The sequence below is a fragment of the Bos taurus genome, chromosome 13 (assembly GCF_002263795.3).
Source record: "Bos taurus isolate L1 Dominette 01449 registration number 42190680 breed Hereford chromosome 13, ARS-UCD2.0, whole genome shotgun sequence".
Classification (NCBI taxonomy): domain Eukaryota; kingdom Metazoa; phylum Chordata; class Mammalia; order Artiodactyla; family Bovidae; genus Bos; species Bos taurus.
In genome coordinates, this window is record NC_037340.1 from 72,297,804 (window position 1) to 72,358,751 (window position 60,948).

The 60,948-nt window shown below is 44.5% G+C and overlaps 1 long non-coding RNA gene and 2 other non-coding genes across 3 annotated transcripts; 2 read left to right on the forward strand and 1 right to left on the reverse strand.

Moving 5' to 3' along the window:
* The first annotated feature begins 16,392 nt into the window (after positions 1-16,392).
* On the forward strand, positions 16,393-21,350 carry LOC112449337 (uncharacterized). The gene is made up of 2 exons (XR_009497011.1): positions 16,393-18,742; positions 20,731-21,350. It is a non-coding gene; the product is annotated as an uncharacterized lncRNA (long non-coding RNA).
* Positions 21,351-55,285: 33,935 nt separating this feature from the next.
* MIR2285U (microRNA mir-2285u) lies at positions 55,286-55,386 on the forward strand. The gene has a single exon (NR_107836.1). It is a non-coding gene; the product is annotated as a microRNA mir-2285u (primary transcript).
* Positions 55,295-55,372, reverse strand: MIR2284Y-2 (microRNA mir-2284y-2). The gene has a single exon (NR_107753.1). It is a non-coding gene; the product is annotated as a microRNA mir-2284y-2 (primary transcript).
* Positions 55,387-60,948: the final 5,562 nt, after the last annotated feature.

The window sequence follows — 60,948 nt, forward strand, 5'->3', positions numbered from 1 at the left end:
GTTCTCGTGCCTGAAACGCCCAAGCACAGTCCCCCAGGTATGTGGCTCCCTCCCTCGCCTCATTCAGGTTTCTGCTCAACTGACACCTTCTCAGAGACTGTCTTGGCCACTCTACCTAAAATACCAGCTCCTGCACTCTCTCTGCCTGCTCACTTTTTCTTCACCATCTGTCTGCACCTGACGTAGGATGTATTCCTTTATTGTCTTCCTCAACTAGACAATAAGCTTCCTGAGAGCAGGGACTTTGCTCTGCTCACTCTTACATCCGCAAGGCCAAGACCATTGCTTGGGCCGTAGCCGGACATCAGTAAAATTGCTTGAATTAAATGAAGGATCAAACAAATGAAGGATCAAATAAACTGAGCTCCCATTTGATGAGCATTTTTGTCTGTGAAGGAAGCACGTTCTGAGTTTCGTGAGTCACGTTTTCTGATTTCCATATCGAATGTACTACACTGAAGTCATTCACGGGGTCGATTTGAGCTACGCTATGATTTGATATTCCCTTTCAGTGTATATAACTCTACATCTTCACTTTCTTGGATGCCGTCCCTTTTTCCCTTCTATTACCAGCATAAGTAGTTGGATTTATTTTGGAAGCATTTCTCAAAAAAGCAAAGTTCCATTACCTCTTGGGAGTCGTTGGGGGACACAAAAGGGCTGAGAGGGAGCAACAAAGCCCGTTGAAATGCACTGGGGGCGGACTTGGCTCACCCACTTGCCAAGGGACTCTTCAATAACTCCTACACCCAGCTCTGCAGTGTGCGTACTTTGAGTTCAATCCTCAAGGAAATAACAGGTAATCGCATGTTATCCTGTTTGAAGATGTCTTGCAAATAATTCACAGTGACTTCACAAATGCCAAAGAGTCTACTAGGTTTCTCTGTTCAATCTCTGCTCAACCTTGGTGTCTTCCAGGCTTCTGTGACTCCATCACATTCTGAAGTTCTCTTTGTTTACTCTTGGTTCTAGACTCCCAACCACTGGGCTTCCATCAAAATCTCTCACTGGGAGCAGAGAGACATGTCACTAGCTGTTAGGCAGTAAGATGGCTGTGTTTGGTCTCCCAGTGTTCTAATGAACTAAGCTTTTAGCCATGTCCTCCTTCTCCCTTGATTTCTCTCTTACATTGTAGAAAAGTAGACAGTAGTCAGGATTGAAAATTCTGAGATGCTTTTTTTTACCTTTTAAGCTCATGGAGGATTTTACCCTTGGCCTCTTAATATGTGATCCACTGTATTCCAGCTGCATATATTGAGGGCTTGTGTGAACCATGGCCCTCCGTGGGATAGAGGAATGAGCAAGATAGAGCTCTTGGTTCTCAAGGATGTGGGGTCCAGGAAGGGGGTGGAAGTGGCATGGCAATGCCTGTGGAGTCAGGAGAGTGACATGCATGCCCTGGAAGGGAGGGTGTGGAACTGTGACTATAGTTAGAGTGGGGCCAGGGAAGGACTCATTGCTTTCATAAAAATAGTGCATAGGTGTTAAACTGCAAAAATACAGACAGGTACAATAAATAAAAAGACTGCCTCCAGCCCCCTCAAACCATCAAACTATGTTTCTATATGGAGTTTCTAGGTGGAGAGGTAGGTAGCAATATTTTTGTGAAATGGGATACTTTTGAAAGTAAGTCATTCAGCATAACTTTACTTGACTGTGATAGAAGAAAAGGAAACCAATGAAACCAAAGGAATTTCTTTTTTTTTTTAATTTGTTTTTATTTTTATTGGGCTCTAGGGGATGGGATGGGGAATCCAAAGGAATTTCTGAACCTCAGACAGATATTTCGTCAGTCATTACCAAAGAAATTGTTTCCTAAAATATGCTTCCAAGTTCAACAAGAGATTAGGGAAGACATTGTGGTTGGAGTCATTTTTTAAAAATTCTCTGTGCTTTTTTGTTTTGTTTTGTTTTTGTTTGTTTTGACCGAGCCTTGTGGCTGGCTTGTCGGACCTACGTACCCTGACCAGGGATCAAACCCAGGGCTCCAAGCAGCTCCAGTGCCAAGTTCTAACCAGTGGACTTCCAGGGAATTCCCCAAATCTGTGTGTTTTACCATGAGCACAATTAACAGCAGTACTCCCAGATAAAATATTCACTTAGATTAGTTCAACAATGGAATTTTTGAGACAGCAACATAAAATTGCCCATTAAATCAAAAGACATGGCATATTTTGTGAAAAGCCTGTGACTACTGTCTGCGTTCCTGTCCTAATGCATTTTTCACAGAGCAGCGTAGAGTCAGTGCTATGAGTTTTAACAATTGCGTGGTCGTGTAGTCACACCAGAGTCAGTCAAGCTGTGGAATGGTTTGTCTCCCTGCAAATTTCTTGCACCCCTTTGGTCCACCCCTTCTTCCACACATGGACCTTGGCATCCACTGGTCTCTTTTCTGTGCCTGTTGTTTTGCCTTTTCCAGAAAACCATGTAACATGTACAGAACATGCTTTTCAGTGTGACTTTTTTCACTTAGCATATTGCATTTGAGATTAACGGGGGTCACTCTCTTTCATTGCTGAGTCCATTGCATTGACATTTGCGTGTGTGTTCAGTTGCTGAGTCATGTCTCACTCTTCACCACCCCATGGATGGCAGCACACCAGGCTCCTCTGTTCTGCACTCTCTCCCAGAGTTTGCTCCAATTCATGTCCATTGAGTCAGTGATGTCATCCAATCATCTCATCCTTGAGATTTGAGTGTTTTTAAATGACGTATTTGCATGTTAGGTAGAATGGAATGTCCTATTCTATAGGATATTACACTGGTCTTCTATTTATTTCCTACTTCACTCCTCATCTTCATGATTATTATTGGAATTTAATTGCTTTACAATGTTGTATTGGTCTGTTCTGTACAATGAAGTGAATCAACTATATGTATATATATATCCCCTCCTTCTTTCATCTCCCTCCCCCATATCCCACCCCTCTAGGTCATCACAGAGCCCCAAGTTGAGCTCCTTGTGCTATACCACAGGTTCCCACTAGCTGTCTATTTTACACGTGGTGGTGTCTATAGGTCAGTTTCAATCTCCAAATTTGTCCCACCCCCCCTTCCCCTTTTGTGTCCACAGATCTGTTCTGTATACCTGCATCTCTATTCCTGCCCTGGAAATAGGTTCATCTGTACCATTAACATGTATGTGTTAATATATGATATTTTTACATTGATACATTTTAGAACATTGATATTTAAATGAAATAACAATTAGTGTAAACTCTAGTTTTGGATAGACTCATTTCTCATGCTTAGTCCTTTTGCTAGGATGTCCCCCTCTCTGAGTTTTCTATTTTTTTATTTATCTCTTCCTTGCTAGATTTTGTTATTAAGTAGTTTTTCCAAGAGAAAGTCATAAGTAAAGTAGACTCTTAGTTAGCTGATGCCCGTTGCCTTTGTACTTGACCAACATCTGTACAGGACAGAAAGACCTTGGCTCACGTGTATTTTAAATTGAAACACTGTTTTCCTAAATCTTCTGGCTTTGACTGTTGCTGAGTGGAAGTCACAGTCCAGCCTGAGGCCTTTTCTCATTTGTAGATGATTTGCTTTTTCTGCCTGAATGCTTGAAGATTTAATGACTTGGAAGTTTATTTTTCTAAAAAAAAAACCACTTCATTTCCTTAAAAAAAAAAAAAAAGTGTAAATGCACATAGTTTGAAAAGTCACATTGTTTTCCCAGTTTTATAAGGAAAATCAGCTCTCTCCTACTTTTCTTCATTCTTGTCAACCTCCTTCAAGTGTAAGCTATTTCTTCCTAGTCTTACTTCCATATTTCTAAATAACATCTTACATTGCTCTCATTATTGTTTTTATTTTTAATTTACTATTGAGTTACCCCCGTAATTATAACTTTCCCTTTTCTCATCCTTCCTCAGTTGTGTTGGGCTTTTGGAAGCTGTGTTCTGTTTGCTTTGTTCTTTATCTTTCAGGTTTCAAGTTTTCCTCCAACTGTCTGGTGATCCCTGGCTATCCATTTGAATTTAAGAGGAGGGCACCACAAGGCTTATTGGAGTCTCTGAGTGAGTTTGGGGTTGGGGTGGTGTTTGTTGGCTGGGGGCTTCACTTTGGGGTAAAGAAATGGGTTTGAGATGTGCCCTAGGGAGACCTGAATGTCAGTATCTCTAAGTTTTTTCTCTTGGGATAATTCTCTAAGAGGAGGCCTTTGCTCTCCTGCCTCATGGCACCAGGCTGTCAGCCAGTGTTCTGGGGCCAAGCAAGGATAGGACTTCCATCTTCCCCTGTTTAGTGTACAGTCTTGTACTAAATTCTAGTCTTTTCATTAGAGCACCTCATACCAACTAGTTAGCTGTGACTGATGTTCATACGTGAGCCTCTGACTTCAACCTTTCCAGGGAGAAAATGTCTCACTTTCTTCTGCTGCTTGGTGGGAGACACCATCACCTGGATTTGCAGGGTCAGGAAAGCGGGTCTGGAGCTCTGAATGCTCAACATACAACCTCCTGGCCTCTTCTGTTTCAGTATCTGCTGCACCCCAGCCTCACTGGTACTCTGGTCGATGCAGAGTTCTGTGGCTTCAATCAGTTTACTGTTGCAGGTTCTCCGCCCGGCAGGCACACACACATACAAATCTCAATTTTCTCTTTTTTTTGGGTCAGTTACTACTTATCCATTCACTTTTTAACTCTTCAAAATTTTTATGTCTCTGTCATTTCTTCCATTATATTTGTTATTGAGAGTTTATGCTTTTAAAATATTTGTATTCTTATTTTGTAGTTTCATAGTAGCATTTTGGTAAATTTTTCTTTTGCTTTAGCTTATATTTTCTTCTAGACTGGATACTTTAGATGACTTTTTTCTTGGGCTGTTGGCTGAAGTATGTTTGCCTTATGTACAGGCATTTCTCATTTCTATCTAGATTAATTATTATTATTATTCTGCTGTTATATGGAGTGGCTTTGGGACTCAGTGTTCAGTATATCTAAGACAGGTTAGTTTCCTTGGTCATAGTTTCAGGTCTTGATATTTTGTGTTCTGAACACTTGAAAAAAGCCTGACGTGGTGGGATGAGGGGCAGGAAAAAAATGGGAAAGCTCGTGCAGATCAGCGTATAGCCTTTGGAAGAAATAGCTGGGGTGGTTCTCTCACTTCTGAGATTTTTGCTGGCACGTTATGCTAAGTTTACAACCCCTCGGGGAAAAGGATAGCTTTTCTTTACAATCTGGGATAGTTAATACTCATTGCCCCCAATTTTGTAGGGGGTATAGAGACTACAAGTTGCATCTATTAGAAAATAAAATTTAACTGAGTGAATCGAAGATCTAATTGGCTTTATTAAACAATTTATGAGTCAGGCAGCATCTCATCTGGCAACAAGGAGATACACTGAGGGGTTACACAACATGGAAGCCTTTTATAGCAAGGAGGGCAGGGCAAAGAAAGGAAGTCATCAGCAAGGAAGAAAATTCAAGTTCATTGGAGGACAGTAGGGAAAAAATTTAAGTTCATTGGAGGAAAGTAAAAGTTTAGGTGAGCACAGTCTCTTATTGGCTGGACTTGTTGCTGGGCAGAAAGGAAGTCTTCCTTCCTCCTGTTGGGGTAGTAACATAGTAGCACTTCCTGTCAGTGCAAGGTAGGTATCTTCCTGTTGGGGTCAGTAACTGAGGTCTTCCTGTTGGGGGTGATTTTTGTCTTCCTGTTTGAGGTCATTGGTGATGAGTCTGAATAGGAACTAAAGAGCCTCTTGATTGTGAAACAGAAGAGTGAAAAAGCTGGTCCAAGGAGATCAAACCAGCCAATCCTAAAGGAAATCAACTCTGAATATTCACTGGGAGGACTGATGCTGAAGCTGAAGCTCCAGTACTTTGGTCACCTGATGCGAAGAACTGACTCCCTGGAAAAGACCCTGATGCTGGGAAAGATTGAGGGCAGGAGGAGGTGACAGAAGATGAGACAGTTGGATGGCATCACTGACTCAATGCACAGGCGTTTGAGCAAACTCAGGGAGATAGTGAGGGATAGGGAAGCCTGGTGTGCTGCAGTTCACGGGGTCGCAGAGAGTTGGACACGACTTGGCAACTGAACAACAATGAGTAGGAAGGCACTATCTACAGGCCTTCCTGACTACAAGTTTAGTTGCGATTTCCCTTTATCAATTTTCATACACCCAATATCTGAAACAAATGAAGGTGGCCAGTGAACCCAGTGGGGCAGCTGATGGCTGAGTCAGGCTGGTCATTTGGAGTGGTTAGGACAAGGTCCCCCGAATCTGGAGCATCCCTGGTCTCCTTAATGGCCATCATGAGAGTAAGCAAGTGGGGCCAGGTGGGACGGCCCAGTCTGCAAATGGTTGTAGTGGACAAGTGCCCCCATGGCTGCTTTTGGAAGGTCAGGATCAGAATCCTGTAGTTGAGAATCTAGAAGGCTCTGACCCAGTGGCTAGAGGGTCCAACTCCATAATAAGGTCAAATCACCAGGGACCATTTTTTGATGTTTCTAGGGAGAAATAAGAAAGAATATATCAATTGACTAAGATGATGTTCGTTTATTACATCCATGACGTCTTTCAAGGCTTTGAAAAACACTCTTCTTTTGTCTAATTAGTCATTGTGACCAGGTCTCCATGGAAACCATTATGTTTGTATCCACAGTAGACACGCGTGCATCCATTAAAGGGACATAGTTGCCAAATGTGAGCCATGAGCCCAGGGTGGAGTGGCTTTTTACAGCACAGCCATCAGAGCTTCTATGAGAAGTGTCAAAACATGAGCAAATAGCTGTCCCTGTCCACAAAGAGAGACGCTTTCTCTGGTGTCAGGCCCTGAATTTAGAGGAGTGTGAAACTCAGGAAAAGCGAGTGCTCATGTTCATGGTGTGAGCCCACAGGACAGATTATCTTTTTTTTTTAAACAGTGTTAAAAGATTTTTTAACCCATTAATTACTGAAAAAACTAATAAAGTGTTAAAAACTGGTTCAGAAGAGATTCCAGAGAGCAGATATGAATATAGGAAATTAGGAAAGTGGAAATGAATTGGTTAATAGATGCAAAATTGGCTTCTTTCAACAGGGGTAAGGTGAGTGGAGAGAAGGTTTAGGTTTTCATTAAAAAATATTGAGGGAAAAATCCCTGGCAGTCCATGGGTTAGGGCTCTGTGCTTTCACTGCTGTGGGCCCCACATTCATTTCTTGGTCAGAGAACTAAGATCCCACAAGCCATTTGATGTGGCCAAATAGATATTTATGTGTGTGTGTGTTTGAGTGTGTGCTAAGTTGCTTGAGCTCTGTGCAATCCCAAGGACTGTAGCCCGCCAGGCTCCTCTGTCCGTGTCTGGGATTCTCCAGGCAAGAATACTGGAGTGGGTTGCCATGCCCTCTTCCAGGGTAATCTTCCTGACCCAGGGATTGAACCTGGGTCTCCCACACTGCAGGCAGATTCTTTACCATCTGAGCCACCAGGGAAACCCATATATTTACAGAGAGAGAGTGAGAGCCAAGTACCCAGTTGAGGTAAGTGAGAGCTCTGATGGAGGGAAGGATAGGCTGGGATGGAGGGCTAGGATGGGACCATGCTACCCAGACCTGAACTGTCCAAGAGGCCTTCACAGCACAGAAGCAGGAGGCCGCTGGGGGAGGAGGCGGAGTGGGTCCCATCCTGCTTATATCATGCACTCAGTGCAGGTCCAGAATCAGGTAAGTGCACCGCAGACCTTGAGACCTGAGTGGGTGGGGCGGGCTAGCCCAGGAGAGGGGAGCTGGAACAGACCCATGAAAGCCCAGGATTACAGGAGGCCAGCTCGGCTACAGAGTCAGGAACCAGAGCCTCCCAGTATCACTTCAGCACTCATTTCTGCCTCAGAGCCAAGAGCTGAAGAGGCATTTGTGTTCCTCTTGGCTGCTTTGTCTGATGAGATTTCAGGACTACAAAGACCTGAGCTAACTTGTCAGGCACAGACCATCAGCACAAGCTACAGAAATACTACAGGAGTGAGGTCCTCAGACCCCAACCAGAAAACTTTTAATTAAGGCATTCAAAATGAGAAAAAATGTACTGGAGAGGCCCTTGGCTTATCTAGATACTTCATGTCTGTAGACCTAGGAAACAAGCAGAAGTGAAGCTATCACAGATCTCACTGTCTGTAGACCCATGCGAGGCAAGCCCTTATTCACAGCCATTATCTCTTGTTTTGCACACAGTTCTAATAACCCCAGTATTTTTGGCTTCCTGGTCATAATGGATTAGAAGTAACAAGAGCTTTTGGTGTGGTGACTGGCAGGCACATTGACATCGGCAGGAGGGAGCAGCTGAGAGCCTGACAGTGAGGTCAGGAAGCTGAGAAATACAACATATTTTATAAAATATAAAAGCAGTTACAAGAGGCTGAGGGCTAAGGATGCTGGGACCATTTCAAGTTGGAGTAAAAAGCCCCCTCCTTACCCCTAGCCTGGTCCAGCTATTGACTTGCTAGCGATAGCCTTGAGTCAGCCAGGAAAAAGGTTCCTGACAACAGCAGGAATTTGGAGATCATTCATTTCTGAGTTCAGTTCCCTACTTATTGTTTGTGGGACTCCAGGCAAACCACTTAAGATAATGGTTTCATCTTAAGAGTGTTGGGAGGATTAAATGAACTTACCCAGCACATAGTAAATGCTCATTAAAAACTACCCACTGTTAGCTGAGAGGTGGGTGATGGCCAGCTACCTGCCACAATGTGGACAAATCTGAAAAGCATTGTAAGGACTTCCCTGGAGGTCCAGCGGTTAGGACTCCATGTTTCCACGGCAGGGGGCACGGGTTCAGTCCCTGGTAGGGGAACTAAGATGTCGCACACTGTGTGGTGCAGCCAAAAACTAAAGCAAAACAAACTCACACAAAAACACCCCAGAACATATGGGAATCCCCTGGTGGTCCAGTGGTCAGGACCCAGCACTTTCACTGTCCAGGTTCAGCCTCTGGTCAGGGAACTAAGATCCACAAATCAAGTGGCCAAAACGAAAAAGACAAGGGGAAAAAGTCACACATGAAAGGGAAGCTCCTGTGTGGTCCATGTACAGAAATTACAAGAACAGGCAAAACTAATCTATGATGTTAGAGGTCAGGACAGCAGCTGTGGGATTTAGTGAGTCTAAGCAGGCCTTGCCCCTCCTGATGTAAAATAGAGCAGATACAGAAATCCACCTAAAACAAATGTGTGGCATCATAATGGATTCTTGTAAAGCCACCAGGAAAGCTGGTCCTGCTTACAGCCCCCTTCTTCCCTCCAAATGTTTTGTTTCTTGATCTGGGTGTTGGTTGTGTGTGTGTGTGTGTTTAGTTGTGTCCAAATCTTTATGACCCTATGGACTGTAGCCCTCCAGGCTCCTCTGTCCATGGTATTTTCCAGGCAAGAATACTGGAGTGGATTGCCATTTCTACTCTAGGGGTTCTTCCTGACCCAGGGATAGAAACTGAGTCTCTTGCATCTCCTGCATTGACAGGTGGATTCTTTACCACTGCGCCACCTGGGAAGCCCAGGTACTGGTTACCCAGGGGTATTCAGTTTATAGAAACTTGAGGAGCTGTGTACTTAAGATCGATGCATTCTTCTCTATGCATGTTATTGTTATTATTTTGGCCACACTGCATGGCTTGTGGGATCTATGCATATACTTCGATAAAGAATTTAAATGTCAGTTATTATTATTATGGTATTAACTACTATAAACCTCAAATTTTTTATCTGTATCATGGGGATGATGATTCCTTTCTCTGCAGAACTGTTACAAGGCATGGTGTTTCCAGCACATTCATCCATTGGTCCATTCAACAAATATTTTCTGAGCCCCTGTAGGCCCATGCACTTTTCAACGTTCTGGTGATGAAGCAGTGAAACAGACAGACAAAAATCATGACACTTATGTGCTAGTGAAGGGAGAGATATGTGCTCGGCCTTCACTTACAGCACCCTCTAGTTCAGGAAACAAAATTCTGGAGCATGTCTCCACCTCAGCCGGTTAAGATATTTGTTTGGTTTAGTTTTGATTTGGCTCCTTAAGTCATTAGCTTCACTTGTTACGAAACCTTGGTTAGAACAAAGTCAGACTGAGAGAGGCTTGTGTGTGCTACACTGAGAATTTCTGAGTGTTCCAGAATTTCTGGGTGCAGTATAATTGTGACTTAGAGCAAACCACCCTTCGTGGGCTGGGGGATGGATCTCCCAGCAAAAGAAATGTCTTCTTCCTCCTGCTTTGAGGAACTTACGTTTCTAGGCCCTGAGCCCCGCAGGCAGGAAAGTGTTAAGAAAGAAATGTGCATTTCCACTGAACAAGAAAATCAACTTAGAAAAGAAATGTGTATTGGAAAATATCTATTTGCCTGCAAAATAATGTAAAAATAATGAGCTCCTATTCCCCTTTGATGTGCAGCGCACGCTTTTAAGGGAAGATTCTGCATTTCTGAGATACTGGGCCTGGCGTGTAATGAAGTGGTTGTTATGGCAACAACTTTCAAAAGCAAGTATTTTCTGAGAGATGTGCTCCACACAGCCAGCGTGAGAGAGGAAAACATGAAAACAGAGTCAGGGAGATGAGATGAGCCCCACCGAAGGCATCAGATGCCGGAGCTTCTGCTCTGTGCCCGAGGGGGAGGGAAGGGGGCCCCCTCACCTCCACCCCTGCCTGGCTTGGCGAAAACCTGTCGGGGAATCTGGGCCCCTGCCCTGGAAGGAATCCAGGTGGGGGCTGACCAGGGAAGGTCAGGGCTGAGACAATGTCTGTCACCTGGAGATGCAGCTGAGCCTGGGGGCTCCATCACCAGTCCCTCACCCTCTTCCTCCAGGCTGGCCTCCCAGCCTCAGTCTCTGCCCTTCCATCTTTCCATCTGCTCCCTCCTGCTCCCTTGGCCCAAGAGCACCAACGCCCCTACCTCCATTCACTCCAGAGTCCCGTCTTCTCACTAGCACTCAGGCCTGCCAAGCTGGTGTCCAGTGTGAGCAAATATGGCCCCAAGAGCTGGCGTTCATCACCCCCTGTCATCTTCACAACAGCCCCAGGTGCCCAGACACTGCCTGGCACAGAGTAGCTGCTCCCCTCTATTTGCTGAGTGAACGTATGGTCCTTCTGTGGCAGTTCGATACTATCAACCCTGTTTTTTTCTTACGAAAAAAATTTTTTTGGCCATGCCACACTGCAGTGTGAGACTTTAGTTCCCTGACCAAGGATTGAACCTGTGCCTCCTGCACTGGAAGCTCAGAGTCTGAACCACAGGACCACCAGACAAGTCCCTAACATCCCCATTTTTCACGCAAGGCAAGGGAGGCTCAGAGATGTTCAGTGATTGCCCCTGCCCCAGAGACAGTGAGCGCTGGAGCTAGGCTGCCCACACGCCTGCCTGGCACTGTCTCTTGGTGCCCCCTTCCCAGACTCTTGTGTTTATTCATACTGTGTCTCTGCCTTGTACACCCTCTCCTGTGTCCTGTAAGGCCTGGCTCAAAGGCACCTTGACTATAATGTCTTGAAAAGACCACCTCTAAACTAGAGTCCTGGGGCTGTCAGGGTCCAGGGACCGGGCCCTCACTATCAGCTGGCGTGTCTGGGCAGGGGTCGCAGGAACAGAGCTGCTTCTGGGGGACTGTGTCTGTCTCCTTCACTTTCTTCCCCCAAGCAGTGCCTGGCATACTCAGTAGCCCTTTGTTGAAGGAAAGAAACTTTGGAGCCCGGACAGTTCTGGACAAGTCCATTGGGCTGATCACTAGGTTTCTGAGATTCCAGCCAAAGCTTCCTTACGGTTGGGAAACTGGGTCATATGCTGTTCAGGTTAACATCTGACAGTGAGGAGAGGAGCCTATGGGTGTGTAAGTGCACATGCGTGTGTGTACATCAGCCTTTCCAAAGGGAGTTTACTCTAGAGAAGAGTCTGGGGCCAGGTACTAGCCAGCCCGTGCTTCCGAGTCTGGGGTAAGGGGATGGGTGTGCACTCAGGGCTTCAAATCCGCTCTCTAGAGGGGTGTGTGTCTAATCAGTGCATGTGTTTCAGGAGGAGCGAGAGTGTGTGCATGGCCTTGACTGGGGGGACTTACTCTGTAAGAGAGCGTGTGCTCACACGCTTGCAAAGTGTGTGTGTGTGCTTCATGTGCATAAGTGAGGGTGTCAGTCAGTGCATGTACATGCTTGGCCTTGATGTAGTGTGCGTGGGGGGAGTGCGGCAAGGAGACACTGTACAGATGCGTGTAAGGAGTGTGCCTGGGAGTGTGTGGATGGATGTGTGGGGAGAGGGGCGTTTGCATTCAGGGGCTGCTGTGTCTGCCAGGTGCAGGCAGAGGCAGCCTGGTGACCATGTGCGGGATTTTCAGTTCAGTGCCTGGCGAGAGCTCCCGCCAGCGGCTGGCTGACCTGCAGTCACCGAAGGAAGACTATGCCATCGGACTCTCCTCTGGATCATAAAAGGTAATGGTTAGAGCTGGAAGCAGCTTCTACCCCTGATGTCCATGCCTGATGAGAAACAGAGGGAGGTGTGACCTCCCAAGATCACACAGTGAACTCAGGATAAAGCTGGAACTCGGACTTGTACCTGGGTCTGAGATGCCTTCCTTAACTCCGGTCCTCTGCCAGGCCCCTGAGGAGGAGGGAGGAGCTTAACCACAGAGTAATTAATATCAGGCACCAGAGTATTATAAAATTTCATTCCCACTTTAATTAGGGAAAGTTTTTTTTTTGAATAGAAGTCTTTGTTGTGTCAATTAGTTGATTGACTATCATTGGTTTCTGGGTTAGGGAAACTTGATCCGAGGTGAATGAATTTGTTTATCAGGGAAAAGGAGCCAGGGGATGGAAAAAGAAATTCAATTAAGTGTCAGCCTGCTGAGTGACAGGTTGCATTTGATAGGACTTTTAGCTTAATTGCTTGTATTTCATTAAGAGATTTATTTATCAAGAGAATTCTTCATTTTAAAATCTCAGGCGGTGTCTGAGTGGCTTCTGGCTATCTTTTCTGCCTTGATTGAGGATGCTGAAACGTGGACCTGAAGAATTACCCGGCACCTCAGAGATATTCTTGTTTCTACTAAGATCCTGCCTTCTCCTGACTCCTAGGACTGGCAGTCCCTCTCATCCTTCCTGTCCCAAAGTTTTACCCAAAGTTTGGCAAGTGTCTGCATGTCTCTCGGAGAAAAGTCCAAATTTCTCTTTAGATTTCCAAAGAGATCTGAGTCCCAAAGAAAGTAATACTCAGCATGCTGACCACCTTTTTTTGTTGTTGTCGTTGTTGCTGTTTCTACCCCCAGAAACAGGTTCCATTTCATGCAGATTTGTAAAATTGTATGTGAAGGCAGTGCTAAATATTGCTAATAACTAAATGTTCCTCTGCATTAACAAAAGTGACTTTCAAATTAGTATCCTTGAAAATAAAGTCATCCCTACAGGATTTATTTAGCTAATTTACTTTTAAAATGTATTTATTTAAAAAATTTTTGGCTGTTGCTGAGTCTTTGTTGCTTTGTGTGGGTTTCTCTAGCCGTGGCTAGCGGGGGCTACCCTTCGTTATGGCACATAGACTTCTCACTGTAGTGACTCCTTGTTGCGGAGCACAGGCTCTAGGCACACGGGCTTCAGTAGTTGCAATGTGTAGGCTCAGTAGTTGTGGCGCATGGGTTTAGCTGCTCTGAGGCATCCCTCCAAGACCAGGGATGGAACCCGTGTTCCCTGCATTGGCAGGTGGATTCCTGTTCCTATCCATTGTGCCACCAGGGAAGTCCCAAGATTTAATTTAATTGGAGAAATTGTTGCTACTTAAAAAAAAAAAGTCATATAACCTCAAAAATGGATGCATTCTAAATCATATGGGTCTTGATGTCCTAGAAGTAAATAAACTGTGTGTAATGTGACTTATTTGAGCTATTCGTCTTTGAAGACTTCTTGATCCTTCTCATGAGGATTGCCCAATGTATAATTTATAATAGTTGTAGGGAATGTCCACTTTGTTTTATAAATGAGATAACTGAAGCTCAGAGAGGGCAAGAGGTTTTTCCAAGGATACATAGCCAACCAGGAGCAGAACTAGGATCAACACCTGTTCCCCCAGCTTCTTTTCCAACAATCTGGCTCTCTGTGGGGCCTCTGGAATTGCTGAGCTTTGGGTCTATAGGGGGCAGTTCAGCTTCTTTTCCTTCTGATAGAAAAGGGCAGGAGAGCAGAATGGTTAGGACTGCCATCATCGCCTGGGCCTAAATCTTAGATCTGCTATTTGTTATGTGAGCTTAAGCAAGTGCCTGCCTGGTGATTTCTCTGGTGGCTCAGTCGATAAAGAGTCTGTCTGCAATGTGGGAGACCTGGGTCTCTGGGTCGGGAAGATCCCCTGGAGAAGGAAATGACAACCCACTCCATCATTCTTGCCTGGAGAATCCCATGGACAGAGGAGACTTGTGGGCTACAGTCCACGGGGTCGTAAAGAGTCGGATATGACTGAGTGACTCACTTTCACTTTCAAGCAAGTGCCTCAGCCTCTCCAGTAGTTGAGGGATAGTCGGGTTATCTGTTTTACTGCGTTGTTGGGAGGACTCCATGCAATGTGCTTAGACTGTACCCAGTACATAGCAAATGCTTAATAAATATCAGTTGTAATTATTATTGTGCTTTTCAAGTAAGATTTTACTGGGAAATAGGTTTCCAATTCTTAAAACTAATTGAGGACCATTGTTCTGCACTGTGTTAACTCCACTCCCACCCTCATCCTATAAGAGGAAATAATTTGCTCCAGAAGATGAGTGTCCATGAGGACTGGTGGTGAAAGCAGATTTCCTGCCTCCTCAGGCATTGCTTTTCCTTGTGTTCCCTGGTACCAGAATATTTTTATTTTCTTCTCTATGGTAAATATTTATTTGTGGTTCTCCCTCTCCCTTCCTTCCTACCTTCTTTCTTTCTTTTAAAAAGAGTCTTTATTTATATTATTTGCTGCATCAGCTCTTAGGAGTGAGATCTGTTGTGACTCGCGGGCTCTCTAGTTGTGGCACTCAGGCTTAGTTTTCCCAAACGTGTGGGATCTTCATTCCCTGACCTACATCCCCTGCACTGCAAGGCAGCTGCATAACAACTGTACCACCAGGGAGTCCCCCGTCCTGCCTTCTTCATTACTTCCTCCCTTATTTCTCTTCCTTCCATCCATCCACTCCGGTACAAGAACTGTCTTCTACAGACTTGTAAATGCCAGTTTTGCACCTCTCTTTCCAACTCTGGATTCAGGGTTGTCATGTTGGTGGCCAAGGTATCAATATTCATACTATGGAAATTGGGAAACTTGTCATAAGGGCTTTTGGGAATCTTTTTTTTTTTTTTAAATAGCTATTTCCCAACATATGATCACTTCCATCCACCCCTCCTTCAATCATCCATCTCTTTGTACATGCAAACCTCCACCCACCAAACCATCACCCACTGAACTGTCCACCCATCCAATATTTATTAAACAATTTAGGTGGGCTGGGCCTATGTAAGATCTACAGGGAGGGCAGAATTGGCCAGAGCCTGCTCCCTGCTCTTTAGGAATTGACAGTCTAGTGGAACAGACACCTTACATCTGTCTCACATTCAAGGACTGTCTGGACATCATTTCATTTGATGATCATGGTCAGCACTGTTACCTCAGTGAAACAATTGAGGAGATTAAGGCTCAGAGAGGTTAAGTGAATTGCCTGAGGTCACACAGCTGGCTCTACATTCATTTGTTTACCCGTCTGACAAGGCATGATCTTCAGCTTACTGAGCTGCTCAAATCCAGCCAGAATGTCAAGGTGAAAACAGATTTTCAAATCTGTCCTTCAGAAATAAGCCTTCTTTTAAAAAAAATAAGTAAAAAGAAAAAAAAAAAGGGAAAGAATAGGGAAAGTTATTTTTCTATCTTGCTTAGAAGGGGACAGTTTTGAATTTATTTTTTCGGATTGAACAATCGTTCCTCAAATGGATAGTGATAGGTGATCTAAAAAATAATCTTTAAAAACGTCGCCGAGTTGGGCATTTCCTCCGGGTGACATAACTCACTGTGACAGAATGCATTTAAATTCTCGGAACAGAAATTGAAAGGAGTGGAGGGTGTTGGTGCAAACTGCCAGTTTCTTAACCCTCTGCGTTCACCACCCTCGCCCCTCTCTTCCGTCTCCCAGAGGCCTGTGGGCACAACCATTCTCCCCTGCTACCTTCAGCTACATGTCTAGGATGCATCGAACACCAGAAGCACTTCTGTGGATCGCAGGTTCCAGGATCTAGCCAGGGGTGTATCTCCTGGGGCCAGGAAACAGGGTGTGGATTTCCTGACGGGCCAAAGAAAGGGGTGCTTGGACGTCTTTGAAAGATGATGCTCTCACACTTTCTCTCTAGATTCTTATCTGTTCCTTTTGCGTTTTTCTCTCTCTCTCTCTCTCTCTCGTAACCCCTTTGCTTTTATAATTCCCCCAAATGGCCACCACAGTAAAAAGGAGTGGGTTTTGCCCTGGGAAGGCAATGTGAGGCCAGAGGTGGCTCAGGGACAAGGATCAACTTAATGCACAGTGTCCATGGAATCCACAAGTCACAAGTCCTCCTGGTTTGGTGGGCGGCCTCCCTCCAAGAGGCAGAGCTCCAGGGCCATGCTAGGGTTCCTGGCAAGAGTTTTGATGGACAGCATGGCATTCAACACTTTATAGTCTCTTCTGTGCAATATTTTCATTGCACTTCCCAAGGCATTTTTTTTTTTTTTTTTTTGCTATCTGCAAGCTGATTTCTGTTTTTCTGCATCCTGTCTGCCAATACAGCTCTGGAAAAAGAAGAAAGCAGGTGCCACCTTGAGAAAGAAGAGGCGGATCTGATGTAAGGGAGGGTCTTAGATCAGCTTCCTAGAATCAGAGCCTGAGATGGGGCTTCTTATGAGAGTGATTTATTGCAGAGTGCTCTTACAGAGACACAAGGGAACATGAGAGAGAGGCCAGCTTCAGCCTGATCCCACAAGGAGCTCTGAGCATGAATTGTGTCACCAGAGTTGGTCTCCCCTGGAGACTCGGGGGCTGGCATTTGTACCTCCATGCCATCAGTCAAGGGCCACTCTAATGTCACTGGTTGGCTGGGGAGAGTAACCTCCTAGGGGATGCAGATCCTGCCGAAGGTAAGTGTCCAGGGAAGGGGATAGTAGTATCCTTAGCAGTCAGTTCTCCCAGGATCTGGGGCTTGGGACCACTCATCTGGTAAAAGGGTTCAGCTTGGGAACCAACAGCATCAGTGCAGGGAGAGTCCCAGTGAGACAGGAACAGGAAGCAGAGGGGCGGTTCCACTTCCTGCCCTGATGGATTGTGTGGGGAGATGGGAAACAAGAGGACAAGTAACCAATGAGGCGCTATGTGTCAAGACCCATTGTCTTTGGCTTAGAGATAGACAGGATGGACCCTGAGCCCTCCTTCAGGAGGCATCTGCTTGGCTTTCCATTTGGGCTGCCAGGAGGAGGGAGCTATGTAGGAGGCCCCCCAAAAGTGAGGCTGGCAGTGAGGTGAGGTCAGGCAGAGAGAAGGCTCCAGCCATGCGGGTTCAAGCCAAGAACCTGTCACCAGGGCAGCTCTGGTGAGAGGTAAGAGGATCTTACAGTAAAGGCTCGAGGGCAGTCTGGTGATGCTGCTGTGCTGGTAAGAGTTGAAGGGAGGGGTGGAGATATTCAGAGAAAACCCCGGCCTGATGCCTGCTGGAGAATAGATCACAGACTCAGTGAATGCTGGAGGAATGTCTAGGATCAGGACCTGGTGGAGACAGCTAGTGTTCCACCTACCAGTCCTTTGTGCTTTCTTTCCCATAGTGTGAATTGTTGCTAGGGGGCGGCTGCAGACAAGGACTGTATTTCCCAGTTAAGCCTGCATCTATGTTTGGCCATGTGACAAGTCCTCAAAACATGAGTGAAAATGGTGTGTGTCCGTTCCGGGCAGTAGCTTTTAAGAAGTGGGTGGGACTTCTCTCTGTTATTCTAGGGGCTAGAAGAAGGTTCTGTGGTCTGAGAGGTTGGTAGAGACAAAGATGGGAGGGGCCTAAGACCTTGAATCACCTGGAGGACAGCTGTCCATAGAGGACAGTGGTGCCTGTTTGTGTCTGGTGAAGATGCCTGATCGGGCCTCTAATAACAAATAAATCCCCAAATCCCACGGGCTTAACACAATACCATTCCACCGCCACCCCCCCCACCCCCCAACCCCCCCACATTGCTCACATAACAGTCCAATGAGACAGTTTCCAGTCTATGGGCAGCTTTCTTCCATGTGATGATTCAAGGACTTAAGCTCCTCCCATCTTTGGCTCTGCCAAGCCCCTATGTCTCTCAATGATCAGGTTAAGATATTCATTGAATAAATGTTTATGAAGTACCTACAACATGTCCTTCACCAGTGAGCAAAAACTCACCCCATGGCCATTGATCTTCCTTTTTCTCCAGGTCAGCCCCATTGCTCAAGGGCTCATGCCCAAGTGGCCGTGGCAACAGGCATGCACCCAACACTCAGACTTCCTGGGCTGCCCCCATTGCTCCGTGTCCAATGTTCCATCAGGGCTTGTTCTAGTCCAAGCCCTTACTGAGGAACATGACCACATTGAAGGGACCTGATAGTTGATGGGTTAATTGGCCTCATTTGCTATGGAAGGGAAGGGGTCTGTTCTTATCAGAATAGACACTGGATTTCCATTTCCAACAGGTTCTGGCAGCATCACCATCCACAAACTTGTACACTCGACTTCTAGTGCCCAGCAGCCTCTCCAGATGGTCCTTCTTCACTGTGTCCTGCGTACTACCTACCTTCAACTGGAACTTGAAAGGTATGGGGAGAGGTGGAGAGACTCAAAGGAAAGGAGTCGCTGATTATCACAGCAGCTGACACCTAGAGCTTCTGTGTGATTGGCCACAGTTTCTCCCAAGGTTGGTTTCTGTTATTTCTTATGATCCAGATATTTGGTAACACACTGAGTGTTAGAGAGACCAAATCTGTCTCCTTTTGAAACAAGAACTTGGGCACAAGGCGAAGGCCCTTGAAAGCTGTTTTCTCCTCTGCTGTTGCCAAGGGTTCCTTTCTGAGTTCATCTTCATTTGGGGCCATTGAGAGGGAAGAATGAAGTTATAAAAAGACTTGCTTCCAAAGCGTATCATTAAGGCACCTCTTTGTTCGCTGGCTTCTTCTGCTAGGTTTTTAATAGTGGTCTTTGCAGCATTTGAGGGACTTGCACCTGAGCTCAGAGAGAGGCCCCAGGCACCCTCATGGCTCTGAGACACTCTAGGAAACCCTCTCCCACACCTTAACAGGTGGGTCAGCTGAGATCCATAGATGTGTGATGGGGTTTTGGATAAAGAGGGAAGCCGACAGTTGGCCACTTGAGGAGTGGGGACAGATGCATTGGGCAAGGTTGTTGGTCACACCCTGGGGGATTGCTCTCAAACTAGGAAGATGTTTGGTTGGTAGGGAGCCAAAAATCAACAAATCAATTCTGATTGCCCAGACAACAGAAATTCTTTATTTTGTCATGTAAGTAAGATAACACTTATTCTGATCATATATTTAAAATGTGAATTCTGGTTTGCTAGTACAGAGCTTTCAGGGAGAGACAACATTGTATACCAGATCACGAAGGCTCAAAGAGCTAGACGGGATTGCAGGAAGGGCTGGATCAAGAGGACATCCTGAGAGAACTGTATCGTCGACTCTGCACATCTCCAGGAAGTCACTTTCTAAGCCTCAGTTTGCTCTTTTGTAGATAGAAGTATTGGATTAGAATTTCAAGGGTTCCAAACTGTCAGAGGTATTTCTAAGGGAGCATTTTTCTGTACATCAGCCCAGACTTGCTGAAGTAGAATCTAATCCTTCTGGCACTGGCATTCTGCAATGCTGGGTTTTATGATTATGTAGCTTCTCTTGGGCTTAGGTGAGAAAAGTAGCCAGATTGTATACAGGCTTTCTTTGGGTTCCTGGACCCAATTCCAACATGTGTGGGAGAGTTGCCCCTCACTTCCAACAGGCAATTTTTGGACACCAGCAGTGTCCAAGAATTCAACTAGGTCCTCACACTATCCAGCCAGAGATCACATCAGATTCCACAGCTTAAGGGTCCAGTCCTATAAGACTGCCCCTCCCACCTCCAGCTTACCAACTGCAAGTCCAGGTTATGATTTGTGCTTCTGACTGACTGGCTATAAATCAGAGGTTCCCACGACCCTTGGGTGTGATTCATTTGCTAGAGCAACTCGTAGAACACAGAGAAAACATTTTCCTTACTGGACTACTGGTTTGCTATAAAAGGATGCAACTCAGGAACAGCCAGATGGAAGAGATGCCCAGGGCAGGGTGCGGGGAAATGGCCACAGAGCTTCTGTGCTCTCTCCGCATGCACTGTCCCCAAATCTCCACGTGTTCACCAGCCCACAGGCTCTCGGAGCCCTGTCTTTTTGGTTCTTCATGGTGGCTTCTTTATATAGGCCAGATCGGTTAAATGACTGGCCATGGCTGTTGGTCTATCTCCAGTCCCTCTGAGCTCCCTGGAGGTTAGGAGGTGGAACTGATCACATGGCTGGCTCCAGGGGCAACCAGTCCAGGATTCTTACATGCTTTCCAGAAATTACTTCATTAACATAACAAAACAGACACCTTTATCACTCTCAGTACTTAGGAGATTCCAAGGGTTTGGGGAGCTATGAGTTAGGAACTGTCAACAAAGACCAAATACAGGTGAAAAGTATATTTTGGTCATCTGAACGACCAAGTATGCATTTTTTCTTATAAATCACAGGCCTTTAATGAGCTTTTCTTTTCTCTTAGATGGGAGCCAGTGGAAGGTTTTGAGTGAGGAGTGGTGTGATTTGACTTAGGCTACTACAAAAGGTTCCTTCAGGCTGCTATATTGAGAATAATCTGGAAGATGATCGGGCAAACAAAGAGGCTGTCACAATGGTCCAGGTACGGAACGATGGTGGCCTGAACCAGGGAGTTTGTGCAGAGATGAAACACTGTAAAATAATCAGTGTAAAAACTGACCAGCTTAAACTGCTTAGCCTCCTTAAGTATCAATAGGTTGTGGATTAATCAAGCCTTGAGTTATTTTATAGAGACAGCACTGTGCATGTGCAAGAAAGAAATCCATGTCTCCCCAATGACTCCAGAACCAAGAATCTTCAGTCTATGGAACTCAAAAAATAGAAATGTTGCTGTAGGACCCCTTAAAAAGTGAGAAATCCTTCAATAAGGAAAACCTGACTTCCAGCAACTAGAATAGCTTGTATGGACAGATTTGAGACTAGCCAGTCAGCTTCCAAGTTTGAAATTTTCCTGACACCTTAAATTTTACCCCAATCCTGGGTTGAGAAGTCAGATTCTAGAACCTTGCCTTCTATCTTTTTTGCTGATTAACCTCGCAAATAAAGCACTTTCTTTTCTCAAAAGCCAGTGCCAAAGGATTGGTTTCTGTGTGTGTTGGGCAGCTAGCCCTTTGCTCCGTGAGAGAGGTGGTGATGAGGGATTGAAAACTGAATCTGTTTTGATATCCCCAGATCTGCTATCTATAAAAGAAAAATGTCAGGGACATCAAGGTCTTAGGTCTGAGCAGTGGGAGAGGTAGAGCTATCTCTTCCTGAGATGGAGGAACAGCTCTGGGGCACAGAGGGGCAGTTGGAATCAGGACCTTGGTTTTGAATGTGGTGCACTTGAAACATCAGTTGATACCCAGGTAGAGATGGTGGTGGTGGTGGGGATTGTTGAATATCCACCTGGAATTCAGAGGTGAGTTCTAGGCTGGAGGTGTAAGCATGAGACTCTTAGGTGTACATGAACCTTTTTAAGGCCTCTGAAAATAATTGTCAAATTCCTTTTCAGAAAGTTTCATAAATTCACACTCTCTCAAGAAGATATGGAAATTCCCCAAGGCTGGGTGTTACCTTAAAAAAATCCATACCAACCTGATAAGTGAAAGATAGTGTCTCAATATTCTAATTTGTGTACTGTGGATTTCCAGTGAGATGAACTTCTTGATGTTTTTTGGCCATTTCTCTTTCATCTCCTATGAACTGCATGGTCTTGGTCCTTTTGTCCATTTGAAAAATGAGAAGGATATGTCCTTTTCATATTGATTTAGAAGAAATCTTAAATATTATGTTCTTTTATGTGACAAATAGTTTTTCTGAATTTCAGTTTTGTAGTGCTTCCTGATATATACAAAATTGACGTTTTAATATAGTCAAGTGTATCAATCTTTTCGAGTCCTAACTTTTGCTTTTTTCTCCTTTTGCTTAGAAAGCCATTTGTCTCCTAATATAAGAAAATATTAATCTGTATTTTATTCTAGTTTTTTATGGTTTAATTAAAATAATAACTCTATGCTTCATGAAACTTATTTTGACACGTGGTGTGAGGCCTTGAATTTTTTCCTGGCCCCAAACTGTTAATGAGTTGTTCTTACATCATTTATTGAGCATTCCACAACATTTCTCATTAATTTAAATGCCACTTTAATCGATACTAAATTCTTGCATAGAGTAAGGCCTGTTTCTAGCTTTTAATTTTTTTTCATAGCAATGTCTATTCTTCTATACTGTTTTAATTATTATAATTTTATGACCCATTTAATATCTGGTAGATAAAATCATTATTTATTTATATTTTTGAAAATTTCCTGTATTATTCAGTCTCTTTTATTTTTCTACTCAAACTTTAGACTAACATTTTTAAGTTCCAGAAAGTTTCCAGCCAAGTTTTAATTGTAGTTCCATTAAGCTTACATATTACTTTGAACAGAATCAGTAGATTTATAATATTGCTTTCCTATCCTTGAATCTGGTGTGCTCCCTAATCATGAATAGATCTTCTTTTCTGTCTTTGATACAATTTCATTGCTCTTTTCAATACTAATGCATATACATTAATGGCTTCCCTGGTGGCTCAGTGGTGAAGAATCCGCCTGCAAATGCAGGAGACACAGATTTGATCTCTGGGTCGGGAAGATCCCCTGGAGGAGGAAATGGCAACCCACTCCAGTATCCTTGCCTGGGAAATCCCATGGACAGAGGAGCCTGGTGGGCTGTACTCCATGGAGTCTCAGAGTCAGACACTACTTAGTGACTGAACAACAGCAACATATATCTTAATAACTTTATTCCTAGGTAAAAAAAAACTCAAAAATCACTTCGCATTCCCCCTCCCCAGTCTAATCTATCTTCTATCACAGTAGTTCTCAACCAAGAGTGATTTTGTTCCTCAGGGGACAGTTGGCAATGTCCGGAAATATTTTTAGCTGTCATGAGGGGGAACAGCTTCTAGTGGGGAGAGGCCAGGGATGCTGGTAAGCATCCTACAATGTCCAGGACAGTCCCCACTGGAAGTAATTGTCTGACTCCAGGTGTCAGTAGTGCTGTGGTGGAGAAACTGATCTGTCTGTAATGTGCAAAGAGTCTTTTCCCAATAGGGTGTTCCTACTGGACTAATGGAATTTTCATCAGTACCAGATGTGACTCTACATAAAGTGTCAAAAGGGGTACGCTGTCCTCTGGGTGTCTACTCTGTGTCCTGAATTGAGTAGCCTCCCATGAGAGGCTGCACCCCTGGCCTGCATGGCGGCCAAGAGCACTGAGGTGTGTGGTCCTCAACCGTGGCTCAGACTGCCACGGGTCTGTTGGAGAGACAGCCAATCGGCCGGTCTTTGGAGGGAGACCAAAGAAGGCTTGCAAGGCAGCCCGTGGTTCCTTTTTTCTGGCCATGCCGCAGGGCACAGGATCTTAACTCCCTGACCAGGATGGAACCCATGCCCCCTGCATTGGAAGCCCAGAGTCTTAATCACTGCACCTCTGGGGAAGTCCCCTGTGATTCCTTTTAAATAAACTTCAAGAACTGGTAAAAGTCACCATTGGTAGCAAAGCAGGGAAGTGGTTGCTGGGGGTGGTAGGGCCACAAGGGAACTTTCTGGGGATTATTTCTGGCACATTGGGTCTGGTTCTCAGATGAAGAATGTTTCCCCCACTCTTTCCCTTTTTATTCCTTAAAAAATGTACACCAATAACTGAGGCCCCTGGCCTCCATCATCTCATTTCCCTTTCTTTCTCCCCAGAGGCAACCAGCATCCCAAAGTTGGGAGGAATCGTTCACATTCATATTTTTGTATTTTCCCAATAGCATAGTTTTTAGTGTTTTTTTAAACATTAAAGAACCACACTGTGTATATCATCCCGCATTTTCTTTTTCATTTAATATTTTTATATTTACGTATTTCATTTTAACTGCTGCATAATATTCTACTGGGTGTGTACACTTCTATTCATCCAATCTCCTATTATTAGACATTTAGGTGCTTTCCAATTGTTCTTTCAGGTCAATGCTTCAGTGAACATCGTTACTGGTGCCGGTATATTTATTTTGTAGTCCATCTGAATATTGTTTTCAGTTGGCCCTCCTGAGTTCTCTAGAAAGACAATATTATCATGGACTAAAAATGATACTTATCTTTCTCCCCTATAGTTATGATTCATATCTATTTCTTGTCCTTTTATATTGCTTAGCAATTTCAGAACAATAATAAATAGCACTGGGAACGGTAGCCATCCTAGTTTAGTTCTCGGCATTAATGAGATAATTAATTCAGTGTCCCTGTTAAGGATGACTTGGGCTTTTGGTTTGAGGTAGATATTTTTTGTCATATTGAGGTATCATCTCTTTTTATCTGAGCTTATTAGGGATTAATATCAAGAATAATTGCACTTAATAAGCTAATTTCAACATTATGATTTGCTTTTTCTGATTTGAAATAATGTACAATAGTAATAAACTTCTCATATTGAAACAACCTTGCCATTTTTTTAATGTATTATTCTTCTAATTTATTGTAAGATTACCTATATTTTATATAGTATTTTTGCATATGCAACATATTAAGTGTGATTAGCCTGCTCTTTTCTTCGCGGTTACTGAGTTTTTTTCCTAAACATGTATTATTGAAGTATAATTTACATACAGTAAAATGCACAGTTCTGAAGAGTACAACTTAATGAATTTTGGCAAATATACACACCCCAGTAACCATCACTCAGATCAAGGTATAGAGTCTTCTTATGGCCCCAGAAAGTTCTGCTGTGGCTCCTCTAGGTATTCCTCCATCCCTGCCCCCAGCAAACTCTTCTCTAATTTTTATCACCAGACATTAGTTTTGTTCATCCTTGAACTTCATATAAATGGGGTCATAGTTTATACACTGTGTCTGGCTGCTTTCACTCAACGTAATGTTTTTTCAGATTCATCCTAAACATCATGTCAATAGTTTTGCAAGCTTTGGAAACTACTTTGAAACTAATAAGACTTCCATGTTTTTCCATACACTGAAAGGATTTATGTTACAGGGAAATTGTTTGTTCCGTGGAAGGTTGAAGTAATGCACCCACGCAATCAGCTGAAGTTGGAAAGCATTTTTGAAGGCAATTCTTTGACAACTTTATAATTTTTCCTTTGTTATTGGTCTATTGAGGTAGTCTAATTTTCCTGATAGTCTAACATTTTGGTATAGTTTCCCAGAACATAATCCATTTCACTGAGGTTTTGAGAGTATTAGCGTATAATTATGCATAGAGTCCTCAAAGAGTTGTTTTTTTTTTTATTTTATTTTATTTTTTAACTTTACATTAGTGTATTGGTTTTGCCATATATCAACATGAATGCGCCATAGGTATACACGTGTTCCCCATCCTGAACCTTCCTCCCTCCTCCTCCCCCGTACCATTCCCTCTGGGTCGTCCCATTGCACCAGCCCCAAGCATCCAGTATCATGCATCAAACCTGGACTGGTGACTCGTTCCATATATGACATTATACATGTTTCAGTGCCAGTCTCCCACATCATCCCACCCTCTCCTTCTCCCACAGAGTCCAAAAGTCTTTTGGACTCTAACAGTTGTAAATCATTAGTCTCCCTTTTTACATTTATAATATTTAGTTTTGCTGCCTCTTAATGGAAACAAAGCTATTTCATGAACCAATCCTAATATTTATCTACTAATTCTACTGCTTTTCTGACTATTAAGATTATTAATCAATGAAGCTTGCTTTAACTGTATTTTCCAGGTTACTTGTAGTTATTTTAAATTTTATAAAAAACCAAATCACTTAAATGAATGTTTATTTTATCTACTTTTATGCTTTTATGATTAACCATAAAGACATTTAAGGTTATGAATTTGCCTGTGAATCAGCTTTGTCTCATTCCATAAGATTTTCTGTGATATTCTCTTTCTTGTTTTTAAATATTCTGTTTGCAGTTTTGATTTTTCCTCTTTAACACAAACATTATCCAGGAAAACACTTAAAGATAACCTAAGTGATCGAGTTTTTTGGTTTGTATGCTAGGGAAGAAATATTTATTATTTTGAATTCCTTATTGCTATCTAGGGAGGGGATGGTTTGGCTCTTTTGGTTTGTGTGCTAGGGAAGAAATATTTATTATTATTTTGAATATTTTACTGCCTTCAAGGGAGGAGGATGGTTCCTGGCTTTTCAGGGTTCTTTGCCTAGTACAGAGATAAAGAAAAGTGATCTTATCAAAAGATAAGAAAACTAGAGAACAGACTAAGAGGGCCAGTGTCCAGATAACAGGAGTTCAAGAATGAGAAAACACAGAAAATGAAAGGGAAGGCATCATAAAAGAAATAATTCAAGAAAAACTGCTAGAATTGAAGGATGTGGAATTGTAAATTGATAGGATCCCTCTGCCGCTCAATAAAACAGACCTACATCTTTGAAAAGTTAGCTTTTTCAAGGACGGTGCAGCTGAAGTTTCTGGTTGATATGGAAGATAAGTCATTTCATGTCATTGGTTTCATGTTGAGAAATAGATATTATGGAAGAATTTTGTAGATCAGAATGAAGCCCAGAGAGGTTAAATGAACTGTCCAAGTTCATAGAGTTTGCAGGTAGCAGATTTGGGATTTAAAGAGTTTCCCAGTTCTCTTGGTCTGTCTCTTGCAGTCACCTCGAGGTCACAAGTGATTGAAGAAGGTCACAAGATGGCTGAAGAAAGAGAAAGCATAACAAACCAAGGACAGAAAGGTCTTGTGCTAGTCGAGCCTGCCCTGCCTTTAGTGACATTTCATTGAAGTTTAACCAGCAATGTCTTCTTACCTATCATTTGCTAGATGACATTATGTGGTCATCCCTCTTGGCAAAGGAAACTAAAAAATATAACATTTTAATTTGTTACATAGCTCCTCTGGAACCAAAGTTCTGGTAGGAAGAGAGAAGGAGATTTGAGTAGGCAACCAGGAGTCCCTGGAAGCCAGGAGCAGAAGCGGCCATGTGTCCCTTCCTTGGGGTACCTGGAAGTTACTTACATGGATGAATGAGGGTTTCTTCCTTCTTGACTTTGGATGATGTGCAATATTTTCATGGACTGGAATCAAATTTTCAATATAGTTCATGTATTTAATATTTAAATACCACAGGTTGGCTGGCCTTTTCCTGTGCTCATGACAAGATTATTATGATGGTCCTAAATCCTGTTAAGATTTAATCTCAGTTGTTCTGCTCATAACACAAAGTGATAGCATTTAATGTTCTAAATACCCTGAAAGTGGTTCCTTGTAATTTTCTAGCTTTTCTTTCTGTTCTGGACTATTTCCTCTTTCCCCTTCCCTACTTCCCATTCTCCTCCTCCACCAATTCAACTGCTATCACCTCTTCCTGAAACTTCAGCTCGTAGAATGTCAGGTTGGAATACCCAACCCCTTTTCCCTAGCACTCACAGACAAAGAATGATCTGGCCATAAAAAATGACCACAAAGCTTCGCATCTAAAGTGCTGTTGTTGCAGTGACAGGAAACTAACTTTGTAGTAAATGTTAAAGTTGGGTGTAGCATGTTCATCTGAAACAAATGACATCTATCATTTACAGTTTGTAAAAAATTCTAAAACAGTAGTGGCCAAAAGGTGAAAGATACGTATTTTTCTGATCTGCACGGCTAATGCTCAATTCATCTTCTTCCAAAATATCTTATAACAACTACAATTTATGTAATGCAAGCATCCATGTAACATAGCATTTGGTTCCCCCAATACCTTTGTGATGTGGGGAGTAACTCACATTTATCCAGGACCTGACATTTTCTAACATACTTAGATTACCTCATTTGATGCTTATATTCCCAGGGCTCACTCCCTTGCAATTCAAACTCAAATAAAATTCAAGCTACTTTCAGTTTGAACACAATGTCCTGTTCTCCCTAAGCCTTGTAGTTCACCTTATGCATGCCTATTTCTCCTTCAAAAGCCAGTTCAGACCCAAGAAAGGTCTTGGTTCCATTGCAGGAAGAGAGAGATGAGCGTAGACACTAAGGTCTCTGAAAGGATCCCAGCTAAAGGACAAAGCACAACCTCACATATGTCACAGACACAGTATTATCTGCTGGCCTGGGCTTTTCCAAGCTCCCTTGCTTCAGGGAAGAAAAGAAAGTCTTCGCAAACTGTATTTCCTTTGCATATTTTCAGGGCATAGGTTGGGAGTGGATACACATTAAATTGCTCATTGCCCATCTTTATCAGTCAAACCTCCATTTGTGGGCAGTTGTCAAATCATTTATTTTGTGGTGCAAGAGGCTCAGGGGGGTGATGATGGTGGCTGAGGGCTGTCCCAATGGGGAATGTCCCGAGGCTCCAGGGTCTGGATAGTCTGAGGCTCTTTTGCTGGACTAGGGTTTTGGGAAAGATTCAGTGTGCTTGGCTGGACCTGAAACTTTCTGCAGTTAAGTCTGGTTGAGTGGAAAGGGAAGTTGGGTGACCTTCAAGCTTTGGAGACCCCAAACACAAGATGTATACATAGGAGCTGTTTCTGGAACCTCTTTTGCACATGCCCTGGGTTGTCCCCTCTGTCAGGCCAGGAAATTGTTGGCATATATGGGTCACGGGTACTCCCTCTCATGCCTACACAGCCTAGTCTGATGCCTGCAACACGGAGAGCCACATCAGATGTCGGTGAAATTGAAACCGCAGTCGACCCCCCCCTCTTTTCCTTGCCTCCTGCCCCAGTTACCAAGCCATTGCTCCATAGCCTGTCACGTGACTGCCTACAAAAACAGATAAAGAATCCCAGGTGACTTTGTGGGTTGAAGAGGTTTCAAAGATCCGGCTTTAGAAGCTCAAGCAAAACTTTTACCCTGTGTTGGTGGGATAAAGCATTCTGTCAGCAAGCCTGGGCTTGCTTAGGACCGGGGGCAGGCGAGGAGGGAAGGTAACGTTGTCACTTTAATTGCATTGGCATAAATATTTGATATTCAATAAATTAGATCTGGAGCAAGGAAAACATTCTTGCAAATGGATTTTTTACCTGGAGCCCAGCCCCATTAGCCGAGAAGTGGAGGGCAGCCTGCCCCAGGGTCGGTAATTAACTCAAGTGGAGCAGAACTAAGCATTTTTGACAGCCTTCCTGGTCTGGAATTAACTGTCATCTCGGAGGGAGAAAGAAACTGCACTGTCACATTAGAGTCTACAAGAGGCTCAGAGTGCTGCCAACCAGCTGAGTGTGGTGTGTCTCTCCCTCATGGCCTGAAATGCCTTTTCATCATTAAAGACAAGCTTAAAAGCAACTAATGATGTATTTTATATCCACGTACCTGAATCACAGATTTCACCGAAAGAGAAGACATTAGTATGGTAATTCAATTTTTTTTTTTTTACCTTTTGTCAGTTGTAATGAAACAAGATACACCAGATGCTGTTCTAAGTCACAACACTGTGATATTTGAAGATAGTACAAACTGGATTTTTCTCTCCTCTCTGTATCAGGACTTGCCTATAATGAGCAATAGCTTAGCCACTGTCTCTCTATGCTATCTCCCCCAGCCCCCACCCAGCATGGATGAAAATAGCAATTGCTTCTTAGAAAAGGCAAAACCATTGGAGCCTGAAGCTCCTCCTAGAAGTCACTGCTTGTCTTCCTGTTCAGTGGAAACTGATATCGTGGAAATTGGTATTGTGCTGGGCCTTGACTTGCCAGTGTTGTGTGCAAGCACTTTTTTTAAGTAAGGTTGGGGAACTTTTAGCCAGACTGAGTGTGCAGGTGTGTGTAAGCAGTGCACTGTGATGGGCAGCTGGCTTCAGAGAGGAGAGGCCGAGAGAAGTGTGTGTGTGTGTGTGTGTGTGTACATTTGTGTATGTCAGAAGTGGTGAGTTGTGTTGAGTATGCACAGATCGTACATATTGGCTCAGGTTTTCTGCCTCCTTCAAAGCAGTGTAACTACAAGTCACCGTCCTTATCACTGAACCCAACACTGTTGCCCTTCTGTCCTACATTCAGTGGGAGCCTGGACCTCTTCATCATCCCTCTTTCTGCCATTGTATTTACTCTCTACTTCCATCTGGCCTCATTCCCTGCAGAGTTAGATTTGATGATGGGATCATGTCCCTCCCCTGCTTGAAAATCTCTCCAACTTTCTTCTTAATGCCCCAGTAGGGGTCCTCAACCTTGACTTCTCATTAAAAGCTGAGGGACCCAGATGGGCTGGACCAGAGTCCGCAAAGTTGGAGAGCAGGCAATTAGGATGCTCTGTTGGGTTGGCAGCCGCTGGCTTACAGCATCAAGCCCTACAATCTTAACATAACATCTTAGCCTCCTTATTAGTTTCTAGCAGATTTTTTGGTTGTTGTTGAGTCTTCAGTGTGTTCCACATATATGATTATGCCATCTGCAAGAAGATACCATTTTACTTTTTATTTTCCAATTTGGATACCTTTCCCCTCATTTATTTACTTATGTTTTCATTTTTTAAAACTGAATTATAGTTAATTTGCAATGTGTTAATTTCTGCTGTACAGCAAAGTCACTCAATTATGCATGTATATACATTCTTTTTATATTATTTTCCATTATGGTTTATCCCAGGATATTGAATATAGTTCCCTGTGCTATACAGTAGGATATTGTTCTCTATCCATTCTCTATGTAATCGTTTGCATCTACTAACCCCAAACTCCCAGTCCATCTCTCTCCCATTGCCTTCCCTTTGGCAACCATATGTCTGTTCTCTATGCTGGTGAGTCTGCTTCATAGATAGGTTTCTTTGTGCCGTATTTTAGATTCCATATAAATGACGTCATATGGTATTTGTCTTTCTCACTTCACTTAGCATGAGAATCTCTAGTTGCATCCATGTTGCTGCAAATGGCATTCTTTCTTCCTTTTTTATGGCTTAGTAATCAGTTTGGATATCTTTTATTTCTTTTCTTTCCTAGTTGCTCTGGCTAGGACTTCTGGCACAGGCATGCCTCAGAGATGTCGCAAGTTTGATTCCAGAACCACTGTAATAACGTGGATATTGCAATAAAAGTCACACAAACTTTTCGGTTCTCAGTGCACATAAAAGTTATATTTACACTATACTGTAATCTATTAAGTGTACATTATGTCTAAAAAGACACTGTATGCCTTAATTAAAAAATACTTTATTGCTAAAAAATTCTAACCATCAGATGAGCCTTCAGTGACTTGTAATCTTTCTGCAATGGTAAGAACAAAGATCACTGATCACATATCACCATAAAAAATATAATACTAATGAAAAAGTTGTGAGAATTGCCAAAATGTGACACAGAGACATGAAGTGCCAGTCCATTCTAAAGATCAGCCTTGGGTGTTCTTTGGAAGGAATGATGCTAAAGCTGAAACTCCGGTACTTTGGCCATTTCACGTGAAGAGTTGACTCACTGGAAAAGACTCTGATGCTGGGAGGGATTGGGGGCAGGAGGAGAAGGGGACGACAGAGGATGAGATGGCTGGATGGCATCACTGACTCAATGGACGTGAGTTTGAGTGAACTCTGGGAGTTGGTGACAGACAGGGAGGCCTGGTGTGCTGCGATTCATGGGGGTCACAAAGAGTCGGACATGACTGAGCGACTGAACTGAACTGAACTGAATGAAAAGGTTGTGAGAATTGCCAAAATGTGACACAGAGACATGAAGTAAGCAAATGCCATTGGAAAAATGGTGTGATACCCTTGCTTGTTGCAGGGTTGCCACAAACCTTTAATTTGTAAAAATTGTAAGATATGCAAAGCACAATAAACTGAAGCACAAAAAAACAAGTTATGCTTGTATTATGTTAAACAGAAGTGGGTATTCTTGTCTTTTTCCTGATTCTAAGAGGGAAAGTTTTCAGCTTCTCATCATTGACTGATTTTAGCTTTCTGCCCCTTTTTCCTCTGCACCTTCTGGGATTCCCATAATGCACATGTATGTTTTTCTTGATGGTGTTCTATAAGTCATGCAGGTGTTCATTCTTTCTGATTCTTTTTCCTTTTTGTTTCACTGATTAGCTAATTTCAAGTGATGTGTCTTTAAGTTCACTGATTCTTTCTTCTGCTTGGCTGAGTCTGCTGTTGAAGCTCTCTGTCAAATTCCTGGTTCAGTTATTGCATTTATCAATTCTAGAATTTGTTTGTTTTAATGGTTTGTAGTTGTCAAATGTCTCATTTTCCTGATTTTGTTTAGTTGTGTATCTGTGGTCTCTTGTATCTCACTGAACTTCTTTCAGTTCAGTTCAGTTCACTCCCTCAGTCGTGTCTGACTCTTTGCGACCGCATGAATCGCAGCACGCCAGGCCTCCCTGTCCATCATCAACTCCCGGAGTTCATTCAAACTCACGTCCATCGAGTCCATGATGTCATCCAGCCATCTCATCCTCTGTCATCCCCTTTTCCTCCTGCCCCCAATCCCTCCCAGCATCAGAGTCTTTTCCAATGAGTCAGCTCTTCACATGAAGTGGCCAAAGTACCAGAGTTTCAGCTTTAGCATCATTCCTTCCAAAGAACACCCAGGGCTGATCTCCTTGTGGACTGGTTGGATCTCCTTGCAGTCCAAGGGACTCTCAAGAGTCTTCTCCAACACCACAGTTCAAAAGCACCAATTCTTCGGCGCTCAGCTTTCTTCACAGTCCAACTCTCACATCCATACATGACCACTGGAGAAACCACAGCCTTGACTAGACGGACCTTTGTTGGCAAAGTAATGTCTCTGCTTTCCTTTAAGATCATAATTTATAAACTTCTTGTCAGGAAATTCATAGACCTCTATTTTTTAGCATCAGCCACTGGAGCTTTATGTTGTTCCTTTGGTGATGTTTTGTTTTCTTGATTCTTCCTTTATCTTAAAGTCTTGTATTGCCATCTTCACATTTGAAGAAGCAGTTCCCTCCTCCAGTCTTTACTGACTGTTTCAGGAGAGAAAGACCTTCACCAGTCAGCCCAGCTAGAGATTTTGGGGCCTCTTAAGCTTTTTCTAGGATACATCTGTCCTACTTTTTTTGTTCTCTTTTTAAGGGAGAAGTCTCAAAATATTTTTGCCTTTTCTCAATCCTGCAAAGTCAGGATGGGTGCTAAGAGCTTATTTTTCCCAGGGCAATGCCCTGAAATGTTCAAGGTTGTATTCTTCCTATCAATCCTGCAGAGTTGAGCTGCAGCCAGTATCTGTGTGCTGTCCATGGGGATGTGTGTATGCAGATGGCATGGCTTGTGTGTGCCATTTGGGGGAGTGTGTGCACACTGTCTTTGGAGACTTGCATATCTTGTTACAGGCACATATTGGAGTGCTGCAGGTATGCACTGGTCAGTTGGGGGTAGCTGGAGGTGAGGTGTCCTGTGGGGCTCATGGGTAGGCCTCGTACTAGAGTCTGCAAGCCAGGCAGTGGCATCTGTTTCTGGGTTTTGAGATCCATGCAGTAGTTGCTTGGAGCCCCTGTCCATTTGCTCTTCTTCTATTTTCTGCCAGACTATTCAGCCATGCTGATCCTGTCCGTGATATGAGTGGGGTGAAGGAGAAGTGGACAACCTCCCGCAGGCTGAGAAACCGTACACTCATTCTGCTCTTACGTTCTCCCGTGGGGGAAACTGTTGGCTGAGGGAGTCCTTCTGGGCACTAAGTTGTGCCACTTTGAGGGAAGGGTGACACAGGTAAAGTGAGACTGTACTTCTCACCCTTTTCAAGGCATCTTTTCTTGGATGTTTTTGCTTTTGTTTAACAGGCTGCTAGAATCTCTTCAGTGGACTCCCAATTTCCACAGATTACTCACATCTGTGGATGACTGTCAAAATCAATGTTTTTGTGGAGTATGAAGACTGAAATCACTTATTTCACCACCTTGCTGGCATTTCTTCAAGCTTCTCCTTTAATTCTGAAATGTGGCTTCCTTTGGATCTTTAAATATATTTAAAAGAGTTGATTTTAAGGCTTTGTCTACTAAGCCTAACATCTGTGTTTCCTCAGGGGGTACTTTCTATTGACTTTTTTTTTTTTTTTGGCTTAAAAACAATGGCATTGGCTTTTGCTTACGTCATGTCTCTGTGTCACATTTTGGCTGTTACTGGTAAGGAAGCTCCTTACTAAGCTCCTCTGGGTCTTAGTTGCAGCATGCAGGAATCTAGTTCCCCGACCAGGGAGCAAACCTGAGCCCCCTGCTTTGGCAGCCCCCCTGCATTGGTTAAGATTGGTCCATCTTAACCACTGGACCACTAGGGAAGTCCCTATTGACTCTTCTTTTCCTGTGTATTGACCATACTATTTTGTTTCTCTGCACGTCTTATTTACTGTTGTAGATTGGGCGTTCTAAATAACATAATGTGACAATTCTGGACATTGGAGTCTCCTTTCTTCCTAGGGTTTGTTGTTTTTTGCTGTTGGTTATTATTGTTGTGTTTATTTGCTAGGGCCTTCCTGCACTAGTTACATAAAATCTGTACTTTTTGGTGTTTCTGGCCACTGACATCTCTTCTCAGCTTAGTAGTAAGTATTGATTGGACAGAGATTTCCTCAAATGCCTGGAACCAATGACTCCCAGGCTTTGCCAAGCGGCTCTGTATGTATGTTGGAGTACACTTTCAATACTCAGTCTGGCCAATTACAACTCTGGCTTAGTCTTCACTTCCTGCTTGCAGGGACCTTCAAGGTTAGCAGGGTGATAGCTTCAGGTCAGATCAGTCGCTCAGTCATGTCCAACTCTTTGCGACCCCATGAATCGCTGCACGCCAGGCCTCCCTGTCTATCACCAACTCCCGGAGTTCACTCAGACTCATGTCCATCGAGTCAGTGATGCCATCCAGCCATCTCATCCTCTGTCGTCCCCTTCTCCTCTTGCCCCCAATCCCTCCCAGCATCAGAGTCTTTTCCAATGAATCAACTCTTCGCATGAAGTGGCCAAAGTACTAGAGTTTCAGCTTTAGCATCATTCCTTCCAAAGAAATCCCAGGGCTGATCTCCTTCAGAATGGACTGGTTGGATCTCCTTGCAGGCCAAGGGACTCTCAAGAGTCTTCTCCAACACCACAGTTCAAAAGCATCAGTTCTTCGGCGCTCAGCCTTCTTCACAGTCCAACTCTCACATCCATACATGACCACAGGAAAAACCATAGCCTTGACTAGACGAACCTTTGTTGGCAAAGTAATGTCTCTGCTTTTCAATATGCTATCTAGGTTGGTCATAACTTTCCTTCCAAGGAATAAGCATCTTTTAATTTCATGGCTGCAGTCACCATCTGTAGTGATTTTGGAGCCCAGAAAAATAAAGTCTGACACTATTTCCACTGTTTCCCCATCTATTTCCCATGAAGTGATGGGACCGGATGCCATGATCTTCGTTTTCTGATAGCTTAGGGCTTTCTAATGTCTTTCCTGGTCATACACACAGCTCTATGCTGGTGTGTGGCTTTCTTTTCCACTCTCTAAGGAATCTTTCTCCAGCTAACCTTGTTTGTCTCAACTGTTATCTCTTCCTCAGGCAGCTACAATGTTAAATCATTGCTGCTTATTGCTTTTAACAAAAGCCACCCCCACCTCCAGGGTTGAAAAGACTTTGCATTGGGTGAGCTCTGAACCAGGTCAGATAAAGAGGAGCCTTAGAAGTAGGGTTTTCCAGAGAACGGCCCGACAGGTCAAATGATGATTTTTCTGAGAATGGAACTTTGAAAACCTCCAACCCTGTTCTGATGATACCAGTGGCTGCTGGGCTGTTAGTCTTCCCTGTGATTATGGGCTGTTACTTTTCAAGGCTATTGTGGGCTGAAGAGCCAGAAATGGGACTGGGGCAAGTTAAAATGGCACAAAGCTCACTGTTCTTATCAAGATTGTTTTTCTTGGGGGAAAAAAAAAAAAAAAAAACACCTCCCAGGGTGCAGCAAGCTTTTGGTTAATTTCTAGAGTTCTGAAGTAGTTGATTCTGACAATTTTTGCCAGTGTTCTATTGCTTTTAAAGAGGAGAGGGTTTTTGGAGATTCTTACTGTGCCACTTTTTTGATGATGTCGCACCCATGAAGATACACTTAGTATTTTCTTGTGCTATCTCTTATAAAATTCTAATGTAACTATTAATAGTCTTCTTCTCAATACCACCATGGATAGGCTGTAGTTGAATAAAGTTGAGTTTATTGACTCAGCGCAACAAGAGAGGCCATATATCCTGGGGAATGAATGGTGAGGCACCTCCTAAGAGGTGTTACAAAGCACTGATAGAATTTGGGGTCATGTCAGGTGATTTTGAGATGACTTCAAGGCAACAAAGCTTCTCTCTGAATTGCATGCTTATGGGAAGTGGAGGTAATTCTATGACTGGATATTTTAATAAATACATTTAGAAAGTGGGAGGAATGAAGGGAGATTAAAGCTGTTACTGGCAAGGAAGCTGCAGTCACTCTCATCAGCTCTGATGGGGAATGTAGCAGGCTAACTAAGGGCTGCGAAAGACAGCAGATCCTCATCCCTGGAATCTGGAATTCCTTACATGGAAAAATTCTTGATATGAAAAAACTGATTCAGTTAAGGACCTTGAGTTGGTTGCGTGTGTGTGCTTAGTCGTGTCCAACTCTTTGTGGCCTCACAAACTGTAGCCCACCAGGCTCCTCTGCCCACCAGGCTCCTCCTCTGTCCATGGAATTTTCCAGGCAAGAATACTGGAGTAGGTTGCCATTTCCTACTCCAGGGGATCTTTCCCACCTAGAGATCAAGTCCTTGTCTCTTGCATCTCCTGCATTGGCAGGCAGATTCTTTACCACTAGTGCCACCTGGAGTCTTGCTACCATGGCTCAGACTGTAAAGAATCTGCCTGCAATGTGGGAGACCCGGTTTGATCCCTGGGTCAGGAAGATTCCCTGGAGAAGGGAATGACTATCCATTCCAGTATTCTTGCCTGGAGAATCCCATGGACAGAGAAGCCTGGCAGGCTACAGTCCATGGGGTGGCAAAGACTTGGACATGACTGAGCAACTAACACCAGTGCCTCCAGGGAAGCCCGTTGAGAAGGGGCCTAAATATAATCACAAACATCTGTGTAATAGACAGGCAAAGGTTCACTCACACCCTCCATCAGTCTGTCTGTCTTTCTGTCTCTGCATCTGTTCCAGCCCCTACCCACCCCTCACCACCCCCATGAAAAGGTGATGTGGAGATAGAGCTGAGAGAGATCTGAAGATGCTGGCATTGAAGATCAAAGTGATGTGGCCACAAGCCAAGGAATGCTGGCAGCCATCAGAAGTGGGATTCTCTCCTAGCACCTCCAGAGGGAGCACAGCACTGCCTACACCTTGATGTTGGTCCAATGAGACTGATTTCCGCCTTCTGGCCTCAAGAACTTCAAAAGTATAAATTCTTGTTGTTTTAAGCCAACGTTTGTGGTGATCTATTATAGTAGCTTTAGAAAGTGAACACAGAGGATGCTTGGATGCTGTCCTTTTGCCAAAAATGCGTAAGTTGCAGGTTGAATTGTGTCCCCTACAGATTCATATGTTAAAGATCTGATTCGAGTATTTCAAAATATAACCATATTTAGAGACTGCATGATTCCAGGTGTAATTAGTTAAGATGGGGTCAGAAGAGTGGGCCTCTAATCTGACAGGTGTCCTCATAGAAAGGGAAAATTTGGACAGAGAGAGCAAATACAGGGAGAGCACCTTATAAAGACTAGAATTATACTGACACAAGTTAAGGAAGTATGCTGCCACAGGTCTCCAGGAACTAGGAGATGGGCCTGGAACGGATCCTTGGCTTGCACCTCCAGAGTCAGCACAGCCCTGCAGGTGCCGTGATCACAGTCTTCCAGCCTCCAGAGCTGTGAGACAATAACTTTCTGTTATTTAATCTGCCCAGTTTGTGGCCCTTCTTGTGGCATCCCCAGGAAATGAATATAGTTCAGATATGATTACAGAGTGGTCTTGCTTTCTCATCTTGCTCGATCATGGTCACAGTGACCTTGTCTGATATAGGTGTTTTGTGAAATTCTTTATGTTCAACAGGAAAAGACCAGAACTTGCTTCAAACAGCGGGCCACCCCTCCCAGATGCCTTCTTTTCTTTTTTTAACCATAAAGTCTAAACTTATCTGATAAGTGTTCACTTGATTTTGTCTTTAAGGGTTTTAACTAATTTTTTTTTTTAATTGGGATATGGTTGCTTTACAAAGTTTTGTTGATTTCTGCTGTACAGTGAAGTGAATCAGCCATATATGTATGCATATATCCCCACCCTCTTGCACCTCTCTCCCACTGTACCCCATTCCCACCCATCTAGGTCACCACAGAGCATCCTTTTAAAAAAAAACATATAAGAGGTGCGATGGGGTGGGAGGGGGGTTAAAGAGGGAGGGGACACGTGTACCTATAGTTGACTCATTTTGATGTATGGCAGAGGTCAATGCAATATTGTGAATCAATTTTCCTTCAATTAAAAATAAATAAGTTTGGGGAAAAATTTTACCTCTTCAATTTATTTTGGAGTAGGGGATGGGGCCAGAGGTGTGTGGTCTCAAGTAGAGGCCACGAGGGTAGAAGTGATTTGAGATGTAGTTTGAAGGCTGAACTTGCTGGGATCTGCGTAGACCTAGTCATCTACAAAGCTGGTTTCCATCGATCTCTTCAAGCTGGTCTGTATATAGAAATAACCTCAAAACAGTCCTTCAGAGCGTTTAGGGGGTCATTTGTTTCTCTTCTTCCTTGTTATTTTTGATGGAAGGAAAGGATACAACATGTCTTTTGCTCGAATATGCCATGGCTGTGAGCACCTTCTCAAGACAGTCATTAATTCAGAGGGTAAATTCATCAGCAGAAAACCCTCCCAGAGCCCCCACGTGCCCCGGGCATCTTCTCCATCTATTTGGATAAGTGCAGCTCAGGATCAATTATGGATGAGGCTCTATGGGAAATGAGTAAGTGGGCTGTTGCTGACTTTGAAAAATTAATGGGAGCTGATTAATACAAGAGTACACTCCCTCTTCCTCGACTCAGGGAGGCTCAGGTCTCTGCAGAAGCCCCAGGTTGGGGCAGCAGCCCCCGTGTCTTTGTGAGGTCAGGTTTGGGTCACAGAATTGTGCTTCAAAATTATCTACCCCCTTGACAGACGAGGACACTGAGCTCCATCAAAGATAAGCAATTTACCCAAATAGCAAAGAAGAAAAGACAATAGTCAATTATTTTAAAAATAAGATTTTTTTTTTTTTTGGCTATGCTCTACAGCTTGTAGGATCTTAGTTCCTCGACCAGGGATTGAACCCGGGCCATGGCAATGAAAGCCTAGAATCCTAACCATTAGGCAACCATAGACTGTCCTTCCTTTTTAAGGCTGAATAATATTCCATTGAGTGTATTGCATATTGTTTATTCATTCATCCACTGACAGACATTCGGTCTGTTATCCCTATTTGGCGATTATGAGTAATGCTGCTGTGACCATGGACGCACAGAGGTCTCTTTGAGACCTTGCTTTCAGTTCTGTTGTGTATAGACCCGGAAGTAGAATTGCTGACCAAACAGTAATTTCATGTTTACTTAAGGAGCCACCACAGTGTTTTCCACGGCTGTACTATCGCACATTCCCACGTGCAATTGCATAAGGGTACCCATTTCTCCACATCCATGGCAACACTTGTTGTTTGTACTTGGAGGTTTTTGGTTTTTTTTTAATGATAGCTGTCCTAAGCCCTGGGATTTCTTTGGAAGGAATGATGCTAAAGCTGAAACTCCAGTACTTTGGCCACCTCATGTGAAGAGTTGACTCATTGGAAAAGACTTTGATGCTGGGAGGGATTGGGGGCAGGAGGAGAAGGGGATGACAGAGGATGAGATGGCTGGATGGCATCACTGACTCGATGGACGTGAGTCTGAGTGAACTCCAGGAGTTGGTGATGGACAGGGAGGCCTGGCGTGCTGCCATTCATGGGGTCGCAAAGAGTCAGACACGACTGAGTGACTGAACTGAACTGAACTGAATGGTGATTAATAATTTCAAAATATAAACTATATTTTCCCAACAAAAATTGGTAAGAAGAAAGTCACTGTTTTATATTTTGCAAATGTTTTCGATGTCTGACTTAATAGGCAGCTGAATTCTCAGATCTGCTTCTGTATTTCATCTGTGGCCCCATCACATGCCACTCAGCTTCTGGAAAACTCCACGGTCCACTCATGAGAGAAGAGGAAAAAGCCAAGTGACATGGTCGTGTTATTAGCAAAATAGTTTTGACTTTGCAGGCCTCAGCTTTAATTATCAACTCAAGGTCAATCTTGCTTTTATCTCTTCTTCCTCCTGTGTGCCCCCCAACATCATTTTGAAGCAAATCAATAACCATCAATTGTTACCGGTATTGTATTAGTTGCTTTCCGCATTGCCTTCTCAGTCTTCACTTCAAATCTGCTTTGTTAGCATTTGTGAGGATGGTTGTTTATTTGAGGGAACCAGGCCTCTGGGATGTTAGGAAAATTTTCCAGGTTCATGTCTCTGGAAGGTGATGACACCCAGGATGTCGTCATCCTGGACAGGCACCAGGATGGTGCCCAGGTCAGATCTCCATTACACGGTCTCCTAAATTGGACTTCAGAGCATGAGAGCTATTGGGGCTGTGGCCTGACTGCTGCTTTTTCCCACTGGGACTTTGTGGGGAGGCACTGGATTTCCTCCCTGCCTCCGTCTCTCACTGTGGACGCTCTTTCTCTAGATCTTTAAGAAGTACTCTTGTACCTTGTACCTCGTTGGACAGAGGGCTGAGTTGGCTGTTGCCGTGTGAAGCAATTCTGAATGATTTCTTCGTGAGTGAGCTGAGAAAGCACTTGCACTCCCCATTCTGAGGCCCAGCCCTGGAAGAGGAGGAAAACAGTAGAAGAACCTAGGCTGGTGGGGTTTGGCATGGTCTGCTCCCGGGGATCTTCTCTGGGTTGGGAAGACACCCCTGGGTAGGAAATGGCAACCCAACTCCAGAGTTCTTGCCAGGAAAATCCCATGGACAGAGGAGCCTGGTGCCTCCCCCCTGGTGGCTATAGTCCATAAGGTCACAAAGAATCAGACACAACTGAGCACATGCATGGCCTCACTGTGGCAGCTCCAGTTGGAGCCAGGAACACCTCCACTCACTACAGAATCCTGACATCCAGAGATGATGAGGCTCCAAGGTCATATAATCCTGACCGCCCCCCCCAGAAATCATCTCTGACATACCCTATTCAAAGGCTGCCTGGCCTCTGCTTGTACACCTGTCATGACAGGGAACTCACTACCTACCTCAGTAGACAGCCAGCCCATGGATGAAACTCTTATTGTCAGTTAGAAAGCTCTGCTCACATTGAGTGACCTGCCAGGAACAGCCCGATTTATGCTGTGATGGGAAGAAGCAGATGGGGAGTTGAGATTCCTGGGCATGAGATTAGGGTGAAAGTGAAGTCGCTCAGTCACATCCGACTCCTTGCGACCCCATGGACTGTAGCCTAACAGGCTCCTCTGTCCATGGGATTTTTCAGGCAAGAGTATTGGAGTGGGCTGCCATTTCTTTCTCCAGGAGATCTTCCCAACCCATGAATTGAACCCAGGTCTCCCGCATTGTAGGCAGACACTTTACCATTTGAACCACCAGGGAAGATTAGGGTAACTGTCTGTAAACCATCCTCTCCAGTATTTTGATTTCTTTGTTGTGAAGATTTCTGCTCTTTAGTTCCTTTCCCCACTAAATTCTTTTTTTTTAAAAGATTTATTAATTTTTTTGCCTGTGATGGGTCATTGCTGCACACAGGCTTTCTCTAGTTGTGGAGAGCAAGGGTGATTTTTCGATGTGGTTCACAGGCTTCTCACTGCAGTGACTTCTCGATGCAGAGCACAGGCTCTAGGCATGCGGGCTTCAGTAGTCATGGCATCTGGGCTCAGTAGTTGAAGCTCACGTGCTCTAGGGCACTGGCTCAATAGCTGTGGCACATGGGCACTGTGACATGTGGGATCGTCATGGACCAGGGAACAAACCAGCATCCCCCGTATTGTAAGGTGGATTCTTAACCACTGGGCTACCAGGGAAGCCCAAACATTCTTATTTCTTATTTGGTTTCCTTTTCTCCAAGAGCCACCTTTGAGGACTTTGAGAACTGAGGTCCTCTGAGTGTGGGCATTGCGATTTGTCTTGGTGCACGATCTTGGCTGCTTATCCAACCATCACCTCTTGAGACATCCCCATCTGCCCTATCCCTCTATGAGGAAATGCACCCCAACACAGACCTCCAGGAGTTCCTGAAGCAGTCCTGAATTCCACAGATCCTGCTGCAGCCCAAACACCCATAGCTGCTTCACCCACTTCCTGTGACAATCCCCAGCCCCTACACCAACATAAGCTGTTCTTTGACTTTACAAAGATTTTGTAATTGCACAGCCATGAGACTTTCCCTGCCTTTGCCAATATCCTATTGATTTTCAAATAGGTGGACCTTCCGGCAGGAAGAAGAGGGAAAAAATAAAGTGGAAGAAATCCCCAAACAGGTAATTGGGGCTCAAGTTGCCTCTGTGGTTTGGAAAGGGTGTGGATGTAGGTAATCCTGCCCTGGTCTGAGTGTCATTCCAGGCTGGCAGACTGGACAGCCCATCTCCATGGCAACTGTTGTTATTGGTAACTGAATGAGCATCTCCAACAACAGCCGCTGGAGCTGCTGATGGTTTTTCCCTTCTAGATGAAACTAAAAGGAGCCTGGGTCTTTGCTGATTGATCGTAAGTGCTGGCTCTTTGCCCCCATTTTGGGATCATCAATTGATATTGGGCAAGGTGAAGCCACTCTTTAATTATCGCTCTAGCCTCTGTGGCCTAAGAGGTGCGACAAGCTGACTTAACATGTATTTTCCGGCTTCTTTATGAGAAGCTTAGAAACCTGCTCAAGAGCATCTAGCTAGCAAGGTCCAGAACTTGAAACCTGACCTGTCTGATTCTGAAAGCCATGACTGTGACTGCATGGCTGTCGCACCTCTGTCCTTTAACTCTGAGGTCACGTGTCAACTTTGTCAGACTCCCCTTGTAACACCATTGGTTTAACTCTTTGTGAGAACAGGCAACATCTCATGGTGATTCATGGGCCACCATGAGGGTCCTTCTAGACGCTGTCTCACTTGGTTATCCCGCAATGGAATCAGTGGGACCTCAAGATGCTATCTTCCTAGAATTGTAGGGAAGCAGAGGGTCACTGAATTCGCAAGCCCATGTGGGGGAAGCACAGTGAGGCCCATCAATACTAAACATTAGAATTTGGAATAGAGAAAGGTTTATTACAGATTCATACAAGGAGATGGGTGACTTATGCCCTAAGAACCCCAAAGTTACTGAAAGCTTTCAGCAAGTCTCTTCAAAGGCAAAAGGTGAGGGATGGGCACGGTTGGTTGTTGCAGACTTCTTGGTGTCAGATCCTTTGTTTTTGAGGTCTGGTCACGGTCAGGTAACGATGTTCCCATAAATCTCTACCAGATGCATGTTATTCTCTGTCCTGACAAGAAAGGGCAAAATCCCAAGGCACAACTTTCACCCTCCAAAGTCCGAGTCCTGGCTAAGAGGATTGTAGATCTCAGTTGGCAGCTCCTTCAGGGCCAGGTTCCCACACCCTACCCAGCTGTCTTCCCTGAGAGAGCCAGGCATCCAACCCCACTGGCCCTCAGTCTCCTCAGGCCGCCCAAATAGAAAGACCAGGTCTCACAGATTGCAACTCATACAGATGGCCACTGCTAATAGGTTGCAGAGACAGGGATGGGGGAGAGGTTCACCGCTTCTCAAGGCCTGGGCCAAGGCTAGTAGAGGGCCTTAGTGAAGGCTCTGGAGCCCTGCAGGACGTAGTCCCCAGCCTGCTCCTTGGGCCTTCCAGCTCACCTGCTGGCTTAAGGCCGGGGGAAGCTGGAGGGCCTCTAGGAGAAGGCCTGAATCTGCCTCTTACCTCACTCTCTACCTGACGACCACCACAACACCCACCCTTGCCTCAGTCACTTCCCCAGTGGTCCCTCACCAGTGGGCAGGGCCCACTGCGGTGCTGACCAATAACTGAGCAGAACAACTAACAGTCACTCATTGATAGCCAGTTGCTTGTGGGTGGGGCCTACTGAGGCACCGAGCAATGGCTGAGCGAGACCTGTTGCCTAGTAACAGCGTTGCGCGGGTAGTACTAAGGCACAGCAATGGCTGTGTGCTAAGTGCTGTGCTCATCCTGCTCTGTTACAAGGGCACTTGCTCACCCAAGCTGCCTGCTCTCCCCATCATACTCCCTCTTCTTCCCCGAAGATGATGTACAATGAGGCAGAAGTGAGATTCGGAGCACGGTTATAGAGGACCTTTGGGCACCTCATTCAGTTTTTATCATCTTTCTCTCTCTCAGTTCTATTGTTTTACAAAACACCGCAGGCCCACTTCCATGGTTGCTCTTCCTAGATGAACTTTAAAATCACTTTTGCCAGGACTTGGAACTAATCCCATTGAGATTTTGAGTAGATGTACAATGCTCATAATTGGTGAAGGCCCTGTAATACAGAAGTGAGGAAGAACTCAGAGTTTGGCATCTGGCCATCCGTGTCCAAATTCTAGTACCCCTTCTTAAGAAGGACCCTCATCTTTCTTGATCTCTCAGGGGCCTCTGACAGAACTGACCACTCTCTTGATCTTGAAAATTGCCCTGCCGTGACTTCTCTAACCCCAACTTTCTCTGTTTCTCCTCTTGTTTCTGGCTGTTCCTTCATTGTTCCTTTTACTCTTCCTCCTATACTTGACCTCTACAAGTTGGAGGGGTTCAAGGCTTGGTCCAAGGTGACCTCATCCACTATGGCCATGGCTTCAATTCTTACCTTTCGTTCTTTATTTTATGGCTGAGTCGTATTCCATTGTGTATATGTGCACCGCATCTTTATCCGTTCATCTGTTGATGCACATTTAGGTGGTTTCCATGTCTTGGCTGTTGTAAATAGTGCTGCTGTGAACATTGGGGTGAGTGTACCTTTTCAAATTAGTTTTCTGCAGACGTATATCCAGAAGTGGGACTGCTGGATCACATGGTGACTCTAGTTTTAGATCTTTAAAGAATCTCCATACTGTTTTCCATAGTGGCTGCACCAATTTTAAGATGATTTGATCATCATGAGGCCACCATGCTGTGCGGGAGGCCACCATGCTGTGCGGAAGCCCAAGCCATGCAGAGTCCACATATCAGGGCTTTGGTTGACAGTCACAGAAGAGCCCAGCCTTTGGTCATTCCAGCCTAGGAGCCAATGAGTGATGAAGTTTCTAGATGGTTCTAGATCCCTGCAACTTCAGCCACTGAATCACCCTTATCCATTCATGTCTTCCCAGCTGAGGTCCCAGACACTGAAGAACAGAGACAAGCCATCCTTGTTGTTCTGTATTTGAATTTCTGGTGCACAGAAAGCATAAGAATAATAAAATGGCAGTTGTCTAGGCAGGTTTATTATATAGCAGTAGAAAGCTGGACCAGCATTCAGATCTTACAGACTTCAAGGTCTGCAGGTCTTTACCTCCAACTGACACTCCATACATCTTCTCATCTCAGGGTCTGGAATGTTCTTTTAGCTTTCTCCCACATACTCAGCTGGCTACAACTGACTCATCTTTCAATCTCAGCTCCAGCATCACTTTTGCTGGACACCTTTTCCAACCACACAGAGCAGGTCAGGCCCACCATGGGCTACTATCACATGACAAATATCTTAGTGACCTTTGGATCTTTTTTATTCATTCTTTTGAACTGGACTGTGAGCTCCATAAAGGCAGGGCCCATTCCTGGATCTCCAGCTCCTGGTAGACTTCCTGGCACACAGTAGGCATGCAGTGAATAATGGATGAATGGAAGGATGGATAAAGCTAGTATTATCATTGATACTGTTTGGTGGAATTATTTGAGAAGTACAAGAGCTTCTGCTGTTAGTTCCAAATTACAAGGGCTTTCTTGATGACATTTTTTTACTGCGACCAGGGAGCAGATAGGAAGGAAAGGTCTTGGGCTGTGTGGGTTTCAGGTATGGCGGCATCAGGTAGGAGGAGAGTCTTAGGGCAGGGCAGGGTGGAGTGGTCAGGTATGGTGCACACCGCATGTATGGCCTCTGTACAGGAGCCTTTGGACCTAATTGTCTAAATTCAGCCATGCTGAGTGGAGGAAAAACCCATGCTCGATTTGATGGAGAACTTCAATAGGGTTCACTCACCCTCTCTGTGTCCCATTTGTATACAGGTGTTACACAAGAACCCAACAAAAGCCAGTTCTGGCTTCATGGATCTGTAGTAAAGACAGTCTAGAGACCAAGCAAAGTGGCTTATAAATGACTCTATGATCCAGGCAAAGTCAGTAGGGAGGGTTGCAGTTTGTAATTAAAAAAGAATTAACCAATTATATCCTCAATGCATTCAGTTCCTAATCCCCTTTGAAAAGGATCTTTAGGCATCTAATTGACATATTTTAAGAGACATATTGGCTAGTTAGACATCAATTGACATCCTTATTAAATATCAATTAACACATTCCCTGACTTGATGTTTAATTAGCTTGCTGCAGCTATTCTTTTAAAAGTCAATTAAATGCTTGGAATATTCTTACAAGTTGACTCCACTGATAGTGAGTATGTATGAATTCCTGTCATAAGTGGTTTTTAGTTAAATGCAGGGCAAGCTGATTCTGAATATAGATTATACAGGCCGTTCGATAAGAATTTTAAAATCAATCATTAGGTATCTAATGAACCCTCTTCTTATTGCTGTTTGTGAATAAAAGGCACATCTGGCTCTGGGACTGTGGGCTCTTGTGCTTTAATTTGATTGTGGAAACACTGGGTCAAACAGTCCACACCCCTGCCTCTGGGTAAAGCCATTTTTTATTTTTTTATTTTTTTTAAATTGTGATAAAATACACACAGCATGAAATTTACCACCTTAACCATTTTAAGTGTACAGTTCAAAAGTGTTAAGTACATTCACACTATTGTGCAACCAGTCTTCAGAACTCTTTCATCCTGCAAAACTGAAACTACTTATTAAACAATTCCCCACCCCACCCCCACCCCCTCTCTGTAGCAGCCACCATCCTATTCTGTCTCTGTGAATTTGACTACTTCAGGTACCTCATGCAAAGGTTTTGTCTTTACATGACAAAGACATAGAGCATTTGTCTTTTATGGTGGGTTTATTTCACTTAGCATAATGTTCTCGAAGTTTGTCCATTTGTAGCAAGAGTCAGAATTCCATTGCTTTTTAAAGGTGAGTAATATTCATATATTACTATCAAGGCTATGGTTTTTCCAGTGGTCATGTATGGTGGATGTGAGAGTTGGACTGTGAAGAAGGCTGAGCACTGAAGAACTGATGCTTTTGAACTGTGGTGTTGGAGAAGACTCTTGAGAGTCCCTTGGACTGCAAGGAGATCCAACCAGTCCATCCTAAAGGAGATCAGTCCTGAGTGTTCATTGGAAGGACTGATGCTGAGGCTGAAACGCCAATACTTTGGCCACCTCATGCGGAGAGTTGACTCATTGGAAAAGACCCTGATGCTGGGAGGGATTGGGGGCATGAGGAGAAGGGGACAACAGAGGATAAGATGGTTGGATGGCATCACCGACTCAATGGACATGAGTTTGGGTGAACTCTGGGAGTTGGTGATGGACAGGGAGGCCTGGCGTGCTGCGATTCATGGGGTCGCAAAGAGTTGGACATGACTGAGCGACTGAACTGAACTGAATATTCATATATGGGCTTCCCATGCTGGTGGCTTGGTCTGCGGAGACCAAGGTCAGAAGGTGAGAGTCAAGGACAAACCCAGGTGTATTTGGTGGAGGAAAGGGACACCTGTGAATGCCGGCTTCTGGGTCTTTGGAGACTCTCTCTAGGCTGGGGGCAAGGAGTATGGAAAAGTTTTCTCCCATGTGATAAGAACACTGGGGCCTCCAAGAGTGAAGTGATTTGCCCAAGTTCTCTTAAGTAGCACGCATGCTCAGATGTTCAGTTGTGTCTGACTCTTGTGACCTCACAGACTGTAGCCAGCCAAGCTCCCACCAGTTGGGGACAAACTCTGATGGCATTAGTGGTAAAGAACTCGCTTGCTGATTCAAGGGGTGTGAGAGACATGGATTCAGTTCCTGTGTCAGAAAGATCCCCTGCAGGAGGAAATGACAACCCACTCCATTATTCTTGCCTGGAGAATCCCACAGACAGGAACCTGGTGGGCTACAGTCCTTAGGGTTGCAGAGTCAGACATGACTGAAGTGACTAGCACACACACACGTAGTAACTGAACAGCAACGACAAAGCAGCTAGAAGATCATCTGACCACTTGGGAAGGCTGTTGGACTAAGGAATTTTTCAGGTTCCCAAGCAGTTCATGCCCACAGTCTTTGCACTGACTGTTTTTTTCTGTCTGAAAGACTTCTCATATGTGTCTCCTCATCCTTCGGGTATTAGTGTTACTGTCGCCTCTTCAGAGAAGTCTTCCTTGATTCCTCATTCGAGGTAGGCTTCTTCTTCTTCTTTTCTGCCATTCTCTGTCTCAGGGACCTATTAGATTCCTTCAGAGCATTTTTCACAATTTGTAATTATTTAGTTTGTTTACTGAATTAATGTCCATATCCCCAGGTGGATACAAAGTTGTATTGCTTACCGTCTGTATCCCCAGTGCCTGGGACATAGGAGGTCCTCAGTAAGCATTCCTTGGATGGATGGATGGGTGAATGAATAGATAGACGGGTGGGTAGGTGTGTAGATAGGTGGGTAGACAGATTACTTCCCAGGGTTTCAGAGTCAAGCTTCTCTGTGTGTTCAGGAAATCTATGTATGTGTATTCTCTTCAGAGAGCTTATCTGTGTGTTTCATCTTCAGTTTCCGTGGACAAGAATTATGGCTTCTTTTTGGGGAGTCACTGTGGTGAACTCATAAGCAGATAATTAGAAGACAAAGATTTTATGTTTTACACCCCAGAATTAACCACATGAACTTTGATGAGAAGGAAAATCAAGAACTGGGTGAATCCACTTGAATATCATTCCACGCACCCTTTCAGCATATCAGTTCAGTTCAGTCACTCAGTCGTGACCGACTCTTTGTGACCCCATGAATCGCAGCACGCCAGGCCTCCCTGTCCATCATCAATTCCCGGAGTTCACTCAGACTCACGTCCATCGAATCAGTGATGTTATCCAGCCATCTCATCCTCTGTCATCCCCTTCTCCTCCTGCCCCCAATCCCTCCCAGCATCAGAGTCTTTTCCAATGAGTCAACTCTTCACATGAGGTGGCCAAAGTACTGGAGTTTCAGCTTTAGCATCATTCCCTCCAAAGAAATCCCAGGGCTGATCTCCTTCAGAATGGACTGGTTGGATCTCCTTGCAGTCCAGGGGACTCTCAAGAGTCTTCTCCAACACCACAGTTAAAAAGCATCAATTCATTGGCGCTCAGCCTTCTTCACAGTCCAACTCTCACATCCATACATGACCACAGGAAAAACCATAGCCTTGACTAGACGGACCTTTGTTGGCAAAGTAATGTCTCTGCTTTTGAATATGCTATCTAGGTTGGTCATAACTTTTCTTCCAAGGAGTAAGCATCTTTTAATTTCATGGCTGCAGTCACCATCTGCAGTGATTTTGGAGCCCCCCAAAATAAAGTCTGACACTGTTTCCACTGTTTCCCCATCTATTTCCCATGAAGTGATGGGACCAGATTCCATGATCTTCATTTTCTGAATGTTGAGCTTTAAGCCAACTTTTTCACTCTCCACTTTCACTTTCATCAAGAGGCTTTTTAGTTCCTCTTCACTTTCTGCCATAAGGGTGGTGTCATCTGCATATCTGAGGTTATTGATATTTCTCCCGGCAATCTTGATTCCAGCTTGTGCTTCTTCCAGTCCAGCGTTTCTCATGATGTACTCTGCATATAAGTTAAATAAGCAGGGTGACAATATACAGCCTTGACATACTCCTTTTCCTATTTGGAACCAGTCTGTTGTTCCATGTCCAGTTCTAACTGTTGCTTCCTGACCTGCATACAGATTTCTTAAGGAATATTAATTTTTGATAAACATTATTTGTAGAAAATTGAGACTAACAATCAAATATAAGCTTAAGGTCGGGAGCACTGTGATTATTTTGACCCTAAGTTCCATTCTCTCTCGTCTTTATCAAGAAGAGGCTATAGATCTAGCAGAAGAAAGAGCAGGTCCTAGTTCGTGCTCTATCACAGATCTGCTGTGTGACTTCAGGTGGGTCACTGTCCTTCTCTGAGCCTCAGCTTCATCATCGGTTAGTCTGCACTAGGCGGTCTCCCAGGTACCCTAGCACGGGCACTCTCTAGAACAGATGAACAATACTGGAGCCAGGATCATCTCAGAGTATTCCAAAAGCACCCCATCCTGAAGGAGAGTCTGGGGGAGAATGAATACATGCATATGTATGACTGAATCCCTTTGCTGTCCACCTGAAACTATCCCAACATTGTTAATCAGCTCTACTCCAATATAAAATAAAAGGCTTAAAAAAGAAATACTCCATCCAGGGCCCACTGCCAAGGTTCAAAGGGTCCAGGATGGGGCCCAGAGTCTACATTCTAATAAAGCTCAGACTAAACCTCTCTCTGGGTTCTTTGGGCCATACTCTGAAAAAAGCTGGCTGTAACTCTTGGGATATCCAGGGAGGACCCTTCAGAAAGGATAGGGACTTGAATGATATACATTTTTATTACCTGCCTATGGCAGAAAATGAAGAGGAACTAAAAAGCCTCTTGATGAAAGTGAAAGTGGAGAGTGAAAAAGTTGGCTTAAAGCTCAACATTCAGAAAATGAAGATCATGGAATCTGGTCCCATCACTTCATGGGAAATAGATGGGGAAACAGTGGAAACAGTGTCAGACTTTATTTTGGGGGGCTCCAAAATCACTGCAGATGGTGACTGCAGCCATGAAATTAAAAGATGCTTACTCCTTGGAAGAAAAGTTATGACCAACCTAGATAGCATATTCAAAAGCAGAGACATTACTTTGCCAACAAAGGTCCGTCTAGTCAAGGCTATGGTTTTTCCTGTGGTCATGTATGGATGTGAGAGTTGGACTGTGAAGAAGGCTGAGTGCCGAAGAATTGATGCTTTTTAACTGTGGTGTTGGAGAAGACTCTTGAGAGTCCCTTGGACTGCAAGGAGATCCAACCAGTCCATTCTGAAGGAGATCAGCCCTGGGATTTCTTTGGAGGGAATGATGCTAAAGCTGAAACTCCAGTACTTTGGCCACCTCATGTGAAGAGTTGACTCATTGGAAAAGACTCTGATTCTGGGAGGGATTGGGGGCAGGAGGAGAAGGGGACGACATAGGATGAGACGGCTGGATGGCATCACCAACTCGATGGACGTGAGTCTGAGTGAACTCCAGGAGTTTGTGATGGACAGGGAGGCCTGGCATGCTGCGATTCATGGGGTCGCAAAGAATTGGACACGACTGAGCGACTTCACTTTCACTTTTCACTTCCATGCATTGGAGAAGGAAATGGCAACCCACTCCAGTGTTCTTGCCTGGAGAATCCCAGGGATGGGGGAGCCTGGTGAGCTGCCATCTATGGGGTCGCACAGAATCGGACACAACTGAAGCGACTTAGCAGCAGCAGCAGCAACCCTCCTACACTGCTGGTGGGAGTGTAATCAGTGCAACCATTGTCGGAACAGTCTGAAGGTTTCTTCCCATATGATCCAGCATATATCCAGAAAAGATGCAAATGCTAATTGAAACAAGATCTGTGCACATCCGTGTTCACAGGAGCACTATTTACAATGGCCAAGACATGGAAACAGCCTAAATGTCCATCAACAGATGAATGGATGAAGAAGATGTGGTATGTATATATATAGTAGTAGTACTCAGCCATAAGAAGACGTACTGCCATTTGAAGCAGCATGCATGGACCCAGGGATTATCATACTGAGTGGAGTAAGTCAGGGAGAGAAAGACAAATACTATACGACATCACTTATATGTGAAATCTAAAAAAAAGAATACAAATCAACTTTTTATGAAACAGACTCATAGACATAGAAAACAAACTTATGGTTATCAAAGGGGAAGGAGAGAGAAGTATGGGATTAGTTATTATATGTAAAATAGAGCACAGGACCTATATTCAGTGTCTTATAATAACCTAGAATAGCTGCTGCTGCTGCTAAGTCGCTTCAGTCATGTCCGACTCTGCGACCCCATAGATGGCAGCTCACCAGGCTCCCCCATACCTGGGATTCTCCAGGCAAGAACACTGGAGTGGGTTGCCATTTCCTTCTCCAATGCATGAAAAGTGAAAGTGAAGTCGCTCAGTCATGCCCAACTCTTAGTGACCCCATGGACTGCAGCCTTCCAGGATCCTCCACCCATGAGATTTCCCAGGCAAGTGGGGTGACATTGGCTTCTCCCAACCTAGAGTAGAAAGAGTCTAAACCTGTACACCTGAAACTAACACAATATTGTAAATCAACTATAGTTAAATAAAGTAAATTTTAAAATTAAAATATTGTTAATTATTTGAAAAAAACCCAAAGCTCCCTTTACATGCATTAGGGCCTTCACGAGGTACTACACACAGTCACTCCTAGCTGTTTGTTCTTTCATTCATTCACATATTTCTTGAGCACCTGTTATGTGCTAGGCACTGTCTCAGATGCTGGGGAAACAACAGAGAACATGACAAAGCCTTGTGGGTGGCACCGACAATAAACCAGCAAGCAAATTAATGACTTACTACTGTGACCCATACAATGAAGGTGACCAGCATTGCTGTGGTTTGGGTGTCAAGGAGGCAGCCTTCTTCTGATGGGGCGGCCAGGGCAGGCCTCCCTGAGGCATGGAGGTTGCAGGCTGAGAACTGAAGGAGGGGGAGGAAAGAGCCACCTGTTTGAAGATGGAGAGGAAGAGTGGTCCAGGTGTGTGCTAAGGTTCAGGGGTGAGAAAAAGCTTGTAGTTTGTGGAGCCCAGAAGAGGCTTAGCTTCCTGCTGGGTGGGGTGGGAGAGTGAGGCTGTGGAGGGGGTGGCAACTAGATCTGGGCCAGGTCAGCAGGACCAGAACCTGAGGGCATTTCAGCCCTGGGTAAGGAAAAGGCGGGGGGGTGTTTGCTGTCGGAGGGGCCAGAGCAGAAGAGAAACACAAAGTGACTTATGCTGTACAAGAGCCCTCTGGCCCCAGTGTAGACTGGAGGGGAGGGCAGGGTGGCTGCCGGGAGCCCAGGTGAGAGATGCTGGCAACTTGGTCTGGGGAGACCAAGGTCAGAAGGTGAGAGTCAAGGACAGATCCAGGTGTATTTGGTGGAGGAAAGGGACACCTGTGAAGGCCGGCTTCTGGGTCTTTGGAAAATCTCTCTAGGCTGGGGGCGAGGAGTATGGAGAAGTTTTCTCCCATGTGATAAGAACACTGGCTTGGGGCTGGTGCACTGGGACGACCCAGAGGGATGGTACAGGGAGGGAGTAGGGAGGAGGGTTCAGGATGGGGAACACGTGTATACCTGTGGTGGATTCATGTTGATATATGGCAAAACCAACACAATATTGTAAAGTTAAAAAATAAAATATAAAAAAAAAAGAAAAAACACTGGGGCCTCCAAGAGTGAAGTGATTTGCCCAAGTTCTCTTCAGTAGCACGCATGCTCAGATGTTCAGTTGTGTCCGACTCTTGCAACCTCATAGACTGTAGCTGGCCAGGCTCCCTTCAGTTGGGGATGAATTCTGATGGCAGGCAGGTGGAGGCCTTCCTGGAGAAGGTGAGGGAACCACAGGACCAAAGACAAGCCAGTAGGGATGTAAGAGATGCAAGTGAAGGTGGAGAGTGGTTGCAGGTGGGTAGCGGGTGAAAGAGATCCTCCAGGCGAGAGGCTGGAGGGGTACTAGGATAGATTAGAATTGAGCTGGGGAGGTAGGCAGGAGACCTGGCATGCACCCCCACTTCTAGCCCAGGTGACCGTCACATCCCCTCTGTAGGGTCCTTCCCCATGATGGAGCTTTGACGGAGTAGCTATCAGCATTCCCCATTCATGGCCAAAATAATCTCTCCAACCCTCTCTTTCATTTATTTTTAAATGTTTGCTTGCTAAGTTGCTTCATTCAAGTCTGATTCTTTGCAACTCTGTGGACTGTAGCCCACCAGGGTCCTCTGTCCACAGGATTCTCCAAGCAAGAATACTGGAGTGGATAGCCACTCTCTTCTCTAGGGGATCTTCCTGACCCAGGGATTGAATTCAGGTCTCCTGCATTGCAGGCAGATTCTTTACCATCTGAGCCACCATGGAAGCCGATGTTAAAAAATAGTTAATTATTTAAATCAGCATACTATTAAGGATTGTATTACAAAGTTCACATTTAATACAGTTGTTACATAGAGAGACATTTCTTATCTTCATCCTTTAAAAAGACATACACAAAATTAATTTCTTTTGGATTAATTATGTAACAAACTACACAGTTTGCTCACAAATACATCTTTAAATGATGTACTATGTTTGATTTGGGGGAACAAATGCATATTAAAATGTAGACTGACATTTAATCATGTGTTCATCATTGACACAGAGAGAAATGGCTTCCATAGCCGGATGTTTGGGAGCTTTGCATTTTGTGGCTAAAATGAAAGCCACCAGCTTACTAGTTCATTTTGAGGTTTTTGTTTCAAATTGACTAAATAGGAGAGACGGCTTTGGGCTGGTGTTGGTGAGACCTACTGAAGGAACACATTGTGGGTTCCTTTTTTGCCTCCAATAAGTGAAAAATCAAGTCAGTTGTACTCATCCCTGAATTTTCTCTCTTTGTGGTTGATTTTTGAGGAGCCTGAAGCCTATGGATGTGCTTTGTAAGGAGTGTGATCAGATGGAACCAATGGGAGTTACCACGAGGCACATAAGTGACTTATCATCAATGCAACAATGCTCATTCACTTGTGTCTCAAATTCAGAGTCCCCAGGCTTCCTGTCCTTAACCAATATTCTGTTGTGGGTATAAATGAAACAGAGTGTGAGTAAGAATGTGAGCAACTTGAACTGTCATACAGCCAAGGTCCTACAAACAAACCTTAAATGACAACCGCGGTAATGCTCACAAGATGCCTGAGTAGTGCATGGAGTATGCTGGCGTTGGCCAAAATGTTCATTCCAATTTTTCTGTACCATCTTACAGAAAAACCCGAACGAACTTTTTGGCTAACCCAATAGTAAATACCCAATAAAGGTTAGCTCTGGGGGTGATGATTAATGCTCTGAAGGAGAGGAAAGTGGTGCTGAACGTGTATAATAGAGGATTCGGTCCAGAGAGGGAGGACCCTTGAGCTGAGCTCCTGTGTGGCCATGAGCAAACTGACGAACCTTTCTGTGCTTCAGTTTCCACCTGGAGCATGAAGGTGGTTAAGGCGCCTGCCTCATCGGTTTGTTGGGAGGTTCACATGAATAAGACTCGCAATGTCCTTAGAATGTTCTGAATACACGGTAAGAGCTAAAAGGCTACTTTAAAAAAAAAATCATCATCCTCATTTATCATCATATTGTTATATAGTCAAAGCAGGCTTCCCAGAGGAAATGACTTTGAGCTGAGCTATGAAAGATGAGTCAGTGGTAGCTAGGCAACAACGGGGACAAGCATCCCAGGCCGAAGGAACAAAAAGTCCGATGTTCCAAAAAGCCCTATGTCGGGAAGGAGCGGGGTGTGTTGGGGAGCTGAACAAAGCTGGAGCAGCTGGAGTAGAGTGATTGAGGGGGAGCGCGGTGAGAGAAAAGGCTTGAGAGACTGGCTGGGCCAGAGCAAGTAGAACCTGGGGGCCTTTCCTAGGGCTTCTGGTCTTTATCCTGAGGGGGTGCCCACAAAAGGCTTTAAACTGGGGAGTATCCAGATCTGATCTGTAGGTATAATTTGAATAGCCCCCTCTAGTGGCCTTGGGGAGAATGATGGGACCAGCTGCCCGGGCCTTTGATAGGGTGAAGCTGACAGCGATGGAGGGAGGGTATCCATTGTGTGTACACTCATCTCAGCCTTGCACGCCTTATGCTCCAGCCACCCAGTGTGGAGGGACATAACAGAAGGGGCAGACCTGATCCTGCCCTCCCACCAGTGAGCCCAGCTTCTAACCGATGCTCCCCCAGCAATGATCTTGGGCCAGTAGGTTAGGTGAGAGGCTGTGCTGGGCACTTCCAGCCTGGTCTGTGTGCCGGCATCACCTCTCCAAGGAAGCTGGGGATGGGGGTTATGCTGGGGCGGTGGTGCAGTCAGCAGGGGACCTTGACACCTTCCACGGCAGAGCAGTGTGGGGTAAAGCCAACACCCTGCCTCTCCTGGTTCTGCCTTTAGCTGCTGAGGCCAGAGTTCCCTGCCATTGGGTAGGTGATCCAGATCCCAGGCTCTCTCGTCAGTGAAGGCATTTCTGCCAGCAGACCTCTGTGTCTTCAAGGTTGAATAAGATGTAAAGAGTCAACCAGGAAAATGGGTCAGAGGCCCATTAACTTGGACTCAACTGTTGCTGAAAGCCTGTGTCACCAATGTCTGCTTTAACTGTCACATGGTTCCAGGATGAGGCCTGGTTGGAGTCACCTGAACTTGCCCTTCCCTCCACCCCACAGCCAGGGAGTCACTCTCTCATTCATTCAACAAACATTTATTGAGCACCTACTATGTGCCAGGAGCTGTTCTAGGCTCAAAGGAGAAACCAGCAAACCAAATGGACAAAACTTTCTACATTCCATCTCAGGGAGACAAACTAAACCAGAAACATAAAAAAGAAGCAAAAGAAATGTGTTAGAAGATGGAAAGTACTGTGGAAAAAATAGAGGTGGATAAGAGGAAGTGGGAATCTTGGAAGATTAAGCCAGCAAGACTTCCTAATGAATTGGATGTGGAATGTGAGAGGAAAAGAGGAGTCTGGGGTGACCCCCAGGTTTTGGCATGAGCATCTGAAGTGCAGAATTGCCAACACTTGAGTAAGGGTAAGGGTGGAGCAGGGTTGAGGGGACGACCAGGAGACCAGTTTGGACATCTGAGGGTTGAAAGGTTGGACATCTGGGGGTTGAAAGGCCTCCTAGACATTCAGGTGGAGATGCTGAGAGTGAGCTGGTTTTGTGGAGCTTGAGTTGGGGAATGAGGCCGAGGCTGGAGTTGCTGGCATGAAGGGATATAAAGCCATGGCCTGGATGGTCACCAGGGGCTAAGCCTCGGGGTGTGGGGAGAAGGGAAGGATCACAGAAGAGGCAGACAGGAGTGGCCACTGAGGTAGGAGGGCAAGTAGGAGAAATATGATGCAATGGGTCTAGTAAGTCAGGCTTAGGAACTAAGGGGGTCGTCCGTGGCCTTGCGGGAGGAGCCTGGCTGCAGTAATTCTCCATGTCTGGGTGACTTATCTTTTACCTTCATGGGAGGCTGAATGATAGCCTCCAGATATGTCAGGTCCTAATCCCTGGAACCTTTTGTTACCTAACAGTGGGAAATGGTCTTTGCATGTGTGATTAAGGATTTTGAGACTGGAAGATTACACTGGATTATCTGGCTGTCTTTGTAATAGAGGCAGAGGGAGACCTGACCCAGAGATGACACTGTGACCATGGAGGGGAGCTCGGAAGGCTGCAGCACAAGTCAAAGAATGGGGGCAGCCCCCCGAAGCCGGAAGAGACAAGGATCAGATTCCGTTCTAGAACCTCCAGAAGTGTCGCCTTGCTGACATCCTGGTTTCAGATGTCTGGCCTCCAGACCTGTGAGAGAACGAACGTCTGCTTCTTTACGCCGCCGAGTTTGTGGCATTTTGTTACAGCAGCGACAGGAAGCAAATACAAGCCGCCTGGTCTCAGATAGTTCCGCCCCTAACTTAGTCGTTGTCATCATCCAACAATTGTAACAGCCCCGGCACCAGACTGCCTGCCCCAAAGCCTTGCCCTCCACACATAGACTGATGGGTAATTCCTTCCTGAATTCCCTCAGCACAGAGCCAACATTTACTAGCCTGAAGCACAGGGCTTTTCCTGACATGGTCCCTGAGTACTTCTCCTCCTTTATTTCTCACCACGTGGCCCCATCACTTTTGCTCCAGCTGTATCAACCTCCCTGCAGTTTTCAACTGTTACATGTTCTCTCAAACTGCTGAGCCTTTGCACATGCTGCCCCCTTTGCCTGGAACACTCTTCCTCACCCCAGATATCGACACGGCTTGTTTTCTCATTGACTTCAGGTCTTTGCCCCAAAGAACTTCCTTGATGATAGATTTCAAAGCTCAACCCCCTCTTCACCTTCACGTTTCTGATTCCTTTGCCCTACCCTATCTTCCCCCCATGGTACTTATCACTGCCATGTACTTAACTTATTTGTTCATTGTCTGTTGCCCCTGATTAGAATTAAATTTCACAGGAACAGGGAATTTAAACTGGGTGGCTTAAACAATAAACATTTACTACAGTTCTGGAGGCGCCGGCACACAGAGTCAATGCCTGCAGAGAACTTTGAGCTCTTCATCCCCTTATAAGGGCACCAATCCCATCCTAGGGGCTCCACCCCATGACCTCATCCAAAGCTAATCACCTCCCAAAGGTCCCACTTCTAAACACCATCACACTGGAGATTAGGTTTCAACATATGCATCTGGGGGGATACAAGCATTCAGTCCACAGCAGGAGGATTTGGGGGTGATCTGGAAGGTCTCCTGGGATTTTCAGCCCCTTGTAATCCTTGAGATCAAAGATTCCTCTCCTTTCTGAGCCATGGATCTCTTCACTGAGCAAATCTTTTGAATGCATAAGATACGTTATATTACAAAAGATTCTAATTATTTTGAACTGCAGTTATCAAAATATTAAAAGAAGACATTTTGATATAGTAATAAGTGTGTTTCTTTATTAATGAACTGAATACCAAGAGCTAGGGACAGGTCTAATTAGTACCATAATTTTGAAGCAGTGATGAGCATAAGCGATCTTTCAAGATAGCAGCAGCAACAGAAATGTGATATGAAAATATCTGTGATTTCTCTTGGTGACAAACACTGACAGGCACTGCAAGCACTGTGGTTTGCCATTGGTCTTCACAAGGGAAGGAAACGGTGAATTTCAGTAAGAGGTGAGTAAAGAGAAAGATGATTTTTTTTTTAACGTCCAAACCAGCCCTCTCCATTAAGATCCCCTGTCATTAATGGAGTTAGAGGTGAGCTTGGACCCCATGATTTTTCAGTGTGGAGAGACGCTTCTGACAAGTGTACCCCCCTCGCTAAAATAGGGACTCCTGGGGGGCAGCCTCTTCAACAGGCAAACCTGAGCAACGTGTTGGGCCCCCTCCTCCTTTCAACCCCTGGCAGTCACAGACCGTCCGTTCTCAGGAAGACCAAATATAAACATTTCGAGATTATCTCGAGAACAAGATGTTTGTTTACTTTAGAAATTGCAGACATGGCGAAGCACTCAAGCCCACAACTGCAATTAATAATAATTTAGGTCAATCTTTCCTGGGGCGAAGCTACATCTTGATTTTAGAGACAAGACAGTGTTTTTCTTGTTTTGTGTTCAGGTAACATTATGTTGTTTATCTGTTCTTAGTCATAGATATTTGTATTCTTTTTTCCCCTTCACTTATACGAGCATTACATGCTCACTGTAAACATTTCTGAACACTGCAGAAAGTGAAATTTCCCCCGTTGTAACCTGTTCCCCAGAGAGAACCACTGATGACGGGGCAGAATGCATCATATGCGCCTTTTGTCATCACGGGTGTGCTTCCTCACGTTACCACTCATTTAATTCTTTTTTTTTCCCAAATAGCATTCTATGGAAATTGTTCTATAACTTGTGCTTTTCACCTAAGATACCACAAGTGTTATTTGCCTATATGTCTGTCTCCTCAACTGGAATTCGGGGTTTAGAGGGGGAAGGTATCTACGTTTTAGTAAAAGTGAAAGTCATTCAGTCTTGTCTGACTCTTTGTGACCCCATGGACCATATAGTCCATGGAATTCTCCAGACCAGAATACTGGGGTGGGTAACCTTTCCCTTCTCCAGGGGATCTTCCCAACCCAGGGATCGAGCCCAGGTCTCCTGCATTGCAGGTGGATTCTTTACCAACTGAACCACAAGGGAAGCCCGAGAATACGGGAGTGGGTAGCCTTTCTATGCTTTATCAATCTTTATAAATCTAAAACCTCGCCAAATAAATTGTACATAATAGGATTCAACAAATATTTGCTGAGCTAATAACCAAATGAATGACTAAGCGAACTTTTTTCAAAACTATGTCATAAACACCTTTCGGTGTTTGTCCACTGACGGATCTTTCATTGTTACAGGGTAGCTGAAAATTACATTGTATGGATGTGATTAACTTTCAATAACCACTAGCGGGTACTTGAACTTGGGCTGCTTCCAACTTTTCAAGCTTATATTTATTCTGCACTGAAAATCCTTGTAACATATATATGTTTGCTTACTTCTTTATGCATTTTTTTAGACTCAGAGAAAGGTTTATTTTGATAGGTATTGCCAAATTTCCCTTTCTCTAGTTGTACCAGCTTATAATCCTATCACCAGAGAATCTGTGTTTCTGTTCCCTCACTGAATATTTTTAAAAATAATATACTTTGAATTTTCAAGCTAATAGGAAAGTTTCTGGAGAACTCCAAAGAACTCCCATAGAGCCCCTCACCCAGATTCTCTTTTTTTTTGGGAGGGGGGTGGCGGCAAGAATACTGGAGTGGGTTGCCATTCCCTTCTCCAGCCAGATTCTCAAACTAACATTTTTATCACATCTGTGGTCTCTTTCTCCATGATTCT